The following is a 70,373-nucleotide window of genomic DNA, read 5'->3' as shown; positions in this document are numbered from 1 at the left end:
TCGGCAGGAAAAGGGAGAAATAAGGAGGGGGAAAAAGAAAAGAAAAAAAAAAAAAAAGACTGCGTTTTCTAAATTTTCCACGTGCTCCCATCACTGGAATTCCCCAAACGCCTCATTCCTGCTGGCCTCCATCCTCTGCCCCCAAGCTGCAGCCCTTCCGCTGGAAACGACACTGTCACTGCTGCAAAGTTTTATTTTACTGTTTCGGGATGTTTTGGGACAGCAAAATCTTTTTCCTTCTTTGCTTCTTGGATTTTCTACCAGGTCATCAGGTGTAAAATCCAGAAGGTGAGTGAAAAAATGCTGATCTGTATCAGTCAACTTTTTCTTCAGCTGAGCGGGCTTTTCTCTGGTTTGCTTTTCTCCTTTTTCTCTCCTCCTTCTTTTCACTCTCTATTTTTTTCTTTTCTTCTTTCTTTTTTTTTTTTTTTCCTCCTTTTTTTTTTTTTGCCCCTTGTTTTTCTTTCTCCCTCTCCTTCTCTTTTTCTTCTCACTGTTGGCTGGGGAACAGCCAGTTACAAGCTGTAATCTCTTTGTGAGTTATGTATGGTGATGTATTTATTTATTTACTTATTATTATTCATATGCATTTTCAGTAAATACCAGTGTTGTCTGTAATAAACACCATCCAAATAAGAGAAAATGATCAGCTCATGTCATGCACTAGTTCCACTTTCTTCCCAGTAGACAAAACAAGTATACCAGTCCATATCTTAACAAAGCTATCTTTAAATCCCTTTGGAACATGTACCCAACACCATGCCAAACAGACAACACACAGCTTGATTTTCATTTAAACATAAGGCAATTTACAATGCTCAGGAAGCCATGCAGGGCTTAAGGCAGATGTCTGCACCCACTTCACGCTTGCTTTCTGCACCAGAGTTGTGTAGCTGGACGGCCATACAGGACTTGCTGCTGCTGAACTGGGTAAGTGTGCCACATCTAACGCCTCACTCCTGGCAAAACTCCACAGATTGCATAAAGATGCATATGTATGTTTTCTTTTGTGGGAATCATTTTCATACATTTGCAGGCCTTCACTCTGAGTCTCAGTTAACATAGTGATAGTGAGCTCTACGGAGACAATGTGAATTGTTCTCCTGCAGTGGTCTTAACTTCTGTCTTCTTTTTCGTTCCACTTCTTGCATAGCTCTAAATGGTTTTTAATACAAGAGCCATCTGGATGCAAAAACACACCTTGCTACCATGCAGTGTGACTGTTGGATTAGGTTGAAATTAGCTAAATAGTGAAGAATCATTTGTTATATTCAGGCAGTGCTGGAACAGGCTGCCCAGAGAGGTTATGGATGCCCCTAGAGGTGTTCAAGGCCAGACTGGATGGGGCCCTGAGCAGCCTGGTCTAGTATTAAATGTGGAGGTTGGTGGCCCTGCATGTGGCAGGGGGGTTGGAGATTCGTGATCCCTGAGGTCCCTTCCAACCTGGGCCATTCTATGTGATTCTGTGTTCAGTATCAAATATAGTTTGTGCCTCTGTATGTACATACTTCTGTAGTTAACTGAGTAAAAATGAGCTTAAAGGTGTATCTTCATATTTGATCTTTATGATTTTTAATTCAGCTGAACCTCCTTAGTTAAGAGGAAATGCAGCTCCTCCTAAAGGAAATGCTGAAGTCCTAAGTGTACGTCTGCCATAGCCCTGCCAGCTCTGAAAAGGTGCTTGGTGGATCATGGAGTCTGAATTCCTCTTTGCTCTTCCAAGCTGTATTCAGGATTGATCAGAAACAGGAGGACTAAACTGCAGGAAAGATAGTGATAAAATTATAGGGACTAGGACAGGACATCTTTGAAGAGAAGAGAGAGGGCAGAAACCCATCCATGTTTTATGAGATAGAGCTTTCAATGGGAGAAATGTAAGAAAAACTTGAAATGTAGTTGCAGTCTTTTTTCTTGTAAGGTGTCTGTTGGTGTGGACTCCTTTGCTTTCTTTAGGTTCATTCCTCTTCATGCGTCAGGGGAGCAGTTCTCCTTTTATATATCATAATAATGACAGTGGGGAAGAAAGACCAACAGTATGGTCTTCATGAGTCCTTTGGTATTAATTTGTGGAAGCCTTCAGGGTGAAGAGATTTCCAGACTTAGTTGAGAAGGCAGCAAAAATCTATTGTATGAAAGACTTACTTTGCATGTGGGAAACAGAATGGATGTCACTCTGGGAGAAAGAAATATTTGTTGTATCCTGTGGTAGAGGTTGTACATATGAAGGATACCTTTTCAATCTCCTGAATGAGATGAAAATTTTGACTGAGATTTTATGCACCACTTCAGAAATGCGAGGATCTCAGCAGCAGTATCAGGGGATCCAGGTTCTAGAACCAGCCTCAGCAGTCCTTTAAAAACATATGAAAACAGTCAAATCTTTGTTGATTAGGCCTCTGTTGCATTTGCACATTTAAGTTTACTCTCCAAGATGACTTTTCTTCTCTTTCCTTCTTTGTTCTCTGACGTTTTCACTTTCTTTCTCATGTACTGCCTGACATTTGGCGGTCTTGTTTCACATAGGTGTTTCCTATTCTCAGTGCTACTTACCCAGTTATTGTCCCAGTTCTCTTCCCTGCTACCACTCTCGTTTGAGATCATGCTCTTCACTTGCGAAGTACCTCTGTGACAGACTGCATAGAGAAAGTCAGGCGTATAATAATAATATTTTCCAACTGCAAACTCAGTGTTTCCTTTTTCTTCTCCTCCTTTCCCAAACAAACGTTGCAGGTTTGGTCCAAATCTTTTCCTTCTGGAATTATTTTTCTTTTTAAATTTCAGGTGTTGGCAAAATTTGAAGGGACTGTCGTGCATTTTCTGCAGATGAGTGATTCTCTCTGAGTTACATAGAGCCCTTCTGACAGACAGCTATGAAATGGCAGCTCTGAGTAAAATTAGTTTTTTCTTTGGTATGGAGGATCTGGGTGGTCTGTAGCTCACAGCTGGGTCAGGGGATACTTGGGATGAATTTTTTTTCATAAAGGCTCACTGGAGGATTAGCTGGTATATAATAATAAAAAGTAGGGCAGGAAAGGATCTTCAGAGGATCATCTCTTAGGCTCAAGACAGGACCAGTTTATAATTAAACCACCTCTAGAAGATGTTTATCTTATTTGTTCTTAAGAGCCTCTAACAATGGAGATTCCACAGGTCCTTTTAAGAGTCTGATGCTTAACTATTCTTTCACTAGAAATCAGCCCTAACGTCTGATGTGTTCATGAATGTAATTTTAGCCCTTCATTCCATATCCAGTGTTTCTGTCTCTTCTTGCATCAGCCTTTTGCCTTTTCTGAAAACTGATATCGCATTGCCACTGATTACTCTTCTCTGGGCTATTTTTCATGTCCTTCTTGTATAGACATCAAGGGTTTTTCTGCTGTGTGTATATATGTTTGGAGGGGAGGAATCTGCTTTGCAACTACTGTGACTGATGTAAAACAAGAATGACAGTAAGGGATAAAGGAGATTATGAGGAAAAATCCCTATCCTTCGTGGGTTTACATCTTTGCTGAAGTGCAGTGCTCACTATCAGACACATTCCTTTAACTAAGATCTTACAAGTACTAACTGGAGTCAATAGATGACTTCATGAGTGAGATATGAAACTCCTTCTCACATACCCCAGTGTGACACTTGTTTTTTCCACAGCTGTGCAATGATGATGACTGCTTTCTCTAGAATGCAGGAGCTTTGTTTTTTTCTTTTTTTTCTTTTTTTTTATCATTTTACAGTAAAGCAACAGTTTATTCCGTATTCTTCCTTCTGCAACTTTTCTAATACTGCTAGTAATAAGTCTTGTAATATCAGCTGCAATTGTGGAGGTTTCACACTGCTTGCAGAACGCACTGCTGCTTGTGGCATGTAAATGTGAAGTTACTTTACGTTTGGCACAGAGAATCTCTGAGTCAGTGGGCAACGAGGCTCTTCCTGCTTGAAAATTGGGTAGAATTTTTTCAGGTATTGCTTCAGCAGATAGGGAAAAAGACACTTTTCTAAAGCAAAAGCATCTTTTAAAACTTCATTACCTTTCCCTGATTGCCATTTTGCATTTCTCTTTTCCCCTACATGACCCTTCAGTGAGTTCTTGTCCCAGAAAACTGCACTAAGTATTCGTTCCAGCATACTCTTCTGCTCTTTGGCATTCTTTCCTCCATTCACTGAATGGCAATTTTACAAGCATTCTTCCAGTGAAGGATTTAATCAGAGAAATCCAAAATTGCAAGATGGTCCAAAGCTTCTCTGCACTAGAGCCTTGGCTCTGCTCAGTATCAGTGACATTATTTGGGATTTTACCACGTGGAAGTTGCATGGCAAAATGGCTAAATAAACTATGTCTGCAATATTTGAAATATGCCTTACTTGCCCAGTAGTGCTGTTTGACTTTTAGTATTTTATAGACATGAGAATGTGTGCACAAACCCATCTGTGTGTATATGTATATATATATATATGAATAAGTGTACACTCAAAAGTGAATTGCTTAGTGAGCACATTTTCCTATCACACTAATGTGAGAAAATGAGTGCTGTACCATACTCAGGATTTAGTCCATCGTCAATGTATACATCAACATATATCAACCAACGTACTCTCTCATCAAGGAAGAGCCTCTGAACTCCTACGTGTCAAGCTATGGTAATCATCTCCAATATCCCCTACCAGGAAACAAGCTGTGGTTCCTCCAGGAGCTGGAGTGGTTGCACCTGCTTGGTGAAACAGTAAGCCAGCTGCTGCTGGCTTAGCACTACTAATTGTTCTTCAAAGCTTGACAATTCTTTGCATACAGAACGAATAGTATATTTTAAAAACAAATATTTTGCACCTCCAAACCACAGTCCTTCGGTTCTATCTACGGCACGCTTCTTCTGAAGCATGGCTAGGGATTTTTTTTTCTTGGATATTCATTCTTCTGTTTAATTTCTCTCTGCTAAAATCATAAGAAAGCAGGATTTGCTAATGGTGGGGAATGGGCGGGTGTCTGGAGTGAAGGTAGATGGGGGTAGTGTGAACATGGGGTAAGGGAGGGAGTGTCTGAAGGAATCTGTTGTTACTTGGGAAAGGTGGAGTGGTGGGAAGGCAATGATGGTCCCATTTGCAGGACTGTGTGTGGAGTTCCAGCAAATGCCCACAAGAGAGTGAAGCTTTCTGCAGCATCCTACATCGCTTGTAAGGGGAGACAGAGGAGGCAGACACAAACAGGAGAGGAGTATGTAGGGGATGTCTTTGTTTGTAATAGGTAATTTCTATCTGCCAGGATGATCACCAGGAGCTATACAAATCTGTGACTGACGTAGTTACAATTTGTATTTGAAACCTGGGCCTGATTCTTCGTACTTTGCATGTACAGCATTTCCTTATACAGAATTACTCAACATTCACAAGTCAGACGTGAGACGAGGTCTGCATAAATCATTGGTGTAATTTAAATTAATTGTGACCCTGACAAAGTTTGTTGCTGCTGTGGTCAGCAAAAAATAAATATGCCCCAGCCAGCCTGCTTTGGTTCAGAAAAACAACTGAGATTTGGCCTCCAAGGCTAGATGGAAGTATCTTGAAACAGAAATTCATCTGTTAATTCTGGGGGAAAAAATATCTTCTTAGTGAGTATGTATGAACAATTGGGCTTGTGTTTGTTTTGTGATTTATTTAGGTATTTATTTCCCTCTCAAGATGATGCAGGCGATGCCTCTGACAGTAGAGGGCACTGTGACCTCAGAAATAAGCTGGGAAATACTTCTAGCTAATCGTCGGGACAGAGGATGGGACAAACAAAAGTATCATTCAAACTGGAAGGGAGCACTACCTGTTTCATGGCAGCTCAAGAGACGAAAGTGATAATGTGGAAAAGTAAGAAAGGACAGAATGGCAGGGTGTGTAGTGCCATGATGCCTGTAAGGGAACTCTCTACATGGAGAACAGAAAGCAAGCTGTTATTACCAAGGTCTCAGAAAGCGTGACGAATGCACACAAATAGTCAGGACTGTTATCTGAGATTTAATCAAGAAATTAAGGTTGAGGAAGGAGATGAGAAAGACCTAATAAACTGCTGCTGTCCATATGGGATTGTCAAAGTTTTTGTATATACATTTTGTATTATGTTTTTAGTTTTGTGTGGGTGTACATTAAGGAGCTTGTAGCCTCAGCATCATGTATATATATATATTTAATGACCGGACATAGCAAGAGAGCAGATGTCATGCAGTGAAGTGATCACATCAGTCAATTCAGCTTATCACAGCGAATGCCCTTGTTTAGTTGTAAGCAGAAAGAAAGCAACACTCCCAAGTTATGGTCTTGTTTATCATTTAAGGGGTGTTTGTGTAGGAACATCCTGCCTCTAGGCTAGTCTGCTATTTGGTTAGCTTGTCACAAGCACTTTCTATCACTGTAGATAATTAATCTACCTCTTCTCTGCCTTCATTTATCAGGGCAGGTAAAAGACATAATGAGATCCACACGGACATGAATATCAGGGTAAGTAAGAAGGGAAACATAACTAAACTTGCTAACATCTGTATAGGCAAGGTTCAACTCTATTAGCATTTCTGATAACAGCTGTCTGTAAGTGTTTCAACAGTGGGCCACAAGCTTCTCTTGCTCTCTTGCCAAAGTAGATTTGCCACTGAATCCTCAGCAGTGTAGGTTTACTGACAGATATGGCAACATATGTCAGAGCCCTACTGTTTCTCACATCTGGCTGCTCTGCCAGTTGTTAACTGAAAAGCTATTCTGTGAGCACTTCCAGATCACTGTTGTCATGTTACTCAGAAAATTCTATTGCATGACTTCCCATATTTCCAGCATAAATGGTGTTTGCATCCTCAATTTTGCATAGAGGGCATCTGCAATGAAATATAGTAATGGCTCAGTCCATGTCCATATGATCTCGTTCTGTTATCACTTAGCTCCTGCTAGTCACTTCAAGCTGCTTCTTCTGTCTTCTCTGATACATCTTTTGGCAGCAGCTGCTTAGAGGTGTGCCAGATACACACCAACTCCACATACACAGAAAAGAAATAAAAGTGCAATGGCTGGTAAATTGCATTAGATTCACCTGGATCCATCACTTCTGCTTTTAATAGTGAGCTCTGTGGTCCTCAGATAACTTGCCCTATACTTTTATCCTGCAAATAGAGCATAATGAGATGCAGTTGCTGTGGCTATGAATCACTTGATCTATGCCAAGTTAGCATGACTACTTACTGTGGCCAAATGCCACGCAGCTAGAATGTGGAGTGTACAGCAAGGGTTCTTCATTTGGAAAGCTGTAAGGAGATTAAATCATGCAGAGGAGTTAAAAGTCCTCAGAATGGTGAAGTATTACAGAAACATTCCAGGTCCTGGTTGGGAGGAGATGATCAAACTCTGTGTCATATGAAAGGGTGCTGGCATATCTCCCAACTTGGCTGCTTGACAGAGCAAATGGAAGGCTGTGCTGCTGCGATCATTGTGCTGCAAGAAGGGAAGGATAATTGGAAAGGTTCCCACTGCAGCTCAAATCTTCCTGATATTCATAGTATTACTTGTTCTTTATTCTTTAATTAGTTGTGGAGAGTTGTTGGTTTTTGTTGTTGTTTTCTTTTTTTTTCTTTCTTTTTTTTCTTTTTTCTTTTTCTTTTTTTTTCTTTTTTTTTTTTTTTCCCCAAAAGCTACAGGGAAGCATTTAAGGTTGCATGAAAATGGTACTGAAAACTGAAGGCTGAGAAACCAGAAAAAGCCAAGTGGAGAATTAACTGAGTCACTAATGTTCTTCAGTGTGGGAGCAGGCAGTTTGAGACTCACAATCATACCCATAAAAATAAAGGAGGTAAATTTGGTGTCAAAAAAAGGAGGGCCTTCAGGTCCTCTCATTCTAAAAATGTGATTTTTGTTTCAGGGAAGAAAGCTGAGTTAATTCTCACTTGTTTATGGTAGAAATGAGCTTTTGCTTGTATGAGAAGTTAGCCATAAAGGCACAGATGCTCCAGTTAAAAACACAACTACAACTTTAAAGGTTAGAGAAGACAGTTAACAGAGATGAGTAAGCAGAGATCAGATTGCTAACTCACTAGGAGCCCATTTTTCTCTCCTCAGGATACATGCAATGTATGCTTAAGGCAGTTAATTTAAGGGAGGTATTCGTGTTTTGCAGAACGAGAACTGGCTCCACAGAATTGTTAAAGAGCCCGAGGTACATGCTATGGTTTGTTTGCTGCTGCATTCTGGTTTTGTTGTGTCGTATTTTTTTGTTTGTTTGTTTGTTTGCTTGTTTGTTTCCCCTGGTGGATTCCTCCATGTACAAATTCTGAAGGCAATCCTGCTCCTTTAGCCTTGGGAAACTTCTAGGACTCTTACCCTTCGAACTAGCTTTCACAAGAAGAGGTCTCAATGACTTCAGTTCTCAGTGCTTTCCTTAAGTAGGAATTTGTCTGTTCTATGACTGAAGCTTAAGGCTTAATAATTGTCAGACACAGTCATATGTCATAGAGCTCAAAATGCTGTAACTGCCTGGATATTTATTTACCTGAGGCTTTGAGCTCCGCATTGCTGTAGCTATGTCACCTTTGGTTCTCAGAATAGCCTGTTCAGTGCTACGTTGAGTATTCCTAACCAGGCAGCAGCCATACATTTGTTGGCTGAACAGACATACTTTACACATTATGCTGTCACTGCATGCTAACCTTGGATTAAATAAAACAAGCAAAGGGAGGCAGAAGTGCTTTAACTTGCTACATTGCAGTCCTGCTATTACTAAGCAGGACTTACTTACTAAGTATACTGGTGAATGTGTGAAAGTGTTGGGGCTTAAGGAAAACTCCATAGAAGCAAAGCCCTGTGGTAGCTGGCAATGGCAGATTAACCTTTCTCTTGCTGCAAAATCTGCACAGTATGCTCTCACTGGAACAAAGCAGAGCAATACAAGAAACGTTACTGTGAGTGTAAAGAAGAATTGTCAACAAGACATCTCATTCAAATCACCTTGGGAGAGAGAAAGAGTTAGCACTGACAAAAAGCTGCAAAGTGGAGGTCTCACTTGAGGCAAGAGGGAGAGTGAGATAACTGGTGGTGAGAAACAGTAGAGGATGAGAGTGAGTGGAGGAAAAGGGGGTAAGCTGTGGTGACAAAGGTGTGCACATTCAGTGTTCTAAGGAATTTAAACTGCCAGAGAATATGTAGGAACTGTCAAGGCAGTGTATTTTATTTGAGGACTGACTGTGAGTTATCTTTATTGGGAGTGCATCCAAAACACGATCCAACTTAGCATCTCGAGGCTGCTGAAAAGTGGGATTTTGAAATTAGAAAGGTCAGTACAGTGATCCTTCATGGAAAGGTCAGGTAAATAAGAAAAGCTTAGCGGAAACACAAATGTTGTTGTCCAGTATGTGCTTCATTTTGGGACAGCAGAAACCGTGGAATGTCGTCTTGCAGATTTTGCTATTCCTAGGCAAAAGAAGTGAGGATAAGCTGATTAAGATGAAGTCTTTCTCTTGGCCAAGTGTATTCTTCAGCACCACCAAGAGTTAAGAGGAATCAGATTTACTTGGAGCTATCAAATCTCTTTTTTCTTTTTTTTTCCCCTTCTTGTTCTAAATAACATGTGCTAGCTTACTGGGATCACTCATCTTTTTGTGATCTGCAGGATTAGGAATGCGCTCCTTCATATGAAAAATGATGCTGGAAATAAACAGTCCTCCTAGAAAATGATACAACTCTTGCAATGATATAAACCCAGTGTTTGTTTCACGTTACTGATGTCTTTTAAAGATTGAATAAAGTGTCATTTTATTTTTAGAGGTGTCCTGCAGCTCTTTTGAGGTTTTCTTTTGCAATTCATAGTTGCTAGAAACAGACACCTCTAAATTTAAGAAAGTGATGTTTTTTCTTGCGCTCTTATAACTCTGTAAATGGAGTTGTTTAGTTTAGGAGTAAGTGCCTTTGTAATCATGTTCTGTGGGTGGTATCTTTTGCTATAAATTGCCTGAAGAGTTTTAATAGCAGAAAACAGCCTGAAGGTAATCGATTTGCCGCAGGCTGGAGCAGGCCCAGTTAATCTTAATAGTCTTGCCATCCCACAGCAATCATTTGAACCTTAACAATCTCAACCCTTCATGTTACTAAGAGCTCCTTGACTATATTGATTTTGGCAAAATTTAAAAATAGGTTTCAGCAGAACAGATCATATTAGTCTTTTTCTATGCCAGTTAAATGCAGAAATCCTTAACTATCTGAAGACAGTACATTTCAACCACTCAGCCAGCTCCTCTGGTTACTAAATTTATGACAAAGCTGCATGTTAAAAATCAGACATGAGCAGATTGTGGAACTCTTTCTCTTTTAGCCACTTAGAAGGAAGCTGGGAAAATAGCATGCAGCTTTCAAATGTTCACATTGCGCTCTTTTTATACTTTTATTTATATTTCGTATATAGTGAGCACAGATAAATGTTTATTGTAGTATTAATCTGTTACAGTAACTCGTGTTTGAATGATAGAATCATTGACTATCTCAAGTTGGAAGGGGACCCATGAGGATCACTGGGTACAGCTCTTGGCTCCACACAGGACCACCCTGTGTCTGAGAGCATTGTCCAAACGCTGCTTGAACTCTGGGCACTTGGGACCATGACCACTCTCATGGGGAGCCTGTTCAATGCCCACAGCCCTCTGGTGAACAGCCTGTTCCTAACACCCAGCCTCACCTTCAGGCCCTGTGGCTGTCACACATAGCAGAGCTCAGCGCTGCCCCTCCGCTCCCTGTGAGGAGCTGCAGCCGCCATCAGGCCTCCCCTCAGCTCCTCTGCTCTGGGCTGAGCAAACCCAGGGACCTCAGCAGCTCCTCCTCACACACCTTACCCTCCAGGCCCTTCCCCATCTTCATAGCCCTCCTTTGAATACTCTCTGACAGTTTTATGTCCGTCCTATTTTGTGGCACCCCAAGCCACACACAGTGCTGGAGGTGAGGCCACAGAGCACAGCGGGACAACTTCCTTCACCTGGCTCTGCAAACTTCTTACTCTGAAAAAGGGCCTGTGTGCCTGACAGACTGCCTTTTTGGTCTGTTTTGCCTGTTTTTATGAAAGATATTTCTTCCCATAGCCTTGCCTTGCTCATTTTGTGAGGTGAATGTTAACATTTGCTGTTTGTAATTACCCCCTTCCCCCCCCCCCCCCCAACAACCTAGGAGTAAAATAATTATTTTTCCTAAGAAATGTGGAGTCATAAGCATCTGTAGACATATAAACCCTAGGGAAATGAACAGGAATAGAGACAAAGAACAGCATGAAGATGGAAATAAAGAGACAGGGAATGAATAAGTAGCAGGGTAAAAAAATAACGGGATTGGAAAGAGTGAAAGGGATCCAACAGGAGAGGCTGCAGTAATGGAGAGGTATACTTTTCTCTGTTTAATCAACAGCGTCAAAAAGCGGTAATTAAATTAGGATATCACTATTGGATGAGTCACTGTCCGACCACTGTTGTGTGCTGAGCAGAAAAGCACCGGTAGGAGGAAAGGCAGATTTGCTGTCTATTCATTAGCCTTAAGAAAATAGCAGTTCCGGTTGCTTGTGTGGGAGCTGCACTAATTGCGGCTGCGATTTACAGAGGAAAACTGTTTCGGAATGTTGTGAAGAAACCTTGGAGAAGTGGAGGGCAGGGCTGCTACCCAGCGGGGAAGCAGCCCAGTGCACAGGCTGCAAGTGGAGACCTTGGCATCTCTGAGAGACTTTAAAATCCTCAGGCTGCCAGCCCCCGTTAATGGCCGTTGCAGGCTTGCAACAGAGTTTTGTTTCTGAATAAAGACGTGATTGCCTGCCTTAAATTAGATCTCAAGTGCGGAGCGGCGCTTGATTCCCTACGTATTACTTCAGATCAGTGCCTCTCAATGCGTTTTTAACCTTTGAACCCTGAGCTGTGTTCTGGAGGAAGCTAGTGCTGCTTGTGGCCTTTCTTTGCTGGAGGGAGCCCCGCGGAGCTGCCCTGCTTGTGGGGAAGGAAACTCGGTTGCTGTGGGGTATCTAGCAGCACAAAACCACTTTCAAAGTACAGGATGGGGGGAAGCAGGAGGTGGTTTGTGTGTCTGGGAAGCCTTTGGTCCGCGCTAATACACAGCCAAGTCAGGCATTTGAGGGTGCGAAGCATTCCAGAGAGATCTCCCATCTTTTCGGAGGAATATGTGAATTTCGCTGAGGCGATGGCCACAAAACCAATATAGTTCAGCTGCGGGCAAGAAAAAGGCAACTGAGAGAACGACACCAAGAGCAGTAGGAAACGGCAGCTCGCGCGGAGCAGGCGGCCCTCTAGGGCGAGGCGAGCGGGAAGCTCCGCGCTTCCCCTCCTTCCGACAGCGATCCGCCCGAGGGCTCCAGCGGCCGCAGGCAGAGCGGCGCGGTGAGGGGCGGAGGGACGGAGCGTCTGCGAGCCGCGGGGCGGCGCGTGCGTGCGCGTGGGGCGGGGCGGGGCCGAGCCGTTACCGCCCGCCGCGGAGCGCCGCCTCCGCCCCCACGTGGCCAGCCGGGCGGAGCGGGAGCGGAGCGGAGCGGCGGAGGAGCGCCCGGCCGCCCCCCTCGGCCCGGAGCGCGGAGCCCGCGGGTTGCGGCCCCGCCCCGCGGCCTCCAGGCCCTGCCCGGGGGTGGGGGAAGCTCCCGGCGGAGCGCCGCCCCCCCCCCCCCGTCGCCTCCCCTCCGGCGCGGCTCCCGGCCCCGGCGGGGACTATGCGGAGATGGTCGTCCCGACCGGAGGCGGGAACAAAGAGTCGCCGCCGCTCAAGCCCGGGCAGTGGTCGCCGGGCTCCGGTCCCGGGAGCGGCCGCGGGGGCCCGACGCGCTCTCCCGGCGGGGCCCGCGCCGCGCGGCGGGCGGGCGGCGGTCGGCGGGGCGGCAGGGCGGGGCCGGCGGTCGGCGGGCTGCGGGACGCGCCGGGCCCAGGACTCCTCCGGCTGCCGCGCACCTACGGAGAGCGGCTGCGAGGTGAGGCGGGGCGGCGGGCCCTCCCGGAACCCTGCCCGCCGTCCCCGGGCGGGGCTGAGCCGTGGCGCTGGGGGCTCCGGCAGCCCGCGCCGCTGCCCTGTGCGTGTTCGAGCGGGCAGAGCCACGCGGGCGTCGGCGGGAACGGGGGCGAGGGGAGGGAAGGAGCGCTTTGCCGCCGGGACGCCTCTGGGCTGTCCGTGTGAGTAACTCCGTACGGCGCTCCCGCTGACGGGCTGTGCCGGGCGCCTCCGCGTTGCCTGCTTGCCTCTGGGTTGGAAGGACGGAGGGTGACTCGTGCTGTAAAAGTCTGACCTGTGTGAGCGAATCGCGGATGTGCCCGACTCCCCTTTTCACCGGTTAATTTGTAAAAGTTATCTCGGGATTTAAAACCCGAATAGTCTCCCTGTGACGGTAAGGCTGTCCGTGATGTTTGCACAGCGATTTCGTACTCGCTGTATGAAATTCTTGCGGCGCTTCTGAAGTCTGGTGGAGATTTTTTTTTTCTTGCAGCACGGTAACGCTGCAAAGTTTGAACCGATTCACGGAGGCTGTTCTCAAGCGATGCTTAAAATACTTGGTTTCTTTTGACAGCATTTGTTGATGATGGAATGGGCGCCATTGTAAGAGCTGACAGCAAGACATGGCTCACTTTCATCCTGGGTAAGTAAGTAGAAGGAATATGCTGGGGAGAAATGTCCTTTCTTTTTTTCTGCAGCTGTAAGTTGTATCAAAATATATTGAGAAGCGTGAGTTGAAAAGAAAAAAAAAAATAACCTGGCTTACCCTGAAAAAGGGAAGGGAAATACCTTCCTTCATCATTTTTTCTAAGTTTGTACAGCAGTTGATGTGATGTCAAGACGTTTGCTTGAAAATGGTTGTTCACGAGAGATTTATAGATCTCCCCTATGCGGTCGTTAATTACGAAGAAAAAAAACCTGTTGATAAGTAATTAGTCAGACCAGCTTGCTTTGCAAGGCTGGAAGAACCTAAAGCTGGCAGGGGATGTAAATTTAAATGTTATCTGTGGGAATATTTGGGAGTAAATGGCAAAATGGCTAATGGCCAAAATGTTGGAAAAAGCATCCAAAGTGCTTGCAAAATTATAGAAAAAGCGCATTCCTGAAGTCAGCAAATGTTATTAATGGCATATTTAACAGATGCAGAGTTATCTGTTCTCTGGAAGGTGTATTAAAAGACTGTCAAGGAATTCCAATGATGCTGGCAGTATTGATGACACTGCCAGTGGTCTTTGTGTTGCCAGAGGGAGTTTCTTCAGTTTGATGAATTACCTTGCAAAGGAATGGCAGAAAGGCAACACTTAGCGTACAAACTAATTGATGAATAAACTGCTCCTGAATTGCTTTGCTTACTTCTGTTTATTCAGCATTTCCTAGACTAACAGTTACTTGTATAACACAGAAACATTTAACAGATGGTCAGAAGTGGAAGAATGCTTTCATTTGTTTGAAATTTGAGACCAGATCAGGTAGAGAGCCTTATAATTTCTGGAGTTTGAACTTGGCTGCAAAACTCAGGTAGCCAGCTGAATGCCTCAGGGAGCTATTTGTAAATAGCTCCTTTTAATGGACCAGTAGTAGTGAGTCTGTTATAAATAGCAGTGTGGTATTTGCAGTAGTAAAGGCTGTAAATATACTAAGTTTTAGTGCTATTTGGATATTTGTTGTTTTCTTTTTTTTTTGACTTCAAGGTCCAGGTTTTGTAGAGAGAAGCTTCTGCAATCGGAGCTTGTGTTGCTATAGAGTGTTATTTTTCACCTCTAGAGATTGTCTAACATAGGTGCCATGTTAAAGTTGTCAGATTTTCAAGAACGTTCTTCTGCAATGCTTTTGCCACACTTTTTTAATGACTGTTGAATTGAGGCCTAATTCTGATTGCGTGGGATCTCAGAATGGAACATCCTGAGTAAGGGGCAGAAACAGCCCATGCTGACATGGTTCTTGTCCTGTATTCCTGTTGTCCTGTATTCCTACCCTTGTCCCTTTGGGAATTTGGACAGTATTATTCAGTTTAACGTGTGTTTCTTATCCTTTTGTATTGCTGTGTCTTAGTGTTTATTGTTCTCTTGGTAAATGAATTGTGTATATCACAGCTTTTGAAGAATGGCTTCTTTCTTCAGTATTCAACTTGCAAAACTGGATTGCATCCCTTGTGTCTTTCACATTGCCCTTCTTAGAGCAGAAAACACAAGATAAACACAGGAAGACTGAACTGTGAGATTTTACATAATAACCTCAGTCTGCAAAAATCTGATCATATGCTTTGCTTTTTACGGTTCTTACATAGGGAGAGAAAATGGCATCTGCAACTTCAGGTACACTGTAGCTTTATATGTCTTTCTAATGTTAGGACTCTAGTTTCCCTTCCCCGACATTAATGGGATCAAAGGATGGTAATTTTAAGAGAACTGATCTGTGTGCTTTCCATCAGAAACTAGCTTATTGTACCTCTGGATGCCATCTGCTGACAGGTGTAGATTTGGACTGGTGATGCAAGTCTATGAATTTTGTGCATTGCCTGTTTAAATCTAAGTAATTACTTGAATTGCTGAGCGATTATAAAAGGTTTTCTTTTTATACATGTAAAAGAGTAATAGGGGGAAGTTCCATAAAGACGTTTGATATCTTAGAAAATAGTTCTGATTGAATGTATTTACACTTACTGGATTGATTTTTCAATGCAACTTTTACAGGAGGGAAGAATAAGATTTGAGTACACTGTTTTCTCTATGAAATAAGTGGACATTTGTGTTTGAAATATAATTTACTGCATGTGTAAGTAAGCTTATGTGTAAGCTGAAAATACTGTATATTTGGCATATTTGGAACTGTGTGAATTCTGAGATCATGAAAGTACCAGCAGCTGATGTGCATTTATTGTACTCCTACTGCACATACTTACTTAACATGTACTCTCTTTCAAAATGGATGTTTTTTAATAGTTGGAGTATGTGTGAGTATATATGTAAACTTATTTCAGCATCTGATTTTATTGGGAATCTTAAAAACGTTGCTGAGAAATGAAATGATGCCTTATTCTTCTGTCTGCAAATGTGATTCTGGTTAATAAGTAAAAGGTAGGGACTCTTCTGTTTCTTTCTGCGTAATTGATGCAAAACATGCTTGTTTATCAAGTGTGGTTTGCTGTGTTGCTCTTATAGCTAATGTGCTTACCTCAAATTCCACGTATCATCTGCCTTTCTGAAAAAAATTACAACTTCTCCATGGAACTAACGTAGATATTCTTAGTATAAAAAATAAGACAGCTGCTGAAAGTTTAACACATTGAATCCCATTTATTGAGAACGGTACTGAGAAATCCTTCTGTTTTATTTTTTTTTCCTAGAAAGTATATGTGAAAAAAATACAAATCTAAAAGAAAGTTTATGCTGTTCGTTTTTTAATGGCTATCCACGCCTCTACTTGAGAAAACAACTGAAGTGGAGTTGAAACACTCTTTAAGAAAATCTAAAAGTGGTATTGTGTAACCTTAGCTAGTATGTAAAAATATGTAGCTTGAAGTAAGTGTTTTCCCTTATGATTGTAGAGGCAGGTAGTTAAATATATTTTTTCCTCTTAGATTTTTTTTATCTTAGCATTTTTTTTTCTGTCTTACCCATTTTCATTTCACTTATCTTTGTATACGAAGGTTTAACGTTAAAACTGAAGTTTGTGAACGTAGCCTGTTGCATTGGTATATGCAGTGACAAGAATAACAAGCACTGCCACTGATGGCAGCAGCAATTCCAGGCTCCAGGATTGTGTGCCTTGGAAATGTGTACTGTGTCACGAAGGGTATATTCAGTCTGCTTCTCTTTCCATATCAGTTTTGGTGTTTGCAGATGACTTTTTTCCTGTTGTTCTTGCTTCTTGCTAGAAACCAACCATCATACACATGTAGCATGCAGTCTGAGCAGATATGCCTTGAGTAGCTCTCTGCCTGCAGTGTCTGTGAGTGTGGAGGTACTTGCTGTAAGGCTCCCCTCTGTACACGCGACCTGAGTCGTGCCCAGCCCTCCTGCCTGCTGCTGCTGGAGTGTGGGGATCAGCACCCTGGAGAGAGGCACGGGCTCAGCACCTCTCAGCCCCTCTGCTCCATGTAACCCGTGTAAATAACACGACCCTTTGCTGGCCACAAAGGTTGCCTTGGGCTGAAGGCCACCTCTCAGCCTGACCTTTCTATGGCAGAGAGGCACTGTGTGCACAGAGAGCAAACGAGACACTTCAGTCTAGGAGTGCCAGACAGAGGCACCTCTGTCTTAATGTCTGTTGTTCATTCTTTGCTCGTGCTGGGTTTTCTTCCACTGTGAACTTTGGAATGCTGCTCGTGCGAAGTAGAGTGGTTTCTGATTTCTTTGGATCTTGTAATTCTCAGAATGTCAGAGACGTATGATGTTCACCCACCACTTTATCACGTTTTTTTCATGTCCATTGTTCCCCCAGATTACCTCCTTATTCTGCAATTAAGTGACAACAATGCAGATAGTCTCAAAATGGTCAAATGGAATGCTATTACAGGCAGCATTTACCATTTTCAGCAATTACAGTCTCAATTAGACTTGGTTTGACATCTTAAAAGTGTTCAAAATATGCTATGTATAACTTACCCGTACTTATAACTCACTTATGTTTCTTCTAAGCTGAAATGGGTATTTTACATTCTGATGGATCATGTTGAATGATGCACGATACAGGTGGGAACACTGCGTATTGCTGAATGTCATCAGCGTGATTTCAGATTTCCAAGGAGCTGCCCATGAAAGTTAATTCAGATGTCCTATTCTGCTGCTGCTCTGGAGGCTGAGTACCTTCTGAGCACCTCTGAAGTAGTACTGTAATTATTCAAAAGAACATGATTTAATGTTTTGTGACTTAAGTATTTGAGTAACTTGACACCTTTTGTTTCCTTTACAGCTGCTTTTGCAGGAGTCCTACATTGGTAAGATTATATTTATTGTTTGGGGGTAATGTGATACTTCGAAGTGTCATTTTGACTTATATTTAGACAAGCTATTTGGATAATTTATATTTAGATCTTTCCTCTCAAAGCCAAGTTGTCACCTCTAAGATGCGTAATTCTGTTTTTATGAAGCTGATTTGAAAGCTTTCTTAAGCTTGTTCAGCTAAGAGTGAAGCCTGCTTTCCAGCTGGTAAATTATTAGTCTCGTAGAATATCCTGAGTTGGAAGAGATTGACAGGAATCGTAGCTTAGCTATGCAAATTCAGCAGCTGCATCTCCTGTAGCAGACTTTTTTTTTTTTTTTATCCTGAGTGGGTTTTGAAGGTCCAGGTAAATCTTTTCAACCTCCTCCTTCATTCTGCTTATTTACATTTGCTTTAATTTTTCAGTCTTGTGTTGTATTTTCTTTGACCTTTGTCTAGCCAATAGTTTCTTTGTATATAGAGAAATGGATTTTGAACTAATTTTTGTCCATGTGATTACTGTGTTTCAGGTTCCATCCTAAGCCTCGCCATCAGTTTTTGTATTTTAGACCTTGAACAGAATGGCTTCTGTAGTGATTTTCACCCAGCTGCTTTTGTAGAGATAAAAAGTAGCAATTTCTGCCACTGTGTTTTTGTTTCTTAGCTCAAGAAGAGCTATTGATTTTTGGTAGCCTGTTTCTTGATAATTTCTATTCCAAAGGAGGATTGCGTGCATTGCTTTGCCTTTTTTTTTTTAATCCATCCTTTCCAATGAGGAAGCTTCACTTGGACAAATTTTGCCTGCAGTTATTTGCATTTCTCCTATTTTTTTAAATTTAATTTTGTAGTTTCATTCTTACTTAAATAACATTGATAATTTCTATATATAATCACAGATATCTGAAATAAAAAGTAATAGAAAAAATAGAAAAAATGAACACTGCTTACATGTGCATCATAGTGGCTCCACCAGTTTTTAGTCTGTGCTTCTTTTTATTTGTCAGATACTTGAATTTTATTTACTAATATGTATTCTTGCTAATTTGAATAGCGTTGCCCTTTTTATCTTTAAATGTCTACACTTCTGTTAAAATGCATTTGAGTATTGTAACTTCATAATAGCATTTAATGAGTTGTCTATGGATTCATGGTTTTTTTCCAGTTAAAATTATCTGAATAGAAGAGAATGTTGATATGGCATCTGAGTAAAATAGCAGTTTATAAGCAGGCTTTGGGTCTGCAATAAATGTCTTACCAGCTCTTTTTTGGTGTATATACTTAATACAGATTCTAAAACTTCATTGAATTTTCATTGCTTTTTGTTTTTATTTAAACAGGTGGCACATAACAACTCTGTTTGAAAATGACCGTCACTTTTCTCACCTGTCAACACTAGAAAGAGAAATGGCTTTTCGCACAGAAATGGTTAGATTATCTCTTAATAAAAGATGAAATGATTGGAAAAATTCATGATTTTGTGATTCTGGATTTTACCAAATTTCTTAATACCTTCTGGATAAGCAAAATATTTTTCTGTCTTGCAACTAACATACATTACACTTTCACATTTCTCTCCACTGATCATTGTGAATTTTTCTCTTCACAGTTTGCTTAAAATATGAATTGAAAATATGATTGTAGAGAATCAAAACTACAAATCTGCAAATATCTTGTGGCGTAGCTTTGATTAAAAATGTGGCATAGCAAGAGTATGAAAGTCATTTTTAATTAATGTTTGCATATGTGTATTCCGTTTGGCAGCTTTTATTTATTTTGAGAACTATATAATATTATGCTAGTGCACAGTTAACTAAACAAATGAGAGGTTCTGATGTGTCATGGAACAAAATGGAAGGAAATCCACGTTGTTTCACTAACACTCATAGAAAGGATTTGGAAAATTGGGAAGTCTTCTTGGGTCAATTTGTCCTGCTTCTTAGAAATACAAAATTCCTTTTAAAAATGAACATTGTACATGGTGATTTGTGAAGCAGAAGTGACCTCTCTAATCATAAATAATCATTCTGCTCCCCTTGTAGGGTCTTTATTATTCCTATTTCAAGATCATTATTGAAGCGCCATCGTTTTGGAATGGACTGTATGCAATTATGAATGACAGACTAACTGAATATCCTTTAGTGATTAACACCTTACAAAGGTTCAATCTTTACCCCGAGGTAAGCTGTGTTTTAAAAACAAGATTCTCAAAGATTTGAGAAATCTTTGGTTTCTTTAGACTTGATTATAAATTTATAAGAAATAATTTATAAGAAATTCCCGTGGACAGTGCAGTTGTAAAGATAAATTGAATAACCAAGTGTAGCTGGGATATTGTATTTCAAATTTAATATCTGGAAGTAACTTTGTATGCTGTGGTCAACTGCACTGTTATTTACTGTTCTCAAACGTCATGTACGTCAAATCAAAGGTGAGTAATCTGAGCATCTTAGTATATCATGCCCTACAGTTGCAATCCAGTTCTATACTTCCAGCATAGTTTTCTTAGCTCTGGAAGTAGGTTGCTGACTTTGTGCACTTCAGGAAATAGAGCATATGAAGTGAAAGTGGTATGTGACAATGGCTGCAGGGATGAAGATACTAGAGATTGTTTTGGCTTGCATTTTGTGTAGAGCTAACGATTAATCACAGTTTACTGTAGCCCTTAAATCCAAGAGTGGTGGGAATTTCTTCCACAACAAAATTAATTCCTCTTTAGAAGACTAATTGCGGTTGTTTTGTATGTGCTTGTTACCTGATTAGATAAAGCTTTTAGTCTGGTTTTTTTGGTCGCTAGGAAGATGTCAGTAATTACTGAAATGTTTGATTTTCTGTCTTACGATGTTGCCTTTGTCTCTCAAACATTTTGCAAAGGGGAAACTCCTTTAGTTAATCTTCCTTTATATAATTCTGTGCGTCAGGAACAACTTGTTTCTTGGAGAATCAGGGACGAATAGTGGCTATAATTGCCTGTTTACTCATTCTCCTGCTCTGTGAGAGCAGAGCTGCTTCCAGGAAATATATATGTAAGAGTTCCTGGCTAACATGTATGTATTCAACTCTCATTTAGCAGTTTCTTTTGCTCAGGAAGAAGTAAATGCTATAGACTAATGCCTCTGGTATCCTCTGTTGTGTCTTGTAGTTTGTTGGTTTGTTTTTGACTCCAAAGGGATTGCAATTCAGTTCTAGAAATGCAGTGTTACCAATTTGTGCTGCATTTGAATAATATATTCTCTTTAGCTGAGAAAGATTTATTGACTTCAGCTACAATCTGACATGGAAAGACAAAGGTAGCTGATCAAGTGAACTTACTCTTAACAGAATCCTCAGTATCACCATGAAATATGGTATGTTGGATGCAGAAAGCAAAACGAGAGTAATGAAATACAATGGCTGACATTCTGTTAAAACATTAAGTAGATTGCTGTGCAAAATATGTAGGCTTGTCTGTTCATTTAGAGTTTTCTAGGTTTTTACTGCCGCATTGAATTTGGTGATACGTTATGAGTTCATTCATCTTTTCTGAGCCTGTGTGGGCATGAAAAGCAGACAGTGGTCTTCTCAGCTCCTTTTAGTCACTTAATACTTGATATCTAGCTTCTGTGTAAATATTTCATGATATCATAGAATGGTTTGGGTTAGAAGGGACCTTTGAGTTCATCTAGTTCCAACCCCCCTGCTATAGGCAGGGTCACTTCCTTCTAGACTGGATTGTTCAAAACCTCATCCAGCCTAGCCTTGAATGCTTCCAGGAAGGGAGAATCCACAGCCTCACTGGGCAACCTGTTCCAGTGTCTCACCACCCTTTTCTTACATTTGTTTCTTGAATTTTCTTGTTTCTGTGTAACTGCATCTAAAAAGTAATTGATAGGAGCAACTTGACTTCTAAAGCTTGTTCTCCAGATTTATCTAGTTTGGCTTGTGGTAGGTGGTAGGAAGGTGCTTTGTGGATTTATTTGCTGACAGTGAATTTTTTTTCCTCCTGATACCCAGTATCCAGTTATGTTTTTTGGGAGTGTTTCATTTCCATTTCAATTTTTAGGAGCTTTCTAGCTTTTTTGGTGCAATAGCTGGCATTAAAACTTAAAAAATTTTAATAGTAGTAAAGGCTCTTCCAGTAGCTGTATAGTGAGTGATGGAAAGTGACAGAGAGATAATGTGTTAATTTCATGCTAATAGCCAGTTTGCTGTCTAGCTGTTCACCTTTACAGGACAGGGGTATTTCTGCGTGTGGCAGAAGTGATGAAAATCTGAGTTGGAGAAATGAATGTTTCAAAGACCTGTGTAGTTTGGGGTTAAGTCTTAATCGATGACAACTGGTAAAAGGGATCAACTTTCTTACATGGTCTTTAACAACAAAGGACTGGTCCATAGGGGATATCCTGGGCCTAACAGCCAGTCTTTTCTTTTCCAAGTTCTGCATTTACTGACTTATCCAATACAATACAGTACAAATTCCAAAAATGCCACTGTGTTCTAATTGACCTAGCAATTTTGTGCTACTGGCTTGCTTCCATTTTCATGCTCACGTCTGAACTGTTTCATGTGAAGTAGCTTTTGGCAAAAATGTTTCTGTTCTTTGTATGAAGTAAGTAAAAGTCTTGGGAGCGGGGAGGCTGGGGTTAGGGAGTATTCATGTGTAATAATATCTGCAGCTGACATAAGCACTTGTGACATAAAAAGATTAAGCTGTAATTTTTTTGTGCAGGATTTGTTCAGCAAGAATGCTTTATTCGCTCACTGTAAAGTCAGCTTCAGGGCTGGTGATGCAAGTATGCTGGACAGATGTCTCTGAGCTTTTATTTGCATTCTGTTGGCAGTGTACAACCACGCTTAAGTGTTAAGAGAAATGATTTGGTGTTGGTTCCTAGTCCTGTTATTGCTTATGTGGAGTAGGGGTGAGTGTCTCATTTGTATGCACTTATGCACAATCAGCAGTGCCAGGACACAGATGTTCAGGAAGCCTCCAGGAATTCAGGATGGTGTACTTTGCAGGACATGATGTTAAGGCAAGGAGTATGGTTCTAGACAAAAAGGTGTAGATATATTTTGAATATACAAGGTTTACATTATGGAAATGTGAAGAGCATGGACAAATTGAGTTATGATGTCTGGAGCCCTAGTTTGAAAAGATTATCTAACCATAGAATTGCAGAAAAATTGAATGAACATCACTTAGTAGCACCACTTTGTTTTAAGCAAGGTGAAGTAGGTTGCTAAGGACTATCTAAGATTTGTTTGGAGTATCCCCACCTCACTGGGCTTCCAGTGTTTGACCATCTTAATAATAAGAATAAAATAAATCTTATGTGTAACTGGAGGGTCCTATATTTCTGCTTATGCTTATTGGCTCTTGCCCTGTCACTGAGTGCAACTGAAAACTGTCTAAGAATTCTTTAGAATCATAGAATGGCTTTGCTTGGAAGAGAACTCAAAAGATCATCTTGTTCAGACCTCTCTGCCATGGACAAGGTTGCTAAGCCCTAAAACAGGCACTAGATCAGGTTGTGCAGAGCCCCTTCCAACTTGACTTTGAAAACCTCTAGGGATGGGATGTCTGCAACTTCTTGGACAGCACCTTACCACCGCCATTTCCCCCAGCATCTAATCTAACCCCGCCCTCCTTTAGTTTAAAGCCATTCCCCTTGTCCTCTTACTATCTACCCCTGTAAAAAAGTGTATTTCCCTCATGTTTATAATCTCTTTTTAAATACTGGAAAGTCATAATGAAGTCTCCCAGGAGCCTTCTTCAGATTGAACAAGTCCAGTTCCCTCAGCCGGGGCTGCTATTGCAGCCTGGAAGGTGAACAGGGTACTGGGCCTCATCAAAAGAAGAGTCGCCATCAGGGCGAAGGAGGTGATTTCTCCACCTCTGCTCTGCCACTGTGAGGCCTGGGGCCCCAAGTACAGGAAGGATGCAGAGCTGTTGGGTTGAGTCCAGAGGACTATCCCAAAGATGATCAAAGAGCTGGAGCACCTTTCCTATGAAGAAAGGTTGAAGAAGCTGGACCTATTTAGCTTAGAAAAGGGAAGTGTCCTGGGATACCTCATTATAACATTCTGGTGCTTGAAGAGAGCATACGAGCAGGAAGGGAATTGACATTTTATGTGAAGCAGTCTGACATGGAAATGTGTATGAAGCAAAGATGTGGAATTGAATTCTGCCATGTGGAAAAAATGGATCCATTGACATTCATTGTTGCTTGCTGAGCATTAATGGAGACAATGCAGTGAGTCTGCCTACAGTGAGACTCTTGTTCATTGCTGGTGAGAATGCATAGCTAATGGTGGTGACTATGCTGAAAAATAGTGTTTTGTAGCTGAGAATTTGCTCTATCAATTAGTGTTGTTGTGCATTTTCTATCTGTTTTAGTTTCCATGGGAACAAACAGGAGGCATTACTTTCAACGTGATCTATGTTTATTACCTAATGATAGCAGACTATGGAGTTTTATGAAATGTAGCTATTTCAGTGAGAACTGAAAGCAGAACAAGAACAACTGCCTCCTCCTTTTACCTGCCGTTGGCTGAGCCCTGGCCAGTGGCAGCTCACTGGCAGCTGATCTGGCTGTGATCTGACATGGGGGGGGCAGCTACTTGGCTGTGCTCACAGAGGCCACCCTTGCAGTCCCCTGCTACCAAAACCTTGTTCCATAAGCCTAATGCACACTTTATCAGGGATCAAATTATTATTCCCTATATTTTCTTTTTGTCTTTCTTAAAGATGTGACATAACCGTTTTATTAGTTGCACAGGGAAAGAATAGGTGGAATCATACTTCCTGTTCATGTTTTGTTTTTTTTTTGACACGGGGTTGGGACCAATAATGCTGCAGTGGTGAAATATCCTTTCAGTCTAGGGACCTTTGGGTTATAACTTTCAGAGCAGCTTAACTGCAATGGCCACATTATTTATTTATAAACTCTATAACTCTGTTATATCCGACAGAACATCTTGGTAATTTTATCCAATGACTTTGCTGTGAGATGAGTCACGGTGTTTCTGTGTGTAAAATACTGGTGTTTTCTGTGTCAGGTGTTGAGTTTTCAGAAACTTTGAATCCTTTTTTCCCACCCAGGTGGTCCTTGCCAGCTGGTACCGCATATATACTGCTGTTATGGATTTCCTTGGTGTACCAACAAAGATGTGTTGGACAGTAAACAGAGGAAAAGATCTTAGTCCTGTTGAAAGTTGTGAGGGTGAGTTGCATTTTGTTTTACTTCCTTCCTGCAAGCATTGTGGCTTCTAAGAACACCAGTGAGTAGAATGTGGGCTTTGTTTGTTAGATAGTTGCCCCTGTTTAGGCTGAACTCCTATACTGCTCTTCAAATGTGCATAGCTGTAGTCTGAGCCTGTGTTATATTGTGCTATTATAAGATCTGCTGTGTATAATTGGAGGCTCTGTAGATGCATGGGATTTCTGTAGCTACTGTAGAATCTGCAGTTTGTTCTAAGACCCTCTGTTTTCTTTCATAATTAGAATGTGAGGAGTGGAGAGGGAGGGGAAAAAGATAACTACAAGGCTCTCTTTTGGACAGTATTTTGTGTTGTGACCTAATATTCAGACCTCATATCTTGGATTTGATACCAAACCTTGGATGCTGCTACTTTCTAGCTTTTTAAAAAATTCTTTTTTGAACATGTAAGGTATTGTCTCTTAAACTAAGTGTTATGCAATGGAAGTACTTTGCTGAGAAACAAACAGTCGAGACATTCTACAGTCAGTTTGTAAAGTTATTTCATTTTATCATTTCAAATGTCTTTGGTCACATATTGAAATTTCTTCTTTGCACAAAACTATACAAACTGTCTTCAGAATGGTTCACTTACACGTTTATTTGTTGTTTACTGCTCGTGACAAAATTAAATTACTGTTCCTGGTGTTTTTAAAAAACAGCAACAGTAAAAATGCAGAAAGCCACCAACGACCAAATCCTACAGTTATTGAAGCTACCAAGTTTGTTGGGCATATCATCATCTTTTTTTTTTTTTTTTTGGAGAACTGTCTTGCTGTAATTTCAACAGTGTTGAATAAACATTTCTGTGTACCAGACTGAAGTTTTGCTAGCTTCTCTATAGCGAACAAGGCTTTTTAAGCTGTCGTGCAGAAATGATTGGAGGCTGGAGGATTTAAAAAAATAAGAAGAGAAAAAGGATAGGCATGTGAACACAGAAATGTTTGTGAATTAGTAAATTGAAAGATGTGCATTATTAGAACATCTCTTGGCAACTAATGAAAGAAGAAAAAGCTAAGAGCGTTGTGTGTGACACATTTAAAGATACGTTTATGCCTGAAGTGAGAGTATAGGGAATACAAACTAGATCTAAAAGCCTTTATAAAGTCAAAACATCTTAGAGAATGTTGCCATGGTCATGCTTATTCTTTCTATAAATTTCAGGTTTTTTTGTAGACAGTGCTTCCCTCCTTGGCCCAATGCCTCTTTCTCCCTTTCTAAATTTACTTACTTATTTTTAGGAGTGTAGTTTTTTCATTTAATCTTTCCAGTAATCTTTGTGACTTTTTTTACCCTTTCTGTAAATATGTTAAGTTAGCAGTGTTCTTTATTATAATGGTTGTGTTTTGTTCTCTAAACTATATGGCCATTCATGTATATTTGCTGTTTGTTTATTAGGGTGGGGAGACCCTGCTTCCTTTTATGTTGCTGTGATTTTTCTTTTGAATGGACTGATGATGTCACTGTTCTTCATATATGGCACATACCTCAGGTAAGGCAGTTGAGACTGAGTTATTTAATTGGTGTTACCAGTTTGCTTTTACAGTAAAACAAAGAAAAAGTAGATGCTAAAATAGTTTGAGGATTTATTGTTTGTTTGTATGGTACATTGCAATAAAAATACTACTATGTTATCACTAAAAATTACTAGGACAAGCAATATTGTTTATTAAAATATATGCTGATGATACTACAAAAACTTACAGGAGATTTCAGTGAAGTGGTATCATGTTGATACCACTGGGTTGAGGATCAAACTAAATATTACAGAGTTTTTAAACCAGTTTTTGTATCCTGTGCTCTTAAGATTATCAATGTAACTCATTCTTAAAATAAAAAAATACATGGAATGACACTGCACTTTTAACCAAGACTGGAGTTTTTACAATGCTTTTCTTCCAATAGTACTGAATTTCTTTCAATTTTAATATAATGGAAGGGGTAAAATGTTTGGGAAGATAAACTGTTATTTTGCAGACATACTTCCCTTTTTCAATGGATTTCTGTTTTCAGTATCTGTCCTTTAATTTCAGGAACTGTAAGATTCTTTTGTATATAAAATACTGCTCCATGTTCAGCAGAAAAATAGAAGCAGAAATATTTGTACCTCTATTTTCATTTGCCAATTTTGCAGAAATGCAAAAAGCTACTACTTTTTTCTCTAATAGATGTGATTATTTTTTCTCTTCTTTCCCTGGCTTCACTGCCTTGCATTCTCTTGCTCTCACTGAAGCATGTGGTGAAAGTTCAGATAAAGAAGATGGTAGGAGCTGAATTGACAGTGGAAGGAGGAAGTTGCCTAGTGTAACTGTTGGGGTAAAGAATGTATGCTTGTGTTCCCTAATGTGGAAAATGAACCTCTCACTTTTTGAGGAAGTGGGTAAACTTTGAATCTTAATATCATTAACTTGCCATGTTTCTTTAAAGGAAGATGTATGTATAGCTGTGTTACATATATTAGTGTATTGAGAACTCAGAACTATCTTAATTCTGCAGTGTTTTCCTCAGATAATTCTTGAGTATCCTAAGCAGGTCAATTGTAAATATAAGTGAGCTGCAATTTAGGTAGTCAAGATGACTAGAATATAAATTAGAGTACTTTCAGCTGGGATTATGAAAAGTAACAAGTGTCTCTGCAGTTTTCTGCAGGTAGGATTTTGTCCTTATTTATTCTCAAGACATTTATATTTGGATACCAGATCTAGATGGCTGCTAAGATATCGCATGGGTTCAGAGGCTCCTCTAAGCCAAGGAAAGCCAGAGTCCTTAAGCTTTTCTCGAGGGTATAAAAAATAAAGGAACTGAATCTAGAGCAATGCCTTTCTACTGTGGTGAAGTAGGTAATCTTATGAATTGGTGTAGCTCTCTCCCCTAAAGCTGATCTTTAGTTTTTTTTTTTTTATGACTTCTTGAAGGCTTTCTCATAGTGCCTGGCTCATTCGATGTTGGGAAGCCACCCTCTAATATTGTCTAACTGGCCCTATATGATGGAGTGATAATACTGATGAACAAAGCAAGGGCAACTGATATCATCTACCTTTGACGTGGTCCTGTGCCACATCCTTATCTCTAGATTGGAGAGATATGAGTTGGAAGGGTGGATTATTCAGTGGATAAGGAATTGTTTGGAAGGTCACAGCCAGGGTGGTTGTTGTCAATGGCTCTTTTTCCTGCTGGAGGCTGGTGATGAGTGGTGTCCCTCCAGGAGTCTGTCTTGGGACTGGTACTCACTTTTATCAGTGACACAGGTGATGGGATCCCTCAACAAGTTTGCAGAGGACACCAGGCTTAGTGGTGTAATTAACATGTCAAAAGGAAGGGATGTTCAGGTTTGGGCACCTCAGTGCAAAAGGGACATCAGAGTGCTGGAGCAACAAGGCTTGTGAGGGACTTGGAGAATATTCCCTGTGAGGAGTGACTGAAGGAACTGAGACTGTTTAGTCTGGGAAAGAGGAGACTGAGGGAGACCTTATTGCTCTCTTCCAGTACCTGAAAAATGATTGCAGTAAGAGTGGGGTTGGTCTCTTCTCACTGGTGACAGGTGACAGGATGAGGGGAAATGGCCTCAAGCTGTGCCAGGCAAGGTTTAGGTTGGATATCAGGAAAAACTTCTTTACAGAAGGGGTTGTTAAGCACTGAGGCAGGCTCTCTGGTGAGGTGGTTGAGTCACCATCCCTGAATGTGTTTAAAAACCATTTGTGGTGCTCAGGGACATGATTTAGCAATGGGTTGTTAGAGTTAGGGTAGGATGTTTAGGTTGTGGTTGGACTTGATGATCTTGAGGGTCTTTTCCAACCTGAGCAAATCTATGATGCCATCCAGAGGGTCCTGGACAAACAGGAAAGCTGGACCGACTTCAACCTAGCGAGGTTCAACAAGGTCAAGTGCAAGGTGTTGCACTTGAGTCAGGGCAATTCTAGGTATATGTACAGACTGGGAAAAGAGCTCCATGAGACAAGTCCTCTTCAGAAGGACTTAGGGGTCCCAGTGAATGACAGATTTAACAGGAGTCAGCAGTATGTGCTTGCAGCTTGGAAGGCCAGCCGTATTCTGTGCTGCATCAAAACAGGAGTGGCCAGCAGGATGAAGGAGGTGACTGTCCCCCTCTACTCTGCCCTCGTGACGTCCCCCTGGAATACTGTGTCTAGATCTGCGGCCCCCAACACAGGAAGAATGTGGAGGTTTTAGAACAGTTCCAGAAGAGGACCATGAAAATAATCAAAGGGCTGGAGAACCTCTCCTGTGGAGACAGGCTGAGGGAGCTGGGCTTGTTCAACTTGAAGAAGAGAAGGTTCCTGGAAGACCTTGCTATGGCCTTCCAATATTTAAAGGTTACAAGCATGAGGGAAATAACTTTTTTACAGGGGTAGATAGAAGTAGGACAAGAGAGAAATGATTTAAGCCAAAGGCAGGGAGATTTAGATTAGATGTTGGGTGAAATTTTTCACTGAGAGTAGGTGGTGAGATGCAGGAACAGGCTTCCCAGTAAGTTATGGATGTCCCATCCCTAGAAGTGTTCAAGGCTGGGTTGGAAGGGGTTTTGTGCAGCCTGATCTACTGCCTGTTATAGGAGTTGGCAATACTGCCCACTGCAGGGGGGGATTTGAACTAGATGTTCTTTGGGGTTCCTTCCAACCCAAGCCATTCTATAACTTCTGAGTTTGTGAGCAACAGTCATCTCAAGCTTACATATTTTGTGTAGCTATTTTTCTTCCCATGTGTTCATGAGATGTGTCTTTTTTTTATTCCAGCCTTGATTTGCCTTTAGTCTCCTTGCAGCTGGTGATGAAAGATGGTAGGCTAGTGGAAGACCACTTTCTTATCATTTTCTAATCTAGCTTGTGTTCTCACATCTATGCATGCTGTACTCTGTTGTTCAGTGATTTCGGCTAGCAGAAATGTAGTTGGCTTTGTAGGAGTGGTTTTTTTGTTTTAGAACTCTTTTTGATGTTTAACTCCCTTAGCCAGTTTTTCTCCCCAGCTTAGAAGATGACCAGACATTGTATGTCCCTGTCCTAGCACTCACTCTGTGGTGGCCAATGTTAAGAAGGGGAGCCTTTAGAAGTAGCTAATGAGCTGGGTTTGCTGTAGTGTGAAACTACAACCACTGCTTAGTCAGAGACACTTTGGAATCTTCTTGTATGGTTTGTCAGCTTCAGATTTAGGAGCATTCTCTTCTACAATAATTGAAGGAATACGTTGAAAACTTGTTTTAAGATTGTTTTTTTTTTTTTAATGGACAAATGAATGGTATTTATATGACAAGCACTTTGTTCAATTGTAAGATTCTCCCCCATTCCTTCTTCTCTTGCAGCTGAAGGACAGAAAGTGTAAAATGGTTGTGAAATACTGCATCTTAAGGAGCTACCCATACATTTCCTGTACCTCCTTCTGAAAGTACTTTTTTGGTATTCTGTTTCTTGCATGTTCACAAACAAGGAATTAGTGCAATTCCCTAAAAGCTTTCCTTAGGCTTCAGCTTCTGGTACCTGGGAATCAAAGTTGTTTCAGCATTTCACACCTGATTCTACTAGACAAAGAATTAACTGTTCAGGTCATCTGGAGTCCTTTAAAAATCTAGATTTATTAAATAGTCAGTTTTTATACGTGGGTGGATGTAGCTTCTAGTGAAAGGGCCTTTGTAAAATCTATTTTGTACATGTACTTCACCAACCTTAGTGTGGTACGAGAATTTCAATAGGAAGAGCTGTCTTTTATCTTTTTATATTGGCAGTAGGAAAGATTAACTTCTTTATCTCCTATTCTATAGCATTGCACTGTTAGAAAATAACCAATCTTACTCTATACAAAATAGAACTCTGTGAACTAGAGAGTTATATGTGTTCAGTTCCTTTTCTGGAAAAGATGGATGGTGTGTTTCCCTATTCTGTGCTACAGATTATCTGATCTCTTCTCATGTGGTAGAATAACAAGGCCTGATAGCTCTAAAGCATTCATAATATAATAAAAATACATAATACTCTAGACTTAAAGTGTGTCCAACCAACAGGCCTGCTTAATTGTAAACTTTTAACATTATTTCATGATTTCTAGCAATATTTTTTTATGTGTTTATTGAGCATAGCTTGAGCATGGGCTGCATGTCTGACAGTGGAATACTGTTGGGGGAAGAGTGTAGTGCAGTGATATGTATTTGATTAGTGTTTCTGCTGTTAAGACCACATAGTCAATATACAAATAATAATCGTCTCATTGAACGTGTGGTAATTAGCTAATCCAGACATGCTTAAGGTAGGTTTATGGAATATGCACGTTATACTTGCATTAATTCACTTTTTCTCAGAATATGTAGATTCAACAAATGGTGTATTTAATGGCTGCTTTGTTTGGCATGAAAGTAACATAAGTTAAATGAATCGTAGAATCACAGAATCACAAGATTGGAAGGGACCTGCAAGCTCATCTAGTCCAACCATCCTCCCATTACCACTGCTACCACAGACTAAACCATGTCTCAGCTCCTCATCCAGACTCCTCTTGAACACTGCCAGGGATGGCGACTCCACCACCTCCCTGTGCAGCCATTCCAGTGCCTGACCACTCTCTGAAAGGAAAAGTTCTTCCTTAAGTCTAACCTAAACCTCCTCTGGTACAACTTGCGGCCATTTCCCCGCGTCCTGCGTGTTGCCTGGGAGAAGAGGCCAAACCCTCCTCATCACAGCCTCCCTTCAGGAAGTTGTAGAGTGCAGTGAGGTCTCCCCTGAGCTCCTCTTCTGCAGACTGAACAATCCCAGCTCCCTCAGCCGCTCCTCATAAGACTTGTGCTCCAGACCCCTCACCAGTTTTGCTGCCCTTCTCTGGACACACTGCAGGGCCTCAATGTCTTTCTTGCAGTGGGGGGCCCAAAACTGAACACAGCACTCAAGGTGCGGCCTCACCAGTGCTGAGTACAGGGGATGATCACCTCCCTGCTCCTGCTGGCCACACTATTTCTAATGCAGGCCACCTGGCCACCTGGGCACACTGCTGGCTCATGTTCAGCCAAGCATCAACCAACACCCCCAGGTCCCTTTCCTCTTCACAGTCATCCAGCCACTCGTCCCCAAGCCTCTTGTGCTTATGGGGTTATTGTGGCCAAAGCGCAGGACCTGGCACTTGGCCTTGTTGAACCTCATAATGTTCTGTGTTAAAATCAAAAACAGATAATAGTACAATTCAAAACATTAGTATATATTTGAAAAAAAGAGATTTGTTACATACATGTGTCAGTGATACTATGTATTTCATATGTGCATTTCATATTTCCTCTTCACTCTGACTGTGACTCCTCTTCACTCAGACAGGCTGAAAGGTTGGACACCCAAGCTTTGATGTTTCATCACAGTGTCAAAACTTTATGGAAAACTTGAAGGCTTTTTTCTTTTTTTTTTTTTTAGCAAACTTTTAATTTTGTTTCTAAAACTAAAATTTATTTATTTATTTAAATACTAAGTGTATTCATTTTATCATTTTGGACTTAAGTATTGATGCTTTTAGTATTTGCAGAATAAAAGGTTATGTTTTATTTGTAAGAATGCACGTTTCCTGGAGATTGTTTTAGCCCTCAGCTGGTATCTTTAATCCCAGGACTCAGTGATTCTGTTTGGTCTGCATATTAGTGATGGGTGAAGGATCTGAGAGGATGTAAAGATTTTGTTGTTTTTTTTCCCCCTTAATCTTGAACAGCTGGCTGGTACTTTTATTAAGCAGCAAAAATAGTACTTTCCAATTCAAAATAGAAATGCAAGTTCTTTTTTCACAAAAAGGTTGCTTGGTTTGTGTCACAGAACACTGGTAATAAGGTTTTATCTGTTTGAAAAGATTTGTTATCTATGCTATTTTCAGGTGAGAAAAACTAAGTACTATCTTGGGTTTTAGCGTTGGCTCCATGGTGCTTGTTATTCAGTACGTAGATCTGATTTATTTAGAAACCTATAAAAATTCCTTAAGGGCTTAAGAAGCTTTTACACGTCAGTGTCACAGTACTGCACATAAGAATTAGGCTGTGTCTTACACTGACTCTTCTGTATGAAATCATTTTTATATATGTTTGCTACCATGCTTTGTTTGATTGTCCAAATAATATCTTAGGTTCAGACCAATATTTGCAAAGTCCAGTGAGTCCAGTTTTCTGATCAGTGTCTTAGGGAAGGAATATTTCATTTATACTACTTGGGATTTAAAAATGAATTGAAAATGCTCTGCACTTCTCAGGACCAAGTTCAGTGTACAGCAGATTAAATACCAGAAGTCGAAGGCTGTAATTCATGGGGCTCATTTTCATTGCTGATATAATGATCTAAACCAAAGCTTGTGACAGGCAGAAGAGCAACTTCACATATAATTTACATTAAAATTGGTGCTCTACAGAAGAGAGTTGATGTATGAAGAGGTGTCTACTCTGGAGTAAACACTAGCTGTCTAGCTAGTCTTTTAATATCTTTTGTGCAACGTAGATTATTTTTCTGCGATGCCCGAATGCAGTTTTGCTTTCCCCAGTAAACTTAACTATAAGCAAATGCACCACATTTTTGAAGAAGCATCAGCTGTTAGGAAGTTCTCTTGTATTTATATTTCATGTTCTCTTCACAGCGGGAGCCGTCTAGGAGGCCTCATTACCGTGATGTGTTACTTTTTCAACCATGGAGAGGTAGGACTACCACCTTATTTTTCTTCTCTCTTTTTGAAGAGTAAGATTGATCTCATTTCCTTAAAGACAATTATGCTGCTGATCTAAATGAGAATGAGTGTAAAAGGCTAATAGGAATAAGACATTACTGAATGCAAAATAGGTTACAATTTGTATGATGTATTGCACTGTTAATGTATCACTTTAGATTTAAAAAATAAAAATCAGAAAGGAAGTATAAAGTGATTCTGAGATTCACATCTTAGCAGCCACAAGTTCAAGTTTCAGAACATCAAAATCTTTTTTCCCTGTTCCAGACATAACTGGACTTAGATGTACCATGTGCATAAGCCTCAGAAACAGTGGAAGTTTTCCTTAGACTGCTACGTGTTTTATCTGAAATTCATGAATACACGTGGTGCAGATAAACCCCAAAAATTCTTTTGGGATGATAATTTGGAATTAGGATTTTATCCTTTGCTAGAAAGCTCTGACAAGAGTATACATTGTTTTGCCACACTATGGCACAGTCAGCTCTGCTGTCCTACTGGACACCCTGTAAGAGAGCTCATGTCTCTCTTCAGATGACAGGAAACACACATAAATCTTTCTCAATTATGTGTACTAATTTTGATGGTAATTGGCATACAACTTTGCATTTATTTTACATTTTTAAACACCTGTTTTACACTAATAATTTAACATATTTGTGGAATATCAGAACAATAAGCAGATAATCAAATGGTACTGATTCTGGTAATATCTTTGATAAAATAATATTTTTAAAATGTCTTTAAGGTTCTGGGAATCAAAGTAGAAGGGACAAGATTGTATAAACATGCTGTAAGGTTTCATAAATTCATTATTGTCTATGATAAGTTTTTGTCCTTCACTAATAAAGAATTTTTCTCATTTTTAGTGTGAATCTATTGATAGCCATTTTCTATCCATTTGTATGTCAAAAATGTCCTCTCCTTGAAACGTTTTCTTCTTCCATAATGCTTCCAAAGCTGTGTACACAAAACACTTTTATCCCTTGGTTAGCCTTCATGTAAGGTCTCTGAATGGACCAATCCTTTCATTTTCCTCCCCTAAGATAGGAAGTTGCCAGGCTTCCTCTGCATCTTTTCTGGCTCACCTTCCTTGCAATCTGTGAACAAAACTCTGTTTTCAGCAGTCCTTTCAGGAGCATGTATTAACATCCATCAAAATATTTTTCCTTTTTTTTTTTTCTGCAGGGAGGAAGGAGGATTAAGCCTATGCTAATTCTGATTTGCCTTTTTTTACTTACAGAGTCAGCTTTGTTTTGCATGCAGCAGAAAATAGGTAGAGGAGCTTAGGTGTTTTCCGCATTGAAATTGCTCTGTTTACTTCAGATTATATCATGCTAACTGATTGCAACAATGCAAAATGGTATTTCAGGCTATAGGAGAACCTCCCTATCTCCTGTAGGTTGTGTTTGTGTGTTTCCTGGACACAGGTTCAATGCTATTTGTCCTACAGTGATAAATTGCTATCTAAGGGAAATGGAATTAGACAAAGGAGAGTGGGTAATACTCTTGTGTAAGATGTACATTGTGTAAGCTACATTTGTGGAAGAAAAGCTACAGAAATGATTTATCAAAGCATGCTTAGTAGTTTTGCAAAAATTATTCACGCTAAGTAGGATAAGCACAATTCTCTCTGTTGCAACAGTAAGTAAATACGATTTGAAGATGTATTTTGTTCAAACTATTTCTGCTAACTATTGGGTGAAAGCCACCTAGGTGCTAGCTATGTAGCTGTAATTAAAGATTTTGCTTACCTTCACTTATAAACCTTGGATTTAAATGTGATTGTGTTTCATTCGTCTGGACTTAGAGTGGTGTGGTGTGTTGTGTTCTTTTGTTGTTTTTTTTAAACAACAGATTCCACTTAAAGTATGATTTCCTGCTGGTAGACTGCTTATGCATCTGAAAGAATGCTGTGTAAATTTGAAATAATCTGAAGGATGTTATTTAAAAATATAGGAACATAAATTTAAGATAGAAAATTAGTATTAAGTAATGCTCCTAACTTTGAAGTTATAATTTTTTTTTTTTTGATGACCTGTGCCACACATTTTCTAAAGAGCTGAGTATAAGGGGTCGGAATATCAGTGAAGTGGGTGAACTGTTTTCACAAACCCAAAGAAATTAATGAAGAAGATATTGAGTTGATTTAATTGCATTATCTTTGACTTCAGTAGGCTAAAGAGTGAAGGAAACAATTTAGAACAGCTTTATAAACTTTTGTTTAGTTTTACTAGACTATCCTGGAGAGCAGATTTTATAAAATCTTCTGTCTTGATGCTGCTAGAAACGTAAAATGTTTGTAACCTAAATGATTTAGTGTGATGAAGAGTATGTTGGTTTTTCCTCTCCCCACTCACATTGTCCATGTAAGTGTGGCAAGCGACTGCCTGAAGTTGGGAATAACGTCAGTTACCTGAATGTCTTGTTAAGTTGAGCAGAAGCAGAGACAAGCAGAGGCTCTCCTGGCTGTTTTCTTGGATGTTCTCTATCTGTCACACTTAATTTTGAAAGAGTAGTAATCTGTCTTTTAGATAAACAGTGCATCATAGACCTCAAGTCTGAAAGCTGCATCCTTTCCTCTTCTCTTTTTTGCATCCTGTCTTGTTGGTTTTCTTCTTGTGGGGTGTTTTGTTTGTTTGGGTTTGTTTATTGTGCAGTTGGCTTTTTGTTTTCCTTTGAGGTTTTTTTAGCTTGTACACAAAAGCTTGTATAGTTTGGGGTTTGCTTTACTGAAGAGTTCTTGGTCTTTCATTTTCAAATACAGATGCATTGCTTTATGAAAGTGCAGCACCAAACTTTATCAGCTAACCCAGTTCTTATTTTTAGTGCACTCGTGTCATGTGGACTCCCCCTCTTCGTGAAAGTTTCTCATACCCGTTCCTTGTGCTTCAGATGTTGCTTTTGACCTATATTCTCAGGTACCTCTCAATTTATACTTAGCTTCTTACAGTGAGTTAAAAAAAAAAAATGGAATGTGGGAGGAAATACATTCAAATGCGTTTATTTAGATATTGTTATGCTGTAGGAATATCATTAACATAGAAACTTTCCTGTGGCTGTTACATTGCAGATGCTGCACTGGTAGAGCTGTAGTCATGTTACTCATTTATTAAAAGAAAAATTTTTCAACTTGAAGACATGATTAAAATAAATATCAGAATTACTATGTTGGGAAACACATGTCTGAATTTAAAAAAAAAAAAGGGAGAATTTTTGGTTGATGTCACTTCTATCCCATGGAAAGCAAGCTATACTCCATGAATTGGTTTTGTTCCTCTTGGAGAGTGGTACGTTGATTGCACTTAGAATAAGCTTATGCTATGAAACAGTGAATGCAATAGCACCAATAAGCTATTATGTTCTTGCAATTTGTGTGTTTATTAGTTCAGTCTTTCAAGCAATCTAACAACAATAATGCAGAGATGCCCTCGAGTTCATTAGCCCTGCTTTCCTGTGGTTGTTTCTGGCCTGCAATGTGACTGTGTCTTGCCTTTTGGTTTGAAAAATAAGCATGGTTGTTGATACTGAGGGTTTTCCACTGAATTCTGTTGCATCAGATTTGCAGTGTATTTATGTTTTAGCTGAATTTTGCATAACTACAGATTTTCCTTTGTTAGGTTATACTGACTTGTAGATATTGGTGATTAAACCTAAAATGCATCACTCTCATCTGTCACTATCTTGTGTTTTTTAGGTAAGAAAAAAGATACAAAATAAAAGATACAAAAATATTTAGAAATATATTATTAGGAATAGTTTGTAGAGTGATTGCTAGATTATTTGAATAGTAAATGTTCATTTAAGGCTAAATAGTTAAATGGAACATAAAACAGTGAAATTAAATACACTGATCCCAGTGTATATGTTCTGTGTCTATAACTGCAATGTTTGTGATTAGATAGATGTGCTACTACTTCAAATCCTGGTGTGTGAAGTAGTAATGGAGCTTGTGTGCCTACCAATGACCAATGAATAGCAAGGTATTTAGTCTAGCCATTTCAGAAGGGATTTCAAAAAGTTGACACGATGTTTTAAGACTTAACTTTCAGATTTTCAGTTAGAGTTCCTACTTCAAGAGCCATGTATGCTGGTCTTCTGATGTAGGAACTATCTTTGAAACAGAGTCTAGAATATGTTAGATTCGTGCTCAGCATGACTACCAGTAGTTAATCTCAAGGCTTTTCAGGAGAAAGTGAAGAAAATACTACAGAATTTGCCGAGGCTTCTGAAATCTGTTGGGTTTGGGTTCTTTTCAGCAGAATATTTATGATTTCCTCATCTTTTGGAGGCCACTTTGTGTGAATTTTGAATCATGGCATGTTTCTGATGTGATATCTAAGCTAGAGTTAAATAAAAAAAAAAAAAACTTTTCTGCAGGAGATGGAAAACAGTCTGTTTTCAGTCTAAGGTGAGTTTTGTGCATTTGTCATTGCCCTGAAACCCTGTGCTGGGATTGCTAGCAAAAAGCTGTGGGGAGGAAATATGGAAGAAATGAGAGACAATGCTAAAAGAGTGAAATCACCATCAGATACAGACTTGTATGAGAATAATTGTGATTCTGGCTGAAATAAAAATAGTTGTGACCAGTCTGCAGTTGCTACGGAAGGTGGGCTACATAGAGTATTCCAGGTTGACTTCCAGCATTACACACTGCCAGAAAAATATATGCTTGGGGAAGGGTGACTCATCAAATCGTTAAGAAACATTAGCATTGTTGTTTTTGGAAAGTTATGGAGAAATGATACTAAATTTACTTCAGCAGTGTTACTTTGCATAGATTGTTATTGCTTGCTAACTTCCAAAGTAACTTTTTTTTTCATTCCATTCATTCTCTTGTATTTCTTGATAATATGCAAATATCTGTGTAGTTTAACTTACTGATACCTCTTTTGTCTCTTTTTCCCAAGGATTCCGAATGTTAATAAAGGAAGCTTGATTGCACTGTGTGTTTCTAATATCTTTTTCATGCTTCCCTGGCAGTTTGCTCAGTTTGTTCTTTTAACTCAGGTAAGACCATATTCACCTCTACATTTTTGTTGACTTTAAGCAAATTGACTATTTTGTACAGACGGCCATTGAGTGTACAATTATCTTGATACTTTCATTTCAGCCAGACTTGCTGTCAGGGAAGATTCACCCCATTTATCACTCCAGGTTTTTTCTAGTCTTTAAATTTAAAGTTGCTCCATTTAAAACGTTCTTAACCAGGGCTAAACAAATTCTTTTTTCCTTAAAAGCAAGCTTCATCCTAGGATCATTACATTAGAACAAATGCAGAACATAAGAAAACTTTGTACACTGAAATACAAAAATAAAAAAGGCATTGATCTTGCATTGCTTTGCTCTTCAGAATTTTTTTGGTAGAGCAAAGTTTGCATGGCATGTGATAGCTGGCATAATTTTGCATGGTTTCCTATTTAATTTTAAAAAACCTGATAGCAGTGGCATAATTTTACTGTATGAGGGTTCATACAGTTGAGGTAACTTAAACAAGTGCTGAAATGTAGTAAATGCTAACGTGAGCAATAGGTTACTGTCACGCAGCATGATTTCTTAATGTTTAAATTGACTGCAAAGTAACCTGTTTTTTAAAGCCTCTCCATGTCTCCATACCTTTTCAATTCTGTTGCACTCAGAAGAGGTGTTGATTGATTCGAGTTGATATTTTTGAACAATCTGTATATACTGTGTATGCAGATTTTCTAACTGGAGATGAGGAAGACATTTAACTATGTAAAATATTATAAGGAATCCATTGCTGCACCCAGTTTTAGATACTGGCCTTGAAATTTGAAATTATTATTTCAGTTCATAGTTTCATGATTTTTTCTTATGCTTTTAGCAAGCTACCAAATCAGTGAATCTAGTTTTTTTCAGCACCAAATTGTGGATGTTCTCATGCTTTGCTGAAAATGTGGGTTTAGATAACACTAATTAATGCTTATGTTTGTGTTTTTTTTTTTTTAAATCTGTTTTCTCCTGGGTGAAAGATGATGTGCTCAGTGCTGTATTGTGATGACTTACATTTTTGTAAAGCTGAATACTTGCTCCTAGGATGCTCGAGTATGTTTGATAACTGTTACTAAGAGCAGCAAAATTCATGTTTCTTGAAAGAAGCAGTTATAAAATGTTGACATATTTATTTAGCAAAAAAATAGCAATGAAAGTTTGTTTTTTTGATTTTTTGAATACTTACATTTGTGTGTGAATACATATCTGTTAGAGCAACTTGACCACTGCAAATTGTTTTAACTTATTTTTTTGCTTTTGATTCTAGATAGCTTCATTGTTTGCTGTGTGTATTATGGGTTATATTGACTCCTGCAAATTACAGAAGATACTCTCTGTTCATATGGTATATATTTTTTTTCCAACTTAAGTCCTATCAAATTGTTCAGAACTTCAAAAGGCATTGTGTCTCAAGTGTTTTCCTTTGTTATAAGATGATTGAAAAGATAGAAGAGTAGAATAGAATCGTTCATTTGGAAGGGACAGTCAAGTATCATCAAGCCCAGCAGCCATCCATTTAATCAAAAGCTAAAGCACCTTAACAAGAGTGTTGCCTGAATGCATCTTGAACGCTGGCAGGCCTGGGGCATCAACAGCCTGTTCTCCAGGGTTTGACCACCCTCACAGTAAAGAAATTATTCTTAATGTCCACTCTGGCTCTCTGTCGATGGCTTTGTGCCATTTCCACCATGGAATCTGTGCCCAGAAGCAGAGCCCAACAACTTTCTGCTTCCCCTTCTCAGGGAGTTGCAGAGAGAGGTGAGATCTTCTCTCAGCCTCCTCTTCTCCAGGAGGACCCAAGTCTAGTCCAACCCAAGTGTCCTCAGCTTCTCCTCACAGGACATGCCTTATAGGCCTATCATCAGCTGTGGTGCCTCCTCTGGAAGCTTTCAAGGACCTTACTGTCCTTATTATACTGTGGAGCCCAGGGCTGCATGCAGTATTCAAGGTGAGGCTGTACCAACACTAATTACAACAGGAGAATCATTTTTTTCTAACCGACTGGTTATGCTGTCTTTAATACACCTGAAATGTGTTTTGCCTTCTTGGCTGCTGGGCACACTGCTGGCTCCTTGTGAGCCTGCTGGCACCTACCTCCCATCTGTACTTGTGGTGACAATCATTCCATCTCACATAAAGAACCCAGCGCTTTCTTTGTTGAACTTCATGCAATTGATGACTGCCCAAAGTTCCAATGTATTTAAATCCCTTTGCAAGGCCTCCCTTGCCTCAAAAAAGGAAACAGCAATGGATGGAGGGGCCTGGATTTAAATATTTGATCTTAAACGTGTATATCAATGAGAATCTGTTTGATGCGTTGGAATTTCCAAACTCCAGAACCATTTTCAACCTAAAAGGTTTATAAAAATATTTATTTTCTGTCTCTGCTTATTCCATGAATTTAAAGATGCATTCACAAACAGCAGATTAGAAAATACTCTAAGCAATAGAGCACGAGCAGTAAGAAGATGAAGAGCAATAAGAAGTTGAAAAGGTAGCACTCATTTCATGCCTTCGGTTAGTGGAAACAATGAATGAGTTGTTTGCAGTTCAAAATTAGAGAATCCCAACTAAAGTGGGTTTTGAAAACTGCTGGAGAGTGTGGATCGCACAAAGATGTTGTGGTTGAACTGTTTGGAGAGCTGTTTGGAAAGGATGACAAAAAAAAAAGGTATCAATTTTGGGGAAAAAAAAAAGGCCTTTTGTAAAATTGATGAGAAAGTCAAGAAAGGCAGGAGATGACAATAAGTAAAAGACAACCGAGCTTCAACACGATATACCTGAACTTTGTCTTTAAAGTTAAGAAAATGATTGAGTTCTGCTGCCAGGAATTTTTGCTCTTTGAAGACAGGCTACAGTCATAAATATAGATGAAGATGTAAACATCTTTTTGAAGAGTTGTGTCTATTTTTAAATACGTATTTTTTGTTAAAATTTTGCTATGCAAACATTATGAACGGAAAGCAAATCTTTACCACATGAAAGAAGCTTTGAGCTAAACTGTTTCATATTTTTTTCCATACTCTTTGAAATATGGTAATTGGTAAATGAAAGGCAGTAATAAGTTCTATACAGCCTAATTCCAATTTAAGCCTGGGACACTAAGCATGTGTTTCTAGTCATGCTCAAAAGGGAAATTTGCAAATAAGCATCTTGGCTTAGTAATTTTTTTGGCAGAAATGGGATGGGATGAAATATTTGCACCTTTTGGCTGACATCAATAGATGTATAATATTGATGACAAAGTGCCATAAAAAGCCTAAATTCAGGTAGATAAGTATTTGTGTTGTATTATAGAGAAACTTAATAAGATTGGGTAGACTGCTAGTCTTCCTTCTTGGAGTTTATGATTCCACCTCTCCACTCCCCTAGTTTTTGTGGAAAATTCAAGTCTAACTGTGGAAAAAAATATATATATAAAAAGCTGCATATTTTATCAATAACTATGCTATTATTACTTATTCCTGTGCATAGAAAGAGAAGGCAGAAATTGATTGTTATTACGGCTTTCTAAGTTTGGAAATTAATGCAGCTTGCTTTCTCTTAATAAGAAAGCACAGTAGGAAGTCAGTATGGTGCATAAAAGTTGTATTTCAGCCTTGACTTTCAATGTGCTATAGCTGTGCCCATAATCAAATTTCATTGAATTTGATTACAATTCTCAGTTTGCAAGAAAGAAAGCAACAGACTTGTTTGTCCAGGACTCTGATAGATAATAGAATAGAGAGATTCTCCTTTTCTTTCTAATTATTGCATTAAGTTAGGAATAACTTCAAAAATATAACTGGTATATCATGTAAGATGAACTTGTCCTGTGATCGTTATTTTTATCTATATGTGCTTTTAAATATAAATTAATATAATAATCTATACTTTCTATCACAAGTCATTATAATCAGTGTTTTCAGAACAACTCACTAAGTTGGTTATCAAACTTGCAGTAGTTGGGTGGGATGTGTCTTTATATGTCAAGTCGTTAGTGATAGAGGGTAATTTCTACATTTAGCAATAATTTTCTATTTTAAATTTAATTATTTTTCTTCTTTCAGGTATCTCTGGTAGTGTGTTTTATTCTGATGTTTGGTAATTCAATGTTATTGACATCATATTATGCTGCATCTTTAGTAGTTATCTGGGTAAGTTGTTTAAGGACGACAAATCATAAGACGTAAGAATGTAATGCTGTGCTGTTTTGTATGTGTTGCTGTAAAATGTCAAACTGTTGCATTAGAGAAAATTTTCAGATGTCAAGCAGATTTTAAATACGTTTGGTGAATGAATAAATATTAACTGAAAAACTGCACTTTTTTTTCTCTACACCAAAACCTCTTCATAAGGGAGATTGAGGTAGGGCTCAGCTCTCTTTATTTAGGTCAGGTTAAATTTTACAGAACATGTACTCTTGTTAACATAGTCATAATATTTGACCAAAGTAATTTCAAAAAGAAAACGTGGGCAAGGAGAAGTTTTGTTTTAAATGCTCTTCTATCAGTTATGAAACTGCAAATGCAGTGCAGATGACTATAATGTATATTACAGTGGTTTAAGAATATCTGAAACTGCTGTGCCATACCCCAAGTGTGAAATTATACAGTGAAGGCTCATCGTGTTGATTCACTATTTTCATTTCGACTTGAAAAGTTAAAAACAAAACCAAAAAACAACTCCCCTGGTGTTTTTTTAGTTTCAGAATGGTTTTTCTGAAGGGAATTATGTACATGGGAAAAAGGAGTTAAGATCGAGTGAACCTTTCTGCTTAGTGTGCTACAAAAAATCTCAATTCCTCAGTCTTTTTGCCTCTCCTAGAAGTTTAGAGCAAGTGTTTGCCATTTCGTGGCAATTTCTCAGCTGTGCTAAGGTGAAGCTACCTTCACTATTGGTAGTTGCTGTAATAAAGTTTGGTTTTAGGAATTTGTTCAAGTTGCTTGTAGCAACTTCTATAATTATATCCTAACTACAATTACATGGCATTTCTTGTCTGTTTTTTGCTTAGGAAAAAAAACCAGCAGCACACATTTATTGTTTGTCTGTTACTTTACTCCATATGGTGGCCTCAATCTATGCCACATATGGACTTCTAAAAGCACTGAAGTTAATTATGTTTTCCTTAATTACATTGTTCATCAAGTCAGCTTAAAGTGAGTTTTCTATGTATTGTAAAATGAGAAACAGTGATAAACAGAAAAAAACAATATTATTTTCCTGCTTATATTCTGTTGTCCTGCTTGAAAATTGTCTATTATTCTGCTACTAATTTACTAATTCCTTCAGAAATCCCTTTAGCATTGGATTTGATTTAAGGAGATGTAGAATTGTGTAATACAGAATTTTGGTTATTAAAAAGAAGAGCAGTCTTTCATTAATCATATATATAACTTCAGTAGAAGTTTTTATTTTGGTAGGTTTTGCCATTGCAGAGTGAAATCATAGGACTGTGTATTCATCTGCATTTCAGGTCGTGTCGATTCTGTAGTCTGGTGTGTGGTTTTGTTAGTTTGCTTTGAATAAGTGGTTGCATGTTAAAATAGGCACTTAGCATCCTGGATGTGTTTTTTTTTATTTTACTGGAATATTTTGTTGTTGCTGTATCTTAACTGGAGATGTGCATTCATTTTATTCTTAGGGAATTCTTGAACTGAGCCCACGAGTCTTTAAAAGGAACAGAAGTCAAGTGTGCCTGTGGGTAAGGAATTTCATACATCTTGAATTACAGAAAAAGAACTATGCCTTATTGTTTTGTTTTAGTGAAATAGAGGGATAGCATCTAGTTTATTTGCTAGCAGCTGAAAATCAAGAAATACAGATAAACTACTCTTTTTCAAGTAAGTTGTCCCTATTTCCAGAAATTCATTTCAAATTATGGAAGGAAGAAAAGATGTATAAGTATACATTTATTTCACAAAATTGAAGCAGCCTTGAAATGGCAGCACATTTAATTTTATACTACCAACTTAAATCTGTTTGCAGTATCTAAGATCTGTATAAAAACTCTTTAAAACAAAAGACAGTTTAGAAGAGGTGGTTAAAAGAAGTAGCAGTGCTTGCAAAAATAACAATTAAAATACTACTTTACAGAGTCAATAAAACCGTGTCCTATACTGTCATTATTGTAGAATAAGCTTGGTAACATCAAGCAGTATCTACATAATTACTTAACTGAGTTCAGGAAAATGTGGTCTTCTCCAAAGTTAAATTGTAGTAGAAAGAATATGGTGATAACTATTAATAAAGAATTGCTAAGTAGAGGTTTTCAAATGAGTTAGAATTCTGCATCTTGTAAGGCTGTGGTAAATATGACAAAGCTAGTGAGTAGGATAAGATTATAGTTACATTTTATGTTGTGCCCTTTACGTTAGCAATGGTGAGTTTATGAGAGAGAATTTTTATATTGTGGAAGTGATAAAAGAAACAAAAACCAGAGGCAGTCAGAAAAAGATTAGGTGCCTCTCAGGTATTCATGTTCATATGCAGCCCTTAAAAGTGATGATTGAATGCAACCTTGGTTACGATAGGTTAAAGATGAGCTTGTATCTCTTTATTATATTCTCTCTGAAAGCATCTGCTGTTGATCCCTGTCAGATATAAGATGCTGAGCCAAGTTTTCCTACTTAGTTGAGACAATCTTAAAAGGAACTAAATAAAACTAAATGGCCTAGAATTTCTTTTTTTCTGCTACAGACATAAACATGATATGCAACTAAAAATAGTGATTGTATGTAATTCTTCTATATTTCTTTGAAGGTTTCTCTTGAGATTATCTTGAAGAGGTACTATAAAGCAGATTCCTTCAAAGGTTTGGATTAGCAGAATAATATAAACTGATAATAGCAGAGAGGCTGTAGTAGGATTACAAAAAAAACAAGCTCCAGTGTCCTCTAATCTGGGAACTGTAATTGGTTAGAAAAAATTGTAGATTGTGATTGTGGTGATAAATTAGGAGAGTTTTCAACTAATCACTAAATGTAATAAGCTTTCTTAAAAAGAAAGATTTTATTTAAAAGTTTGCGGAGAGGTTTCTTTCATTCTGAATGTCTTTTCAAGGTCATTGAAGGATGTGCCTGGTTAGTTGGGACAGTCACCTTGAAATACCTGACATCTTTAGCATTTGGAGTAGCCGATGATGTAAGTCCTCTGTCTCTTATTGAGAATGTGCTGTCTTTATACTTCAGTTTTAGTGTCTTAACGATATATTTTCTGAAATTCTGAGATTTCTTTTGCAGAAATGGAATAGGGATTGCATGTGTTATTTTTTATTCATTATGAATGATGACTTCGAGGGATTATGCCCTGTTTGTGAGAAGACAGGTGTCTTTACTGTTGAGTTTCATAAATACTGTGTTAGCTTTTAAATATGGCTTCCTTGAGATCTGTTTATTTTGGATATCTTCTATCTACCTTTTTGTTTCATTTATTCTGTTTCTTAGTTCACTTTCCTCTGAATCTAGTTTTTAAGACAGTTTTGAAATGCTTATAACTAGGACTCCTAACTGCACTTAAGTCCTATTATAAAAATCTGCTATTCCTTCTATTATAAACTCTATGCTGGTGCTGCTTACTTAGGTGTAGGGGCAAGATGTGGGAAGCTCATATCTTGAAACATGAGTATGTAAACTGTACTCCTTTTGAACCCAGCTGCAGTGGTATCACCTCTTCCATCTTCTACTTTTTCTTTTGTCCAACATGTTACAGTCAAATATATTATTTAATCTACTCAAGTCCATTCATAACACTATTGTAAATTGTTTAAACTTTTGTTTTAATTACACATATTTGTCATATACTTTTAAACTACTTAATTGCAGAGAACAGTCCCTTTTTTTTTTTTTTTTTGCTTACCGCAGGTGTTTTTTTTTTCCTACCAGGCTCATATAGGTAATATATTAAAAGCTAAATTTATTGGCTACAAGGATTTTGATACATTAATGTACACCTGTGCTGCAGAGTTTGACTTCATGGAAAAAGAGGTAATTTGAGCAAATTAGATTATTGTGGAAAAGGGAACTTTTTTTTGTTTATCTCAGTTCATAACTTAAAATGTCTGTGAGCCATGACTGCCATCATAAAACTTTTTCAAGTTCCAAGTGGTTACTGGTCAAGTCAGAACTTACTGAACTTCAGCTAAATTTAAATTGTTTTAATATTGAACTGGACTGAAAATGATTGTTTTGATTTCATGTCTAAGAAAAGTTCTTCCTGTACTTAAAAAGAAGTATTCGATCACGAATAAGTGAAAGATCACAGTTCTGCACATCTAAGATTTTTAGTGACTGAGGGAAAATGTGGTGAGAGCTACAAAGATGTGGTGGATTTAGGTTATGGATGAACATCAAAGCTTCTTAATGTTCTGCTAGTAGACTTTTCTAGCTCACCAGTGTCTAGCTATGCATTCAGAACGCTCATAGGTTACTCAGCATATTCAAATTCTTTTGAGATACAATCTGCCTCTAATCTTTGAGTAGCTTGCAAAAGAAAGGGTGATAATATTCAAATGCCATTTGTATTAGGACCTCTAGTGGGATTGCTGCTTGGAGTTGAAATTTGAGTTTCTTAAAGTTTGCTTTGTTCTTGTTGCATGTTTCAATTTGTTTCAATTAAGGGAGCACTTTTTATATTGTCATATTTTCTTTAAAATGACAATCAGTGTAACCCTAGACGAATAGAAAGCAACTAATTCAGTTTATTTCTACTGTAGACTCCGATACGATACATAAAGACTCTACTGCTACCAATTGTCCTGGTGGTTTTTGTTGTAATTGTCAAAAAGGTAAGTGATTGACTTACAGAATCACATTTACCTTGAATAGTGTTTTTCATTGCTGTTAAAGGACCACTGTTATTTTGAGGTAATAAAACAGAATTTGTCAAAAATATTTGTAATTCAGAATTTCCGTTGCGTAGTTATTTACCAAAGTTCCAGTCCTGAGTCAATGAGTTGTTAAACACCAGAAAAAAATCTATGTCACTTAGCTGATGAGCACTGTAACAAAAGTTTACAGCTGTTTTGGTAAATTTGATTATGTATACTTTGTGTGAAAATAAGATATAATTTACACAAGAACAGATGGGATAATTGTTGACTGCCTGGCTAATTAAGTATCCTCAAAAAGAAGTTTTAGCTGAAGCATTTTATTGTAGCACTGTCTGAAAATGAGATTACTCAGGTGTAATTTAATTTAGCAAATGTTGGAAATATTTTCTTATGCTTTTGAAAATTTATTCATATATTTTTTCTTTTTGTTTTCTTTAGGCAGTGAAGTATCTTAGGTGGACCTTTTCTCATCCAGGACAACATGAAAGGTAAATATTGTATACTTTGTGAATGTAAAGCTGATCTGCCTGCTGGAAGTTCATCTGATTTGATATATGCTAAATAACTTAAAAATTTTGCATTATCCATTCAAAAGGACAAACACAGATTATGTATAGTTCACTAACTGAATGTCTTGGATGTGCTGCTTCTGGTATTTTTACAGAATGTCTAAGTTAAACTGCTGAACTTAGTTTTAGACATCCTACCAAATGTTCTATTTCATCATTTCTTTTTCTGCCCTGCTCCTAAGCTGGTATTTTCTTGTAGGAGAAAAGTGAATAGGCCCGTAAATACTGAATGCAAGCTGCTTCCTCCCCATTGTTGTTATTTTTTTCCAGGTTGTAAAGATATGCAAGTTCCATTTTGAGAAGGGATCCCAGCTGTTTTTACATTATCTTCTAAATGTCTGCATTACACGTTCTGTCTGTTATAGGCATTTGGCATCACTTGTACTCAAAAGGGGTGAATTTGGCCAATGGAATATTGCCATTTCCCCAAGTGACACATCTTCTTGCTTGCTCTCCTTTTTTTTTTTGTATTTTATTTATTTTTTTTTTACTCAATCATTTCAGTCATCGCTGCTTTCCAGAGTCTTAATGGCTTTTATCAAAATTTCAACAGATGTGAGCGGGTTTCATCATTTTGCCTTCACAGATAACAACAAGTATATGTAATTTTCTCTGTATTCATATTTAATTTTGGCTTTTTCAGAAGTAAATAAAAAATCTATTTAGTACTTGAATAAACGAGTACCTGACGTTTTTTGGTATCATTGCTTTATCTCTTTTGCATTGCTAAGATTTCATTCTCCAAATAAGCTTTTCCAAGTATGAAATAATTTGTGAATGTAATGGAAAAAAACAGTATTCAAATTTCCATATAGACATAGGATGGAGGATAATTTGCAGAATATTTCAAAGTTTGTCATAGAGACAAAAAACCACGTGTGCCATGCTGAAAGTAATGCCTCATTTATTTTCATGGTAACTACAACACAGAGCATGATGATATTATTTGATTAAAAAAAAATTCTCTGCTACAGAAACCTATTTTTCAAAACAGTCACCACCATTAGCTATGCATTTTCACCAGAGATGAACAAGAGCATGCATGGCCACACTAATAAAAATCTGCACCAGCAGAGGTGACCCACTGTTGCTGCTGCCACTGCTGAAACACATCACCCACCCCTCACTGTGCTCACATCCACTGTTTGGTCTCCATAAACGTTCAGCAAGCATCAATGAATGTCAGTGAGTACAAATGTCTCCACATGGAGGAATTCAGTGGCACATCTTTTCTTCATCCCTCCTTCCATGCAGACGCCGCTTGGTCAGACTGCACCTCTGCTGTCTTCTGTCACAGGGTAACAGAATATAATGGGATATTGATGGAAAGTTTAACCTCTACTGCCAAACAACGAACATCCACCTCGGATGTACTGAGCCAACAAAATAAAGCAGGAGGCATTACTTTCAGAGCAGCCCTTGTAAATCTGTGCAGGAGCTGACACATGCTTATGGATTAATTTGTTTGTTAATTTACTATGCAGTAAAAATGTTTTCTGGATGATATAAACAAATCACATGATTTTTCTTTGTTTTAATACTCAGAGAGGAACGTTTTATCCAGGGTGAGGTAAGTCTTTTTTGTTTGTTTTTCTGCATAATTTTATTCATAAGTTTATATCAGTACTCAACCATTTGCAAGCTGTATTCCAATACTGATGCTGATGTGTGGTTTATTTGCATTGTGGTTTGCATTTCTTGTTGTCTTTTGTCCAGCATGTCACCAAAGAATAACTGTGGAATGCTAAATAAAAATATACCAATGATGGGATGGCAGTGCAAAATAAGAAGCTTTGAGGCTTTTGCTAGACACTATGGAAAAACACTGAAATTGTGCTGGACCTTCAACTTTCCCTATGTAGACTGAGTAGCAGAATAGGTTTCATGCTATAATCTTGACTGATTATATTTGACTGATGAATATTTCCTCTTTAAATATTCATTTTTTTTAAAAAAAAGAAACCATAATAGGAAAAAAAAAAATTGTGACGTCGTTCTTTTAATAAAATTACCCAAAGATTACAGTTGAGTGGCAGCTTTCTAATGGATTTCTTTATATTCAGTTAAGTCAGCAAAACTTTAAGAGCAGTTTATTGTGTCATGAGGAAAATCTCATAGCATTCGAATATTATAATCAAATTAAAGCACTGATTGCAAAAATGCTTCTATGCATTTTTCACACTTCTGTGTTTTCCAAAGCACTTCCACAGGCAATGTAGAATTAGTGTTGAGTGACACCTCTGCTTTTCAACTTTGAGAATACTAAAGCAAATTGCCTGTAGTAGTGTGAGTAGCGAAGATTGTGTTTGCCTCATTCTTTTCATATTTAATTAGGCCTTAGAACAAAGTGTTAGCAAGGTCTCTTCACTTCTGTAAAGAGATTACATAAGAAGTTTTACCTCTTATTGCTTGACTACTTTGTGGTTTAACCCAACAGGCAGCTCAGCAACATGCAACCTTTCTCTCACTCCTCACCTTCCAGTGGGATCGGAGAGAAAACAGGAAAAAAAGGATAGAGCTCATAGGTTGAGATAAAAGCTATTTGGTAAGACAGAAAAGGGAGAAAAAAATAACAGTAAAGATTACATATATATATATATGTATATATGTATTTCACAAAATGAATGAGGCACAAAGCAATTGCTAGCCACCTGCTGACTGATGCCCAGCCAGTCCCCAAGCAGCAGCTGCCCCACTGGCCAATTCCCCTCAGGTTTATAGGTGTTTTTTTTGTTGTTGTTTTTTTTTTTTTGCATTATGTCATATGGTGTGGAATATCCCTTTGATCAGTTCAGGTCAGCTGTTCTGGTTCTGTCTCCTCAGCTCCTTGTGCTCTCTTCCCCTTCCCTCCATCTCCTAGCTAGTAGGACAGTGCAAGAAGCTGAGAAACTGAGATGTTCTTGGTTCCTTGCAGCAACTGTTCAGCAACAGCTAAAACACTGTTGTTTTATCAATATTGTTTTTCTCCTAAAGCAAAAACATAGCATCATGCTAGACATTGTAAAGAAAGTCATCTCTGTCCCAGCTGAAACCAGGGCACTCGGTTTCAGAATCTTCTTCGTAGCCAGCCATCCTTCCAGTTCCTCTTACTCCTTACGTTTCTCCATCCTGCTTCTTACCTCTACTTCCTATAGATACTTCAGAATTCAGTGTGAAATGTGAAAACCTTTACTTTCACCTTGACTCTTTTCCAGATAAAATTGTCATTTAAGCTATACTGAAAGTGAAGTTCTTGGTTTGAGACAAACCAGAAGTATGTAAATATTATGCTTCTCTGTGTATATATACATATAAAAACATATACATAAATATATACATATTCATATATAGTTAAATATAAACATATTTTGTTTTTTGCAGGTGATATACCATGCATTGCAGCTGTTGGCGTACGGTGTCCTAGCGATTTTAATCATGAGACTAAAATTATTTTTGACACCACATCTATGTGTTATGGCTTCTTTGGTGTGTTCAAAACAGGTAAGATCTTTATGTAGTCCTGTAGCTATGTCAGTATTTATGCCAGTAGCTCGATATTTATTCTAAAAGAAATTTCCATGAGTAATTGCTGAATCTGAGTATCACAGTTACACTAAATTGCAGTCTAAAAATATGGTTACGGATGTTCTGTTCTCCCTTCTCTCCAAATAAATTTAAACTTATCCAACTGCATTATTATACAAATTAATGTGTTGTATTAAACATGAGCATAGAGAGGTATGCTGTAGATTTTATTTTACTTGCTCGCTTATATGCTCTTGAAACTATTTTGATCAGCTACTGATTTTATTCAAGCAGTGTTTGAGTTAGTTTACACTATCATGGCCCTTTTGAGCTCACAGTGTGTATGAATGGTTTTTAAAGATGCAGTTTTACATGGTCTTATAGCCTGCCAACATTTCAGCCTTAAAAATCAAAAAGTCCTGTGCCTAACTCAGTTGCAACTTTGCTAGCCCAAAACACCAATATCACAAAATGTTATTAGTCTTTTTTTTTTTAAGATTTAAATTTCTTAGAATTGACTTTCAGTATTTCAGCATCAGTATCTTTGAGATGTGAGTTTGATTGAATCTGTGTCTAAATAGTTTCTTTATAAGTTTTGTATTTGCAGAAATAGTTAAGTGATCATTTAGGAAGCAAACAGGGAGGTGGATGGAAATCTGGCTGAGTGGTTGGGTTCCAGATCTCATGATTAATGATATGAAGTTTGATTGGAATCCAGTAACTGGCTCTATACCTCAGTGTCAGTATTTGGTCCAGTCCTCTTCAACATCTTCATTAAAGGTGTGTTATAAAGGCAGAATTTGCTGATGTTACAAAACTGGGAAGAGCAGCTAGTATACCAACCAGATGCATGTGCTGCCATCCAGAGGGACCTCAGCAGGCTGGAGGGATGGACTGATGCGAATTTCATGCAGCTTAACCAAAAGGAAGTGCAAACTCCTGTACCTAAGAGAGAACAACCCCAGTCACCACGGAGTGCTTGGAGCTGACCAGCTGAGAGCTTGGCAGAAAAGGGCTTGGGACTTGGTAGATGCCACATTGAACATGAGCCAGGAGTATGTCCTTGCTGCAAAGAAAGCTAATGGTATCCTGGGCTGCATTAAGAGGAGAATTTTTAGCAGGTCAAAGGAAGTAGTCTCCTACACTTAGCACTGCTGAGGCCACAAAAGGCTATTACGATGATAAAGGTACAAGAATATGCATCTACAAGGCAAGTCTGAAAGAGCTGGGACTGTTTTACCTGGAGAAGAATAGGCTGTAGGGGGGATCTCATCAGTAAGTGCGTGCGTGTGTGTATTGAGGGAGCAAAGAGGAGGAAGTTGCTCTTTTCAGTGGTGCCCAGTTAGAATACAAAAGCCAGTGGGCACAAACAGAAATGCAGGAGGCTCTGTCTCATGACAGAGAAACACTTTTTCACTTAAAGGGTGACTGAGCACTGGCGCAGACTGCCCAGATAGGTTGTGGAGTTTCCATCTTTGGAGTTATTCAGATGTAGCCTGTGTGGTCCTCAGCAACATGATTTAGATGGTCCTGCTTGTGCAGCTAACTTGGACTAGATAATCCTCAGAGGTCCCTTCCAACCTCAGTCATTTTCTTCTATGGAAAGTATTATTCACGTCATCATACAGAGTGAGTATCCAGCATGAAAGAGTGAAAGGTGATGACTAATACTGAGCTGAATTTAATAAGAGAACAGATTAGGGAGATGAGCACTGTGGATGCTGAGAAATATTATGGACAAAATATAGATGAAAGGAAAGAAGTGACAGACTGGGGAGACTAGCAGTGGCTGGGGAAGACAGTTACTGTGCTAATAAGAAATTTGAAGCTTCTTTTTAAAAGTCAGAAAAGCAGAAAAGGAAAAATGTCTGTCACTTTCTTCTGAAGTGATTTCCAGATAGTGTCTACTTTATAAATGAATTCAGTACAAAATTAATTTGTTCTTAATTATTCTAGTTTTATCTGTGTGTTTTCCTAGAAGAAAATTGATGGGCTCTTCTGCCTTGTTATTATTGAAAACTCTTACAGAAATTTCTGATGTGTGAATCGTAGTTTCATTTCTCAGTCTTCTGAGGAACTGAAGAACAATAAATTTGACCTACTCTCTTTGGTTGTTGTGGGGTTTTTTTTTTTTTTTTTTTTTTTTTTTGCTGTGTGGGGAGAAATAATCTCTGAAAGATAGAAAACATTCTTCTCAATCATTCCCTGCTGCAAGGTATTTTTTCTATCAGTTTGTTTCCTCCTCTGCTTCTTCTTTATCACAAGTTAATTGGTGTTGCATATTAGTGAAAGTCTACTTTTGATGAATTTTATTTTATTTTTGTAAGCATCTGAATAATTTGCAGCCTACTGTAGGGAGCCTGCTTTATCAGGGGAGTTGGACTAGATGATCTCCAGAGGTCCCTTCCAACTCCTACGATTGTGTGGTTCTCTAATTGCACTACAGTAATTCATCCTGGATTGTAGATTTTTGTTTATTACTGTATCATCATGCCAGTTAATGAAATCTGGTGCTTCCAGTAATCATTACGTTTTGGTTTTTATGGGATGGCCTCGCATTGTCACCATGGGAATTTTGGAAGGATGCATTCAGAGTATTTTACTACAGCTTTGTTTTCAAGTTGTTTCAGTTTTTTAGAATTTAGTTTGTGCCACTGACTTTAATCTAGTCTGTTAATAGAAAAGATAGCGTTTAAAAACAGAGATGGGAGTGAACAAGAGTGCAAGGTGAGTTATTCTACTTCCAATTGCAGTTTGGCCCTTAGTCGTTCTGCTGTTGATTCCTACAGCTGAAAAGTGACAGCAAGATTCTCAGAAACCTACCAGTGCAAATGTTCTGCAGAGCTGTCCCTTTGGACCAGATAGCTCATGTCTAGTGATTTCATTTTTTTTTCCCTTCTTTTCAGCATCCTAAAGTCATAGTTAGGTTGAAAAAAATATAGGTGTTGAATGCTAGGAAAGGTAAGGCTTTAAATTGCTGCAATTTTTTTCATAGAGAGGAAAGTAAATGACTGTCTACAGCGTATGAGAAGATCTGTAATCGTGGCCCTATCTTGAGCCTTAGAAGTCCATACCTGTGTTCAGGAGTGCTACAGTTTAGGTGAATAAGTTAAGTAAACTAAAAATACCTCCTTTGTATTGCTGTCTGTGAGGGTTGTTTGCCTCTTCAAAATGTTTCCTACATTTGTGCCGATTGATACCTGTAAAAAATGAGCTAGATTCTTGCTGGTCTGACAGATGTCTTTGAACACTTGAACAGTCAGCATCTAAAACAAGCAAAAGATACTAGAAATAGTCTGTAAGTGTGAGGAATTTTTTGGTTTATTCTTTCAGGCCATTGTGTGAGCCTTTATATTCTCCAGTATCTCAGTGTTGTGGCTTGTGGCACCTGATTGACAATAAAGATGTTACTGTTTGGATGCATTTGTTTCCTCTTCTGTTAGGGGGGAATTCTTCTATCCTAAGTGAAATTCTGAGAGCAAAGAAAAATAGTTGCAGAGACTTCAAGACTTAATGTGTCTATTTAGCATAAATAAATAAAATTTATATAATAAAAAAAAATAACATGAGGAACAGCATCCAGTTTAAAAAAAATAAATAAAAAGAGAAGAAAGCTGCTTTATTTATTTATTTATTTATTTATTGTGGTCTTAAACTGAGACAGGGGAGGTTTAGGTTGGATATTAGGAGGAAGGTTTTCACCCAGAGGGTGGTGAGGCACTGGAACAGGTTGCCCAAGGAGGCTGTGGATGCCCCATCCCTGCAGGCATTCAAGGCCAGGCTGGATGTGGCTCTGGGCAGCCTGGGCTGCTGGTTGGTGACCTGCACATAGCAGGGGGTTGGAACTGGATGAGCACTGTGCTCCTTTTCAACCCAGGCCATTCTATGATTCTACACTGCAGATATGTTCAACCTTTCTGGGCTCTTTATACAAACATAACAGTGGTAAATTCAGATAATTCTAATAGTACTGAGATTTTACAAGAGCATGACAGGAATGGGGTTTTCTTTTGATTTTTTTCTTTGATTTGAAAAGCCATTGAACTCAAGTTCTATAATATTCTTGAACTGAGATTTTTGCAACTGTTGGTGAAAGATGAAGTTTACTCTTGTAGAATAACAAATAAATGAATTCATTTTGCTTCATCCATCCAGACCTGCACTGCAGTGAGGCATTTTTGTTAAATTAAGTTTCCCTGGATAGTGCTAATCTTGTTAGACTGTTTAGCAAATCTTAGAGAATGAGAGCAGTGAATTGTAAATTTTTGGAGAGGTAGTTTGGGAGATCAATATTATTTCAAATAGTTTAGGACTCATTTATATAAAAAAAAAATCTTACTTGTTCATTGGTATAGTCTAATAATAAACTTACTGTGAAACTTTATCATTTCATATTTTAATAATAAAAAGAGGGTGAAAGTATGTGGAATGTTTGTATATGTTTGTTTACTTGAATATTTGATATTTTTGAAATCTAAAGTCTTCTCAGAGTAGCTAAAAATAGCAAATATTCAGACATGAAAGTATAAGCTTAAAGCCTACAGTAAACAATCAGTAGGCAAAAATGCAAGGGCTAGCCTTTTCAATTCAAGGAAGGGAAGAATAGGATGTAAGCTAACATTAGCCCAAATTCTGCTTTTTTATTTATATTTTTCAGAAGTTTGTGACGCTGGTTTTGCTTCTAGATGCAAGTAGAGGATAAAATACTGTATGAATACAGTTAGCATTATTGAATTCTCCTTGCAGAATTTGACATTTTGACTAGAACTTTAAAAGCTGTACTTGTATCAAGTTTCATTTTTGTAGTATTGAAAATATAGATGCACAACGTTCAGTAAACATAAATACTTCTTGTGAGGTTTCACTGAAATGTGGTGGTGGAGAAGCAATAGAAGAAGGTGTCTTCTATTCTAATACATATTAAGTTCCTTATGGACAAATAAAAATGAGTGCTGCATACATTATTATTGAATTGTTCTCAAGAAAATAATCAATTCTTGTATTTCAGTTGTTTGGATGGCTCTTCTGTAAAATCCAGCCCAAAACATTGGTCTTTGCTATTTTAGCACTGATGGCAATAGAAGGGTCAGCAAATCTTCAGACTCAGTGGAACATCATGGGAGAATTTAGCAATTTGCCACAGGAGGAACTTCTAGAGTGGATACAAGTCAATACTAGACAAGGTAAACTATTTAGTAACGTATGTTGTTTGCTGCTTACTGTGAGATGCAGCTATAGAAATTAATTTGAATATCTGCAGTTATTGCTACTGTCCTTGGCTGTGCTTTGGGACTATCCAAAAACAGTGGTGTAGTCATGTATGGCTTTCAAATAGAAGTTGCCTCAAACAGAGGGGAGAAAAAAACAAAAAAACCCACAAAAAACTAGTTTTGTTAGACTCCAGCCTACGAATCTAGAGGTGCTTCTACAACAATACTGTTTTTGCAGAGTCCAGTTGAAGGAAGTTTTTACTTACGTGACTGGTTCTTTATGTGGATACATGCTCACTATTTTTCTAGAAGATAATTCAAAGTGTCTGTGTTGTGGTTGCTTCTGTTCTTTTATGAAAGAGAAAAGTTGTCTCATAAAACTATCTGGAAACAAAAAATTTAAAAGCAAGAAAAGGCACTTAGTCCAAAGAAGTCTAACATTTTATTGCTCATTTAACAATGGAGTGAGAAATGACCAAAAAAAAATCCAGTATTCTTGTAATTAATACAGTCTACGACTAATCCAAGAAAAATAAAATATATTAAAACTCTGATCTTAGATGTTTAATTATCTTAAATACTTATATTGACATCAAGGTTTTAAAATTAAAAAGAAATAATGATTTTGTGCATATGCTGTGGGTGCTGTATAAGGCTTTTTCAAAAGGATTAAGAACTTTTCCTCTTCATGCTTTTCTATAGGATTGCTATTTGAGTTATTTGAAGAATAGTTCTCTGCTTTTACTGCTTCAATCTTGATTTCAAACTGCCTTTCACTCTGTTTTTCAGATGCGGTTTTTGCAGGAGCAATGCCTACAATGGCAAGTGTTAAATTGTCAGCACTTCGTCCTGTTGTAAACCATCCGCATTATGAAGATGCAGGGTTAAGGTACATATCGAAGTTGGGGATCTTTTTTATAAAAAAAAAAAAAATAAATCCCTTAATTCTGTTAATGTGAGTAATATGCAGTAGGAATGGCATCATGTTATGTAGTAAATTTTATTCCAGTATCTTGTATCTAGCCTTGAATATTACATTTCAAAAGCATTGCTCTTGACATTTTTACATTTTCTACTCAAAGTAACCATAGTTGTTTCCTGGTACAGAAACATCAGAGAGCTCTGTATACTGTTTTTGGAGTCATTGCATCTGTGAGGAAATCACAGATTAAAGCAGATTTTTTTAAAGATCTTATTTTTTTTTTTTAGCCCTTTTATGAAATAAAAAGCCTTCCTGTGCAACCTAAAATTAAAGAATGTTTTATTGCTATATTAGCTGAATTTTAATGATGTTTCTCTTTTTGAAGGGCCAGAACTAAAATAGTGTATTCCATGTACAGTCGAAAACCTGCAAAAGAAGTGAAAAAAGAATTAATAAAATTAGGGGTGAATTACTACATTCTAGAAGAGTCGTTGTGCGTAAGCAGAAAGAAGTGAGTAATCTCTGCCTTTCTCACAGGAATTAAACACCATCCAAGTATGTACTATGTGATTTGGATCAGGCAGTAGCATTGAAATGTTAATCTGTGCTTTATTAAAAGTGCCCATAATACGTTTTCCTCCAGTTTCTCCTAGCTGGGGAAGTATAATCAACTCTAGTAACTTCATGGTCTTCATGTGCACCTGAAAAGCTGTGTTTTATATATTTTTAAACTTCACTGTAAATTACAACAGTTCCCAAAGGAAACAATCATTCTGTGATAGCAAGAACAGACACAAATGTATAATAAAAGCCCAGAATGATTATAAGGTGCAGAGCATAACGTGGTTTGAGAACTAGAATTTTATGACTTGTGGTGGTCACTGAAAATTTTGTCACATTTAGACTGTAAGAAAAAGGTATGCTATCTACCTTAATTTTTCTTTTGAGCCTTTCTGACAAGGTCACTTGTTTTATTTGCATTAAGGATAAAATGAAATCAATCTATTTTATTTCTTTGGTATTATCATTGCCAAGGTTAGGAAGCTTACAGCAATATTAACATTGAAAGGTAACTGCAGAGAATTTATATTGGTTGCGTGCCTTAATAAAAAAAAAAAAGCAGGGATGTAATACTTTTTTTTTTAAAGATGCTTTATTTAGTGCGTGTTTTAATTAGTGAGCTTTATATATGTCAGGAATGTGAGAAACACCCTCATTTAATAGGAAGCTTTAAGGGTGTCTGGTAATACATTCTACATAGTAGGAATTCTTTCTTCATATGTGCTGTTCTCTCTAAATCCATTGCTATTATGTAACCACAAAAGCAATCAAATTTAATGAATTACTAGTATATTTATTGACTTTGTAATCTGAGAAGAATTTCTAGTATACACATAAACTTCAAATAGAAGGCACAATTAATTCATAGAAAGGTTTAAAAAATCAGTCAGCAAGCTTAAATGCTTTTTTTTTTTTTTTTTCCCTCTAATGGCATTTCTTCATTTCTCATATCCAAATATTTTCTAGGCCTGGTTGCAGTATGCCTGAAATTTGGGATGTGGAAGATCCTGCTAATAGTGGCCGAATTCCTTTATGTACCCTGATGAGCCAGGATTCCAGGCCATATTTCATCACAGTGTTTGAAAACAGCAATTACAGAGTCTTGAAGATTCCAAATGAGTAACATTTCAATGCAGTGAAGCATCGATCTTTCAACTTTTTAAACTAGTTACTATGAGGATTCTAAACAAGAAATACATTTTTTTACTAGACTTAAAATGGAAAAGTGTGTATTTTATTTTTTACCATTTTAAGTGAATTCTGATTATAGAAATATCTTAAACCTTGCAGTTTGGATTTCTATTTCAGGGTCAGTCCCTTGAGATTTGCTATGCAAATGATTATATGTTTGCACATCTTATTTAACACTGATCCAAAAGGAGTTAAAAGTAGCTATGGAAAGTACCTTCATTCTCAGAACCAATGATATTGTGAAATGGGACTGTCAGAATGTCTTAGCAAAGCAAGTTTTCTTAAAGCTTTGGTGCTAGCAGCTTAAGACAAAGGAATGGTGCTATTGCATCTGGCATCACATTTCTCATGTTCCTTTTGCTACCTTCGCCCTTCTGGACGAGGTGGTACTTAGTAGAAATTCTCTTGAAAGTTGCATAGTTTCACTAGTCGCGTCGGAGAGAAGTTTGTTTTTTTTTCTTTGACAGAATTAAGAACATTGGTCATTTTGGATCACTTAACACATGCTTTTAAGCTTGCTTTTGAAATGAAAAAGTTTGTAGGTGGATTTGAAACTTTATTATTTAGGTGCATGTTCTTGGAACCTTATTGATTTTAAAAATGATGACTAATAAGGGTAATACTTGCAGCAAGCAATAGTTTAGCTTTTTGGTGTCTAAGGATTTTTAGCATTCTTATGCACTCAGAATAAGCTGGCATAATATAAATGGAATTTTTTAAGGGAAAATGCTTTATTCAGGAAAAAAAATCTGTTTAATAGCCTTAGAAAGATACTAAAATAAATTCTTCACTGCCTTAACTAGACCTTCAGCGCCTAACTTGATAAGAAATGACTTTCAAACTTCATGCTCTATTTTCTTCCCCCCCCCTCCTCCTTTATTAGATCCTGCCTGGATTTTATCATCAACATTCAAGAAAAATTGAATTTAACCCAACTGTGATACTGTGATATGGGTATAGTCAGACAGTGGTGTGTGGTTCTTCAGTTTTTCTGTCATCTTGGTGTCACACCAACATTATAGGTAATAAAGGACTTAGAATTCACTTCCCAAGATAGCTAGTACACCCGTCAGTTCTTTAATAGACATAGAATTTCTGTATATTTATTGTCATGGGAAGTATCACAGTACTGGTGATTCTGCATTTTAAGACTTCTGAAGTCTCATGTTTCTCTTTTTTTGTTTTTTTTTGGGTGTTTTTTTTTTTGTTTGTTCTGACATCAGTCTATTGACATGGCTAGTCTATTACAGCCCTAATAGCATCTGGTAATGTTAGATGCTATAGGAATAGCATCTATCATATGTAAAAAAGGATTAATTAAATGGGAACCTATGATAAAGTTGTAGTGTAACAGCTAATCAGTATTCTAAGACTTATTATTTTTTTAAAATCTTGCTGAGAGGGTGAGGGAGAATGGCTGAAAATACATTAGCTTTTTAACTTTTACAGAATAGATTTTGGAAAAATTTATATAAGGAAAATATCAAAAAAAAAAGGGGGGGGCTTTTGGGAAGTTGATTTTTAAAATGTTAATTGAATTCAAGGAAGGAGAAAAAAATATTTATATAAACATTGTGACTAGTGTTACAGCACAAAAAGGTACTGTATTTTTATGAAATTTACGCCAACTGTTGACATGTACTTATATGTGGTTAAATAAAAAAGAAAAAGATGGAAGTTGTTCTCATGTTTCTGATGGATGTTACATTTCTGCTCTTATGTATTAAAATGAAGTTTAATACGGTTAGCACAGCAGATATAATTGAAGCTGAATTTTGAATTAAGCAGTACATGGGAGTGTTTCAGATGATTACAACAGACTCACGTACTTCTTTCCAGCCTCCTTGTTAATTGGAATATCACTGCAGGTATATATGGAAAGGCAGTGAGGAAATGTCATGTACTATTTAGACACCAAATGAGCCTGGAAGACAATTCAAAGTGATGGTGTTTATCTAAATTTCTAAACTCAGGTAATCAAAAGTGAATGTCATCTACTGATAGACTGAAGAAACACTTGAAAGTTGATGTTCAAAGATGTACTTAAATAATAATGCACCTTATTTGATGAGATGGCTTGTTTAGTGAGTACACAACAAGACTGTCCTGGCTTGTTTTGTAAAATTTTGTCCTGTGTTGAGGGATGTTGTACTGACCTTTTCTTTGAACCAGTCTTAAACCCAAATATTATAAAAGAAATATCTGTATCAAGATGATAAAATCTAGTAATACATAATTAATAGGAAAAAGAGTAAAATGCAATATATGATTGTGAGGAAGAAACATGAATGAATTAATTGGATCTATCATGTTAGAGATTTCCTGTTATCTTACTGCTTTTCTCTCAGTTCCAGGGGGAAGAATTTCAGTTCAAATAATTCTGCATTTTACACACAAGTGATCCTGTGTGGGAACAGAAGTTGGGACTCAGTCCTTGTGGGTCCCTTCCAACATAGGATATTCTATGATTCCACATTAATGTTATGCTTATCACTGCAAATTGAACCAGAAAAGGGAAGTTTGAAATTTCTTAACTGTCGCTGAAGTTTGCAAGATCCTGAGCAATAAATATGTAATTCAAGTTCACTTTTTAAGTGTGTGCTGACCTTGGTATAATTTATGCACAGAACTGAAATACTTCAGTACCTGAAAACAATCTTAACTGCTTTCCAGTAGTATTTGATCATACAGGTATATCCACTGGCATCTGAAAAACTGCTGGCTTTGAATGTATAAAGTTCTTTATGCAGTAGGCACACTTACAATCAGGTTTCAACCTTTTGTTAATTATGGAAACTGTAACATTTAGTGAGGAGGCAAAATGAAGCACCTTAATGAAACACAGATGTTGAATCCTATTCAGTACTGCCTTGAACGTCCTCACTCTCATCTACCATTTAAAAAAATGACTTTGCTGTTTCTTTCTTTCTTTTCCCAGTAAATAGTGGAACTTAATCAGTCTATCTTGGATTGTTATGATTAAGACGAGATCTACAGCATAAGTCTCACCCCAAGTCTTTCAGTAAGAGCAAGCAGCAGTGTTGAAAGCAATCACAAATTGTTAATTATGGCTTGGGACCTGTGCTTTCCAATTGCACGGTTGCATAGTTTTTATAGATGCCATTATTTAAGTTGGAAAATATGAAGGGCTGCAGTGAAACAATATGCTGTTTTTAAACCTGAAAGAATAAGGTGCTCCTGAGTCATCTCAGGACAAATGAAAAAAATAAGAACTAATGCTAGTGCTTTTCTGCATGAGATTTATCAATGTACCAAGAAGAGAGTGGGATTACAGATGTGACATGGAAACAGCTTTTAGCCAGTTTGTGTGGAGCAAAGTTAGTTTTGCTACTTGGTAATGGAAAGTTGTGATTGGGCATCAGGAGTTTGTGCAGAGCAATGGAATTAAACTTTTCTCAACTTGCCAGAAACAATGCAAAATAGAGAAACTGAACATGGGCATTAATAAAAAAGTCATCCAGCTCATATGCTGTCTCAAGAGTGTAGCTGGTTGGTCACACAGGCTTCTATGTTAAGCAGATGGAAACCATTAATGAAATTCCATGGACTAAGTCATGTACTCTTAAGTGATAAGTGCAAGGGGAGAAAGATGAGCCATTTTTAAGGGTTCTCTATAAATTTTTGTGTTGAGTAGTAAAGGATTTTCCTTCCATGTCAGGAAATAAATGACTAGTCTTACGGGCTTTTCAAACTTCAGGTTCTTCACCTTTGTCTCAATATACGGGGGTTACTGATTTTGCTTTATCAGTTCTTCAGCTTATTTTGCAGTTTATGGTGACTAAAATGTGTTTTTTTTCTGCCATTCCTATTAATATATACATAATCTGTTCACCTCTCATAAAGACACGATAAATTCCAGTTTTCAACATACTTATTCAAGGAGACTTTAAGTTACTTAAAATGTCATAGCCAGAAGGGATGAGCAATCAGATATTTACTTGAATAACAAACATTGTTGGTTTCACAGCTTGATTTTCCTTGCTCTTATGTGGAGTGGCAGAAAAATAAGGTCAAATAGTACTACTGTAACCTTGAAAGAACAACTTATATTTTCTGGGTGATTTTATGGAATCCATCTGCTTGTTTCAGAATCTCTGCCTTCTCAGACATTGGCTTCTGTTGCTTGATCTTGTGCTTCTGTTCTCTATTATAAATGAAATTCTTATACTTTATGAAATTGTCAGTTGTTAGAGTAGTTTGGCAATTTTAATGCTTCCTCTTAGAGCGTGTGGAGAACATTTACGGCTAATAGAGCAAGAGATATAGCTAGAAATCACACAGTGACTGAGTAGTATTGGGTTCATATCTGGCTAATGACTCTGGCAGGATAGCCAGCATTTTAGCAGAAATTGGTGGTAGCATAGAGATCATACTGAGGCCGACTTCAGACTTTTGGAGGGGATTAGGTTGACTTCCCTGGTCTTTGGATCAGGCATTAACAGTTACATCCCAGCTGTGGCAGAAATGCTTGGGAAGTCATGTCTCATAATGTTTTTTCTTATTGTATGAGAAGATGCTGACTGATCACTATGAAAGAAGTTGACCTTTTGGCCTAAGGCAGAACATGAAACAAATTACTGCTGGTGTGTCTGAACTATGCCCTGTGGGCCACATGAGGCCCAGCCCCCTGTGCAGCCATCCCCTCTTCACCGGCTGTTGAGATCTGAACATTTTCATGCTATGTGAGGCACACAGGGGTCAACTGATGGGGGACAGCTACTTGTGCACCTCTGTCCCTAAGCTCAATACCCCTATCCCAGAGATTGCAGACACTGAATCTATCCAAACCACGTGTGGGGGCATGACTGATATCCAGCTGTTCTTTGTGCGCTGCCATGGAAGGCCTGGCTTCACCTCCAACAACTCATTCTGTGGCCAAGGAGAGAACAAGTTGACAACAGCCCCAAATCAGCTTTCCCATCCTCCGGGTGCAAAACCCCAGCACCAGGCCCCAAGGACCTCCAGGCCCTCCAACGCACCCCCTGCAGTCCCAGTGCGGTGCCCAGAGGACGCCAGGCCCTCTCCTCCACACCCCTCTGCTTTGGCATCAGGGCAGAAGAGATGCCACCTTCTCACACTCCAGGGCCAGAGCTGAGGGATGGCAAAGGGCAACTGATACAATCCCTGAAATTCAACAGTTTTTAATGACTACATCTCCCTCGGCTGCCTGTGGGGTGTCAGCATGCTTTGCTCCCCCTCTGCTGCTACAGGCACCAGGACTGCTCCACCCCAGGCAGCTGCAGGGTGCTTGAGAAGCCCCTGCCCCCATTGATCCTCTTGCTACATTCTTGCCACTGCCTCACAGAAATGGCGACAGGCCCCAACTGCCATGAGTTGGCCAGCATGTAGCACTCAGAATCCTGTCAGCATGGCTACTGAGCCCTATAAATATGGGGACCCTGTATCCAGAACTCCAGCTGCTGAGCTGAAGCAGCCAGTGACATTTTGTCTACAAATGAGACAGACAAGAAGTTTGTCTTTCCTGGGGTGAGGATGAGGATGAAGCATCCACCTTTCATGAAGAGGCAGCTGGTGGAGGTGGATGATGACATGGAGCCCATGGAGGTGGACCTGCTTGACAGTGATGGAGATCCCATGGAGGTGGATCCACCTCTGGAGGATGACCTGATAGAAGTGGATCCACCTCCATCGGAGCATATGGATCACCATGCCTTCACTGTCAGGCCAACCAGAAGAGATTGTGCCTCAGAGATCACCCCAGGGGTCCCAAGGTCTTTCTACCTCTGTCTAAATGGCCGCCTTGATGCTGGTGCTGATGCTCCCAAGCTGTAAATTTGACCTTACCTGGGAGAACCCCAGCTTAGGGTCATCCTGTGGGCTCACACAGAGCCTGCATTTCTTCATCGTTCTTCTTTTCTCAGCCAAGGCTCCTATGAGCCTGTCCTTCCTATCCCCCTTCCTAAGACAGAGGTCTTCTTCACCAAATCCTGAGGAAGAGAGCAGGGCAGGGACTGCCATCTTCCAAGCTGCAGTGCTGGGGCAGCAGGAGGAGTCCAGCAGAGGGACCTCAACTGCCAGGAGCCTCAAACATTGCTGCGGTGCAAGGATTCCATAAGTTCACCCTTAGCCGGGAGATCTCCAACTCAGCACCATCTTGTGGGCTCAAATGGAGCCTCCATTTTTTGGTAATTCTTCTTTTGACAGCCAAGGATTTCACGAGCCCATCCTTCCTGTCCCTCTCCTCTCATCCCTCCACAGGGGGAGAGGAGGGGTCAGAAGACACAAAACAGCCGTTGCTGTGCAGAAGCAGATTTCAGTTCAGCAGGAAGATTCAGTCCAGGTGCTCCACTTGGACTTTTTGTTCAAGATTGGACAATCAAGAATTTGAAATAACCGTACAAAATAATAAAAAATCAAAACCAGAAAAGAAAATAAACATTAATTCTTTTATAAAAAGAAAGACAACGATTGTCTCTCTGCTTTAGGAACCTTAGAGTTTGCACGTAGGTTCCTTGCATGCCCTCTTTGTCTCCCACACATAGAATGTACCCCACAGCAGGACACGCTGCCCTCATTGCCAGCCCTGTCTCATCACCCTCTGTTATGCATGGGGGATATTTCCCATGCACCTTGTCAAAAAAATAGAAAAGAGCCCATTGTGTAGAAAAGGTAGTCCTACACAACCATAGTGCTCACAGTATTTCACTTTCTCTCAGTAATTACCTGGCTAATGAATCGAGATGCTTGAACTGAGAACAAAAATTAGCACTTGTCGGGACAAACTCATAACTAAAGCAAAACATTTCTGTTTAAATTAATGACAGCCCCTCCCTGGGTGGCAGACAGAAGCAGTTACAGTTGCCATGTCCCATAGTTAATGTTTTGCTGTAGGTATCTCAGCAGGAGTTCTGAAAAAAATCCGTATTTTTGAAACAATAGCTTTTAGTGATGCTATTTCTCAAAGTTTTGCATTTTTTTTTTTCTTAGCAAAAGAAAGGTAGGAAGTGAAAATACTGCAGAACATATTAACTTCTGTTTTTCCCTTAATTGTTTTTGTGGTGGCACTTGAATAATTGCCTTGCTTTTTTTTTTCATTTTGCTTATGGAAACATGTCTATATTTAGAGGAGTTGAGCTTAATTTTATGAGCAGTTGTAGGTAATTTTAGAAGCAAGCTTGTGAGTTTTGTGGAGCAGAAATTCTCATATTCCTCAAAAAACACTCAACTTGAAACACAAGTTGTATAAAACAAGTAGATGCTTTTCCTTAGCCTTTGTTTTCACTGTCCTCAATCCCCACTGGATTTAGCTGCAGTCATGGCTGCTTCATACAGGGTCTTTGATTTGGCCATTTTTGTGTTTTTATGTAATTGAAACGAATGACATTTTTAAAGCATTTTTAAACTAATAAAGTCTTGGTTATTAGTTGGATTTTTCTTTCATCCATTTGGATTTTGCCTGAAATAGAGGTTATAAAGACACTGCTGAACTAGGAGCCTGTTACATGAGTTGCATTCCTTTGCATTCTCAATGTGCAACTGAATTGATAACTGAATTTAGAAACTTGTCAGCACTGACGGTTTGTTTTATAAGGTTATCCTCGCAGTGAAGCAGTAGAGTTCCAATTGAAGTAAATTGAAAAGTGTATTTGATGCTCCAAGGTGCACCAGCATTGCCAAAAGGAAACACGGTTTCAATAAGCCCAGACCTTGTTTGGAGCACTGTTTTCTGCTTTCTGTGTGTGTTCTGTTTCATCTGATTCTGTTTCACTCCTTTAATACCTGGAAATGTGATAAAACTGAATAGCTGGAATGTGGCTGAATGTGTCTGTTTCTTCAAAAAATAACCTGTTTTTTCTAAACCTTGTCAAAATAGTTTGCCTTATGCAAATGATCTGGATGATAGGAGCTGCCCATGTTAGCTGCTTTTCCTGCACCAGTGTAGTCTACAGTCACTTTCTTCCTCACTCTGCAATTCATTTATTCCTTAGTTTAAATGATGCTAGACTTTTTACAAGATTAATCCTGGATTACTCACCAGCATCAGGAAAAGATAAGAAGCACAAGTGGACAAAAAACGTGTTTGTCTTATTTGTGCTTGTTTATGCACTCTGAAAATGCCTTTCTTCCACAAGCAGCACGTCTCAACCCATTGCTTTGTAACAGATGCTCACCACTATAAATTACCACATGCGCACTATGCTGTGCTGTAATGATGAGAACCAAAGTGAACGTATTGCAGTTATGATCAAAACATGTTGTCCTCTTTGTGGCCTTGAACCAAGCTCATAGGAGGTTGCTTTCTTTTCAGATAAGACTAAGCGTGTTACTTCTTGTCTAATTAGTAAGTCCAAAAGTGTGTTTTACTGAAGAATTCATTCAAGCTACCATGAATCAAAGTGGCATCTGCGTTCTGTCAGAATTTGAACAAGTGAACGAATTATCTGTACTTTGACTGCAACTTAAGGGCCCTTCAGACAAATGTCATATCCTGCTACATACTTCCGTACGTAACCAAATAAAAGAACATAGAAGGGGCAGACTGGGGATCAAAGAGCCTCCTGCCACAGCTGCTGCATTCAAAATACTCTAACTTATTTGATTTTGATTCAACTTCATCAAAGACTATTTAGAATTACTGAATCACAGAATCACCAGGGTTGGAAGGGACCTCAGGGATCATGAATCTCCAAACCCCCTGCCACATGCAGGGCCACCAACCTCCACATTTGATACTAGACCAGCTGCCATCCAATTAGGATGATTTCCAAGAATATACTAGGATTATCAATCACAGGGAGCACTAAGAGAAAAACTGTAGCACAAAAGTGATGAAGGACTAGCTTTTCAGAAGTAATGAATGATTCCATATGCTGTCATTGTAGGACATGCAGCTGTGGCCCTGCTTTGGAAAGAAGTATTTGTCCAGCCAATCACTCAGAATTGGCTGCTTAAAGCCAAACTTTAACCCCCCAGTCTTGCTTAAGAGAAAATCTCACGTCCTAGTAGCTTACTTCAGAGCAGCTATATAACAGCAATTACAATAAATCTAGGAAGCATTACAAGAAAGAAATTGTTACTTTAAAAAGAAAGTTATCTGATGAGCACTTTTTCCAGCTGCCCTTTTCTCACTTTTGCTTTGAATTTAGGACCAGAGTGCACTAATTGTTTTTTTGCTGCACCATGAAGAATTACACATTCCTGCTCTGAGGCTCTGTTTTTTCCTTTCCAAGATTGATGTTACAGCTAATTGAGACAAGTCACTGAAGGAGAAACAGAAGGATGTTGTTTTGCCGTGCTAAGCAGTTCAGCTGACAAACTTCAGTGAAGAGCTGTGCTTAATGTACGTGTAGCCTATGCAGTCATTCCTTGTGGACTCAGAGATAACATGTCTGGGGGGTTTGCAGCCACAGTATTTGAGTTATTTGTGGTTCCCAGTTCCATGCCATTGCTGTTTCAGCTTAGCTGTGTCACTTACTTTTGTTCCGAATCACTTCAACTCTCCTAAGCAGTACATGTGCAGTAATGTTTTTTGTCAGTGTGGTGAGGCATAAGAGGACCTCAGTGTTCCCCTATTACCTCATGCAGTGTTTCACTCCTCTTCTATTATTTTATTACCATTCTGCTTCATCCAATACCTTTATGTGATAAGGAAAGCTCCAGTCTGGATGACTAAAGAGATTTCAATGCTATCTGTGCAAAGCAAGCAACCATGATGGAAAGCTGTCCTCTCTGTGCTCCTCTATTTACATTTTGGAAACAAATAACTACAGTGGTGTACTTTCTGATGCTTCTGCCATTTTGTAAATGTCTAATTTTCCTTCTGAAACTTGCTCCAGCAAATCTGTGATAAATAAATACAGAAAAGACGCATGCAGGCTTTATTGAAAGCTTTGCTAAACACAGCCATTTTCTTTGATAAAGTAACCAAAAAGTCAAAAGGTCCCTTCTGACAGTTGCAGAATTGCACTGACCTGTTTTTGATGGGTCAGATTATAGTCTGGAAGAATGAAGAATGAGGGAAGCAGGCAGTTTGAAAGCAGTTCTTTACTGATGAGTTTGAGGTTGTACTCTGTATAGTCAGATTGAAGTGTTCCCTCAGCCATCACAGTGAATCTGCAGGATGGGTGAACTGGATAGGTCAGAAAGCCAATGCACTCACACCTAGGGATGAAATGTGCAGTCACTCTCCTCTGCTTCCAGTGTCCTGATACCCTTCTGTATTTTCTTCCTTCGAGTGCAAGCCAGACTTCACTCTGTGTGTTATTTCCTCTCCCTTTGCATGGTCAGTGGTATATGACCCTTAGAGCAAATCATGCTGAATGTTATTTCTATTCTTTGAAGCAGGCCCTGTAAAGGAACTTAATTGATTCCCGTGTGACTCCCTGATTGCCTTGTGATTACATCTGTGAGAAAAGAATGGGTGAGCTACCTGTAAGGTCCACACAAAAGGTATACTCAGAACTGAGCAGTTCATTTACTGCTGGTAAACGGCAGATAATAAGGGTTGTCACCAGGAGGCACGTTGACTTGTGTTGCTGACATGCCACCACTGCTGCCATGAGGGTGAAAAAAAGAAATAGGAAAGATTTCTCCGTGAAATGTATGCTGAGAAATTCAGAGGTCTCACAATGAGCAGAAGGTGACGGAGATGTAAAGGACTTTAGAATGTGAGGATTTTGGTGTGTATGTTTTTGTTTGTTTCTTTTCCTCTTTAAAGATCAACTCTAGGGAAAGATGCAAAATAACTCCTCCCTCTGTCTAGGTGCAATTGGGGCCGGATGGGGCTCTCCTCTCCTCTCCTCTCCTCTCCTCTCC

The 70,373-nt window shown here is 38.6% G+C and overlaps 1 protein-coding gene across 1 annotated transcript; it reads left to right on the top strand.

Annotated features, from left to right (window-relative positions):
* The first annotated feature begins 12,649 nt into the window (after window positions 1–12,649).
* Window positions 12,650–61,253, top strand: DPY19L1 (dpy-19 like C-mannosyltransferase 1). Its single transcript, XM_031590470.2, has 23 exons — window positions 12,650–12,946; window positions 13,538–13,606; window positions 17,878–17,902; window positions 19,224–19,311; window positions 19,926–20,063; window positions 24,962–25,082; window positions 26,517–26,610; window positions 33,711–33,768; window positions 36,627–36,718; window positions 38,708–38,807; window positions 40,078–40,155; window positions 42,860–42,946; window positions 44,434–44,493; window positions 45,852–45,932; window positions 46,673–46,774; window positions 47,503–47,574; window positions 48,058–48,107; window positions 49,734–49,758; window positions 51,549–51,668; window positions 56,701–56,875; window positions 57,692–57,791; window positions 58,210–58,335; window positions 59,352–61,253. Exons 1-23 carry the CDS (start codon window positions 12,700–12,702, stop codon window positions 59,506–59,508), a joined length of 2,265 nt encoding a protein of 754 aa, XP_031446330.1. The 5' UTR covers window positions 12,650–12,699; the 3' UTR covers window positions 59,509–61,253.
* The last annotated feature ends 9,120 nt before the right edge of the window (window positions 61,254–70,373 follow it).

Source organism: Phasianus colchicus, chromosome 6 (genome assembly GCF_987193195.1).
Source record: "Phasianus colchicus chromosome 6, bPhaCol1.hap1.1, whole genome shotgun sequence".
NCBI lineage: Eukaryota > Metazoa > Chordata > Aves > Galliformes > Phasianidae > Phasianus > Phasianus colchicus.
The sequence above is the reverse complement of the archived record's forward strand: the minus strand, read 5'-3'. Positions and strand labels throughout refer to the sequence as shown.

Bases quoted from the DNA above. Each gene is read 5' to 3' on its own strand.
- DPY19L1 (XM_031590470.2), top strand. From the start codon at position 12,700: ATGGTCGTCCCGACCGGAGGCGGGAACAAAGAGTCGCCGCCGCTCAAG. The intron at 13,607-17,877 runs GTAAGTAAGTAG...TTTCCTTTACAG, and splicing joins ATGGCTCACTTTCATCCTGG to CTGCTTTTGCAGGAGTCCTA. The intron at 48,108-49,733 runs GTAAATATTGTA...TTTAATACTCAG, and splicing joins CATCCAGGACAACATGAAAG to AGAGGAACGTTTTATCCAGG.